Genomic DNA, 72,089 nt, shown 5'->3' with positions numbered 1-72,089 from the left:
ATATGCACCAAAAACCCAAAGTTTGGAAATCTATATCTCGACTTCTGTCAGTGCTAGCTTAAAAAATCCAACGGTTCTGTCTTAGTTTCGTCGTTCTGAATCCAACGAGACTATTCCCAAAGTCGTAGCTCCTTTAATAACCGAGATACAAATTTTCAGTTTCCATATATGTGCTCCAAAAACCCAAAGTTTGGAAATCTATATCTCGACTTCTGTCAGTACTAGCTTAAAAAATCCAACGGTTCTGTCTTAGTTTCGTCGTTCTGAATCCAACGAGACTATTCCCAAAGTCGTAGCTCCTTTATTAACCGAGATACAAAATTTTAGTTTCCATATACAGTACATATATGCACCAAAAACCCAAAGTTTGGAAATCTATATCTCGACTTGTGTCAGTGCTAGCTTAAAAAATCCAACGGTTCTGTCTTAGTTTCGTCGTTCTGAATCCAACGAGACTATTCCCAAAGTCGTAGCTCCTTTAATAACCGAGATACAAATTTTCAGTTTCCATATATGTGCTCCAAAAACCCAAAGTTTGGAAATCTATATCTCGACTTCTGTCAGTACTAGCTTAAAAAATCCAACGGTTCTCTCTTAGTTTCGTCGTTCTAAATCCAACGCGACTATTCCCAAAGTCGTAGCTCCTTTAATAACCGAGATACAAATTTTCAGTTTCCATATATGTGCTCCAAAAACCCAAAGTTTGGAAATCTATATCTCGACTTCTGTCAGTACTAGCTTAAAAAATCCAACGGTTCTGTCTTAGTTTCGTCGTTCTGAATCCAACGAGACTATTCCCAAAGTCGTAGCTCCTTTATTAACCGAGATACAAATTTTTAGTTTCCATATACAGTACATATATGCACCAAAAACCCAAAGTTTGGAAATCTATATCTCGACTTCTGTCAGTGCTAGCTTAAAAAATCCAACGGTTCTGTCTTAGTTTCGTCGTTCTGAATCCAACGAGACTATTCCCAAAGTCGTAGCTCCTTTATTAACCGAGATACAAATTTTTAGTTTCCATATATGTGCTCCAAAAACCCAAAGTTTGGAAATCTATATCTCGACTTCTGTCAGTACTAGCTTAAAAAATCCAACGGTTCTCTCTTAGTTTCGTCGTTCTAAATCCAACGCGACTATTCCCAAAGTCGTAGCTCCTTTAATAACCGAGATACAAATTTTCAGTTTCCATATATGTGCTCCAAAAACCCAAAGTTTGGAAATCTATATCTCGACTTCTGTCAGTACTAGCTTAAAAAATCCAACGGTTCTGTCTTAGTTTCGTCGTTCTGAATCCAACGAGACTATTCCCAAAGTCGTAGCTCCTTTAATAACCGAGATACAAATTTTCAGTTTGCATATATGTGCACCAAAAACCCAAAGTTTGGAAATCTATATCTCGACTTCTGTCAGTACTAGCTTTAAAAATTTAACGGTTCTCTCTTAGTTTCGTCGTTCTGAATCCAACGAGACTATTCCCAAAGTCGTACCTCCTTTAATAACCGAGATACAAATTTTCAGTTTCCATATATGTGCACCAAAAACCCAAAGTTTGGAAATCTATATCTCGACTTCTGTCAGTGCTAGCTTAAAAAATCCAACGGTTCTGTCTTAGTTTCGTCGTTCTGAATCCAACGAGACTATTCCCAAAGTCGTAGCTCCTTTAATAACCGAGATACAAATTTTCAGTTTCCATATATGTGCACCAAAAACCCAAAGTTTGGAAATCTATATCTCGACTTCTGTCAGTACTAGCTTTAAAAATTTAACGGTTCTCTCTTAGTTTTGTCGTTCTGAATCCAACGAGACTATTCCCAAAGTCGTAGCTCCTTTAATAACCGAGATACAAATTTTCAGTTTCCATATATGTGCACCAAAAACCCAAAGTTTGGAAACCTATATCTCGACTTCTGTCAGTACTAGCTTTAAAAATCCAACGGTTCTCTCTTAGTTTCGTCGTTCTGAATCCAACGAGACTATTCCCAAAGTCGTAGCTCCTTTAATAACCGAGATACAAAATTTCAGTTTCCATATATGTGCTCCAAAAACCCAAAGTTTGGAAATCTATATCTCGACTTCTGTCAGTACTAGCTTAAAAAATCCAACAATTATGTCTTAGCTTCGTCGTTCTGAATCCAACGAGACTATTCCCAAAGTCGTAGCTCCTTTAATAACCGAGATACAAATTTTCAGTTTCCATATATGTGCTCCAAAAACCCAAAGTTTGGAAATCTATATCTCGACTTCTGTCAGTACTAGCTTAAAAATCCAACGGTTCTCTCTTAGTTTCGTCGTTCTAAATCCAACGCGACTATTCCCAAAGTCGTAGCTCCTTTAATAACCGAGATACAAATTTTCAGTTTCCATATATGTGCTCCAAAAACCCAAAGTTTGGAAACCTATATCTCGACTTCTGTCAGTACTAGCTTTAAAAATCCAACGGTTCTCTCTTAGTTTCGTCGTTCTGAATCCAACGAGACTATTCCCAAAGTCGTAGCTCCTTTAATAACCGAGATACAAATTTTCAGTTTCCATATATGTGCTCCAAAAACCCAAAGTTTGGAAATCTATATCTCGACTTCTGTCAGTACTAGCTTAAAAATCCAACGGTTCTCTCTTAGTTTCGTCGTTCTAAATCCAACGCGACTATTCCCAAAGTCGTAGCTCCTTTAATAACCGAGATACAAATTTTCAGTTTCCATATATGTGCTCCAAAAACCCAAAGTTTGGAAATCTATATCTCGACTTCTGTCAGTACCAGCTTAAAAAATCCAACGGTTCTGTCTTAGTTTCGTCGTTCTGAATCCAACGAGACTATTCCCAAAGTCGTAGCTCCTTTATTAACCGAGATACAAATTTTTAGTTTCCATATACAGTACATATATGCACCAAAAACCCAAAGTTTGGAAATCTATATCTCGACTTCTGTCAGTGCTAGCTTAAAAAATCCAACGGTTCTGTCTTAGTTTCGTCGTTCTGAATCCAACGAGACTATTCCCAAAGTCGTAGCTCCTTTAATAACCGAGATACAAATTTTCAGTTTCCATATATGTGCACCAAAAACCCAAAGTTTGGAAACCTATATCTCGACTTCTGTCAGTACTGTCTTTAAAAATCCAACAGTTTTGTCTTAGTTTCGTCGTTCTGAATCCAACGAGACTATTCCCAAAGTCGTAGCTCCTTTAATAACCGAGATACAAATTTTCAGTTTCCATATATGTGCTCCAAAAACCCAAAGTTTGGAAATCTATATCTCGACTTCTGTCAGTACAAGCTTAAAAATCCAACGGTTCTCTCTTAGTTTCGTCGTTCTAAATCCAACGCGACTATTCCCAAAGTCGTAGCTCCTTTAATAACCGAGATACAAATTTTCAGTTTCCATATATGTGCTCCAAAAACCCAAAGTTTGGAAACCTATATCTCGACTTCTGTCAGTACTAGCTTTAAAAATCCAACGGTTCTCTCTTAGTTTCGTCGTTCTGAATCCAACGAGACTATTCTTAAAGTCGTAGCTCCTTTAATAACCGAGATACAAATTTTCAGTTTCCATATATGTGCTCCAAAAACCCAAAGTTTGGAAATCTATATCTCGACTTCTGTCAGTACTAGCTTAAAAATCCAACGGTTCTCTCTTAGTTTCGTCGTTCTAAATCCAACGCGACTATTCCCAAAGTCGTAGCTCCTTTAATAACCGAGATACAAATTTTCAGTTTCCATATATGTGCTCCAAAAACCCAAAGTTTGGAAATCTATATCTCGACTTCTGTCAGTACCAGCTTAAAAAATCCAACGGTTCTGTCTTAGTTTCGTCGTTCTGAATCCAACGAGACTATTCCCAAAGTCGTAGCTCCTTTATTAACCGAGATACAAATTTTTAGTTTCCATATACAGTACATATATGCACCAAAAACCCAAAGTTTGGAAATCTATATCTCGACTTCTGTCAGTGCTAGCTTAAAAAATCCAACGGTTCTGTCTTAGTTTCGTCGTTCTGAATCCAACGAGACTATTCCCAAAGTCGTAGCTCCTTTAATAACCGAGATACAAATTTTCAGTTTCCATATATGTGCTCCAAAAACCCAAAGTTTGGAAATCTATATCTCGACTTCTGTCAGTACTAGCTTAAAAAATCCAACGGTTCTGTCTTAGTTTCGTCGTTCTGAATCCAACGAGACTATTCCCAAAGTCGTAGCTCCTTTATTAACCGAGATACAAAATTTTAGTTTCCATATACAGTACATATATGCACCAAAAACCCAAAGTTTGGAAATCTATATCTCGACTTGTGTCAGTGCTAGCTTAAAAAATCCAACGGTTCTGTCTTAGTTTCGTCGTTCTGAATCCAACGAGACTATTCCCAAAGTCGTAGCTCCTTTAATAACCGAGATACAAATTTTCAGTTTCCATATATGTGCTCCAAAAACCCAAAGTTTGGAAATCTATATCTCGACTTCTGTCAGTACTAGCTTAAAAAATCCAACGGTTCTCTCTTAGTTTCGTCGTTCTAAATCCAACGCGACTATTCCCAAAGTCGTAGCTCCTTTAATAACCGAGATACAAATTTTCAGTTTCCATATATGTGCTCCAAAAACCCAAAGTTTGGAAATCTATATCTCGACTTCTGTCAGTACTAGCTTAAAAAATCCAACGGTTCTGTCTTAGTTTCGTCGTTCTGAATCCAACGAGACTATTCCCAAAGTCGTAGCTCCTTTATTAACCGAGATACAAATTTTTAGTTTCCATATACAGTACATATATGCACCAAAAACCCAAAGTTTGGAAATCTATATCTCGACTTCTGTCAGTGCTAGCTTAAAAAATCCAACGGTTCTGTCTTAGTTTCGTCGTTCTGAATCCAACGAGACTATTCCCAAAGTCGTAGCTCCTTTATTAACCGAGATACAAATTTTTAGTTTCCATATATGTGCTCCAAAAACCCAAAGTTTGGAAATCTATATCTCGACTTCTGTCAGTACTAGCTTAAAAAATCCAACGGTTCTCTCTTAGTTTCGTCGTTCTAAATCCAACGCGACTATTCCCAAAGTCGTAGCTCCTTTAATAACCGAGATACAAATTTTCAGTTTCCATATATGTGCTCCAAAAACCCAAAGTTTGGAAATCTATATCTCGACTTCTGTCAGTACTAGCTTAAAAAATCCAACGGTTCTGTCTTAGTTTCGTCGTTCTGAATCCAACGAGACTATTCCCAAAGTCGTAGCTCCTTTATTAACCGAGATACAAATTTTTAGTTTCCATATACAGTACATATATGCACCAAAAACCCAAAGTTTGGAAATCTATATCTCGACTTCTGTCAGTGCTAGCTTAAAAAATCCAACGGTTCTGTCTTAGTTTCGTCGTTCTGAATCCAACGAGACTATTCCCAAAGTCGTAGCTCCTTTATTAACCGAGATACAAATTTTTAGTTTCCATATATGTGCTCCAAAAACCCAAAGTTTGGAAATCTATATCTCGACTTCTGTCAGTACTAGCTTAAAAAATCCAACGGTTCTCTCTTAGTTTCGTCGTTCTAAATCCAACGCGACTATTCCCAAAGTCGTAGCTCCTTTAATAACCGAGATACAAATTTTCAGTTTCCATATATGTGCTCCAAAAACCCAAAGTTTGGAAATCTATATCTCGACTTCTGTCAGTACTAGCTTAAAAAATCCAACGGTTCTGTCTTAGTTTCGTCGTTCTGAATCCAACGAGACTATTCCCAAAGTCGTAGCTCCTTTAATAACCGAGATACAAATTTTCAGTTTCCATATATGTGCACCAAAAACCCAAAGTTTGGAAATCTATATCTCGACTTCTGTCAGTACTAGCTTTAAAAATTTAACGGTTCTCTCTTAGTTTCGTCGTTCTGAATCCAACGAGACTATTCCCAAAGTCGTAGCTCCTTTAATAACCGAGATACAAATTTTCAGTTTCCATATATGTGCTCCAAAAACCCAAAGTTTGGAAACCTATATCTCGACTTCTGTCAGTACTAGCTTTAAAAATCCAACGGTTCTCTCTTAGTTTCGTCGTTCTGAATCCAACGAGACTATTCCCAAAGTCGTAGCTCCTTTAATAACCGAGATACAAATTTTCAGTTTCCATATATGTGCTCCAAAAACCCAAAGTTTGGAAATCTATATCTCGACTTCTGTCAGTACTAGCTTAAAAATCCAACGGTTCTCTCTTAGTTTCGTCGTTCTAAATCCAACGCGACTATTCCCAAAGTCGTAGCTCCTTTAATAACCGAGATACAAATTTTCAGTTTCCATATATGTGCTCCAAAAACCCAAAGTTTGGAAATCTATATCTCGACTTCTGTCAGTACCAGCTTAAAAAATCCAACGGTTCTGTCTTAGTTTCGTCGTTCTGAATCCAACGAGACTATTCCCAAAGTCGTAGCTCCTTTATTAACCGAGATACAAATTTTTAGTTTCCATATACAGTACATATATGCACCAAAAACCCAAAGTTTGGAAATCTATATCTCGACTTCTGTCAGTGCTAGCTTAAAAAATCCAACGGTTCTGTCTTAGTTTCGTCGTTCTGAATCCAACGAGACTATTCCCAAAGTCGTAGCTCCTTTAATAACCGAGATACAAATTTTCAGTTTCCATATATGTGCTCCAAAAACCCAAAGTTTGGAAATCTATATCTCGACTTCTGTCAGTACTAGCTTAAAAAATCCAACGGTTCTGTCTTAGTTTCGTCGTTCTGAATCCAACGAGACTATTCCCAAAGTCGTAGCTCCTTTATTAACCGAGATACAAAATTTTAGTTTCCATATACAGTACATATATGCACCAAAAACCCAAAGTTTGGAAATCTATATCTCGACTTCTGTCAGTACTAGCTTAAAAAATCCAACGGTTCTCTCTTAGTTTCGTCGTTCTAAATCCAACGCGACTATTCCCAAAGTCGTAGCTCCTTTAATAACCGAGATACAAATTTTCAGTTTCCATATATGTGCTCCAAAAACCCAAAGTTTGGAAATCTATATCTCGACTTCTGTCAGTACTAGCTTAAAAAATCCAACGGTTCTGTCTTAGTTTCGTCGTTCTGAATCCAACGAGACTATTCCCAAAGTCGTAGCTCCTTTATTAACCGAGATACAAATTTTTAGTTTCCATATACAGTACATATATGCACCAAAAACCCAAAGTTTGGAAATCTATATCTCGACTTCTGTCAGTGCTAGCTTAAAAAATCCAACGGTTCTGTCTTAGTTTCGTCGTTCTGAATCCAACGAGACTATTCCCAAAGTCGTAGCTCCTTTATTAACCGAGATACAAATTTTTAGTTTCCATATATGTGCTCCAAAAACCCAAAGTTTGGAAATCTATATCTCGACTTCTGTCAGTACTAGCTTAAAAAATCCAACGGTTCTCTCTTAGTTTCGTCGTTCTAAATCCAACGCGACTATTCCCAAAGTCGTAGCTCCTTTAATAACCGAGATACAAATTTTCAGTTTCCATATATGTGCTCCAAAAACCCAAAGTTTGGAAATCTATATCTCGACTTCTGTCAGTACTAGCTTAAAAAATCCAACGGTTCTGTCTTAGTTTCGTCGTTCTGAATCCAACGAGACTATTCCCAAAGTCGTAGCTCCTTTAATAACCGAGATACAAATTTTCAGTTTCCATATATGTGCACCAAAAACCCAAAGTTTGGAAATCTATATCTCGACTTCTGTCAGTACTAGCTTTAAAAATTTAACGGTTCTCTCTTAGTTTCGTCGTTCTGAATCCAACGAGACTATTCCCAAAGTCGTACCTCCTTTAATAACCGAGATACAAATTTTCAGTTTCCATATATGTGCACCAAAAACCCAAAGTTTGGAAATCTATATCTCGACTTCTGTCAGTGCTAGCTTAAAAAATCCAACGGTTCTGTCTTAGTTTCGTCGTTCTGAATCCAACGAGACTATTCCCAAAGTCGTAGCTCCTTTAATAACCGAGATACAAATTTTCAGTTTCCATATATGTGCACCAAAAACCCAAAGTTTGGAAATCTATATCTCGACTTCTGTCAGTACTAGCTTTAAAAATTTAACGGTTCTCTCTTAGTTTTGTCGTTCTGAATCCAACGAGACTATTCCCAAAGTCGTAGCTCCTTTAATAACCGAGATACAAATTTTCAGTTTCCATATATGTGCACCAAAAACCCAAAGTTTGGAAACCTATATCTCGACTTCTGTCAGTACTAGCTTTAAAAATCCAACGGTTCTCTCTTAGTTTCGTCGTTCTGAATCCAACGAGACTATTCCCAAAGTCGTAGCTCCTTTAATAACCGAGATACAAAATTTCAGTTTCCATATATGTGCTCCAAAAACCCAAAGTTTGGAAATCTATATCTCGACTTCTGTCAGTACTAGCTTAAAAAATCCAACAATTATGTCTTAGCTTCGTCGTTCTGAATCCAACGAGACTATTCCCAAAGTCGTAGCTCCTTTAATAACCGAGATACAAATTTTCAGTTTCCATATATGTGCTCCAAAAACCCAAAGTTTGGAAATCTATATCTCGACTTCTGTCAGTACTAGCTTAAAAATCCAACGGTTCTCTCTTAGTTTCGTCGTTCTAAATCCAACGCGACTATTCCCAAAGTCGTAGCTCCTTTAATAACCGAGATACAAATTTTCAGTTTCCATATATGTGCTCCAAAAACCCAAAGTTTGGAAACCTATATCTCGACTTCTGTCAGTACTAGCTTTAAAAATCCAACGGTTCTCTCTTAGTTTCGTCGTTCTGAATCCAACGAGACTATTCCCAAAGTCGTAGCTCCTTTAATAACCGAGATACAAATTTTCAGTTTCCATATATGTGCTCCAAAAACCCAAAGTTTGGAAATCTATATCTCGACTTCTGTCAGTACTAGCTTAAAAATCCAACGGTTCTCTCTTAGTTTCGTCGTTCTAAATCCAACGCGACTATTCCCAAAGTCGTAGCTCCTTTAATAACCGAGATACAAATTTTCAGTTTCCATATATGTGCTCCAAAAACCCAAAGTTTGGAAATCTATATCTCGACTTCTGTCAGTACCAGCTTAAAAAATCCAACGGTTCTGTCTTAGTTTCGTCGTTCTGAATCCAACGAGACTATTCCCAAAGTCGTAGCTCCTTTATTAACCGAGATACAAATTTTTAGTTTCCATATACAGTACATATATGCACCAAAAACCCAAAGTTTGGAAATCTATATCTCGACTTCTATCAGTGCTAGCTTAAAAAATCCAACGGTTCTGTCTTAGTTTCGTCGTTCTGAATCCAACGAGACTATTCCCAAAGTCATAGCTCCTTTAATAACCGAGATACAAATTTTCAGTTTCCATATATGTGCTCCAAAAACCCAAAGTTTGGAAATCTATATCTCGACTTCTGTCAGTACTAGCTTAAAAAATCCAACGGTTCTGTCTTAGTTTCGTCGTTCTGAATCCAACGAGACTATTCCCAAAGTCGTAGCTCCTTTATTAACCGAGATACAAAATTTTAGTTTCCATATACAGTACATATATGCACCAAAAACCCAAAGTTTGGAAATCTATATCTCGACTTGTGTCAGTGCTAGCTTAAAAAATCCAACGGTTCTGTCTTAGCTTCGTCGTTCTGAATCCAACGAGACTATTCCCAAAGTCGTAGCTCCTTTAATAACCGAGATACAAATTTTCAGTTTCCATATATGTGCTCCAAAAACCCAAAGTTTGGAAATCTATATCTCGACTTCTGTCAGTACTAGCTTAAAAAATCCAACGGTTCTCTCTTAGTTTCGTCGTTCTAAATCCAACGCGACTATTCCCAAAGTCGTAGCTCCTTTAATAACCGAGATACAAATTTTCAGTTTCCATATATGTGCTCCAAAAACCCAAAGTTTGGAAATCTATATCTCGACTTCTGTCAGTACTAGCTTAAAAAATCCAACGGTTCTGTCTTAGTTTCGTCGTTCTGAATCCAACGAGACTATTCCCAAAGTCGTAGCTCCTTTATTAACCGAGATACAAATTTTTAGTTTCCATATATGTGCTCCAAAAACCCAAAGTTTGGAAATCTATATCTCGACTTCTGTCAGTACTAGCTTAAAAAATCCAACGGTTCTCTCTTAGTTTCGTCGTTCTAAATCCAACGCGACTATTCCCAAAGTCGTAGCTCCTTTAATAACCGAGATACAAATTTTCAGTTTCCATATATGTGCTCCAAAAACCCAAAGTTTGGAAATCTATATCTCGACTTCTGTCAGTACTAGCTTAAAAAATCCAACGGTTCTGTCTTAGTTTCGTCGTTCTGAATCCAACGAGACTATTCCCAAAGTCGTAGCTCCTTTAATAACCGAGATACAAATTTTCAGTTTCCATATATGTGCACCAAAAACCCAAAGTTTGGAAATCTATATCTCGACTTCTGTCAGTACTAGCTTTAAAAATTTAACGGTTCTCTCTTAGTTTCGTCGTTCTGAATCCAACGAGACTATTCCCAAAGTCGTACCTCCTTTAATAACCGAGATACAAATTTTCAGTTTCCATATATGTGCACCAAAAACCCAAAGTTTGGAAATCTATATCTCGACTTCTGTCAGTGCTAGCTTAAAAAATCCAACGGTTCTGTCTTAGTTTCGTCGTTCTGAATCCAACGAGACTATTCCCAAAGTCGTAGCTCCTTTAATAACCGAGATACAAATTTTCAGTTTCCATATATGTGCACCAAAAACCCAAAGTTTGGAAATCTATATCTCGACTTCTGTCAGTACTAGCTTTAAAAATTTAACGGTTCTCTCTTAGTTTTGTCGTTCTGAATCCAACGAGACTATTCCCAAAGTCGTAGCTCCTTTAATAACCGAGATACAAATTTTCAGTTTCCATATATGTGCACCAAAAACCCAAAGTTTGGAAACCTATATCTCGACTTCTGTCAGTACTAGCTTTAAAAATCCAACGGTTCTCTCTTAGTTTCGTCGTTCTGAATCCAACGAGACTATTCCCAATGTCGTAGCTCCTTTAATAACCGAGATACAAAATTTCAGTTTCCATATATGTGCTCCAAAAACCCAAAGTTTGGAAATCTATATCTCGACTTCTGTCAGTACTAGCTTAAAAAATCCAACAATTATGTCTTAGCTTCGTCGTTCTGAATCCAACGAGACTATTCCCAAAGTCGTAGCTCCTTTATTAACCGAGATACAAATTTTTAGTTTCCATATACAGTACATATATGCACCAAAAACCCAAAGTTTGGAAATCTATATCTCGACTTCTGTCAGTACTAGCTTAAAAAATCCAACGGTTCTCTCTTAGTTTCGTCGTTCTAAATCCAACGCGACTATTCCCAAAGTCGTAGCTCCTTTAATAACCGAGATACAAATTTTCAGTTTCCATATATGTGCTCCAAAAACCCAAAGTTTGGAAATCTATATCTCGACTTCTGTCAGTACTAGCTTAAAAAATCCAACGGTTCTCTCTTAGTTTCGTCGTTCTGAATCCAACGAGACTATTCCCAAAGTCGTAGCTCCTTTAATAACCGAGATACAAATTTTCAGTTTCCATATATGTGCACCAAAAACCCAAAGTTTGGAAACCTATATCTCGACTTCTGTCAGTACTAGCTTTAAAAATCCAACGGTTCTCTCTTAGTTTCGTCATTCTGAATCCAACGAGACTATTCATAAAGTCGTAGCTCCTTTAATAACCGAGATACAAATTTTCAGTTTCCATATATGTGCTCCAAAAACCCAAAGTTTGGAAATCTATATCTCGACTTCTGTCAGTACTCGCTTAAAAAATCCAACGGTTCTGTCTTAGTTTCGTCGTTCTGAATCCAACGAGACTATTCCCAAAGTCGTAGCTCCTTTAATAACCGAGATACAAATTTTCAGTTTCCATATATGTGCTCCAAAAACCCAAAGTTTGGAAATCTATATCTCGACTTCTGTCAGTACTAGCTTAAAAAATCCAACGGTTCTCTCTTAGTTTCGTCGTTCTAAATCCAACGCGACTATTCCCAAAGTCGTAGCTCCTTTAATAACCGAGATACAAATTTTCAGTTTCCATATATGTGCTCCAAAAACCCAAAGTTTGGAAATCTATATCTCGACTTCTGTCAGTACTAGCTTAAAAAATCCAACGGTTCTGTCTTAGTTTCGTCGTTCTGAATCCAACGAGACTATTCCCAAAGTCGTAGCTCCTTTAATAACCGAGATACAAATTTTCAGTTTCCATATATGTGCTCCAAAAACCCAAAGTTTGGAAATCTATATCTCGACTTCTGTCAGTACTAGCTTAAAAAATCCAACGGTTCTCTCTTAGTTTCGTCGTTCTAAATCCAACGCGACTATTCCCAAAGTCGTAGCTCCTTTAATAACCGAGATACAAATTTTCAGTTTCCATATATGTGCTCCAAAAACCCAAAGTTTGGAAATCTATATCTCGACTTCTGTCAGTACTAGCTTAAAAAATCCAACGGTTCTGTCTTAGTTTCGTCGTTCTGAATCCAACAAGACTATTCCCAAAGTCGTAGCTCCTTTAATAATCGAGATACAAATTTTCAGTTTCCATATATGTGCACCAAAAACCCAAAGTTTGGAAATCTATATCTCGACTTCTGTCAGTACTAGCTTTAAAAATTTAACGGTTCTCTCTTAGTTTCGTCGTTCTGAATCCAACGAGACTATTCCCAAAGTCGTAGCTCCTTTAATAACCGAGATACAAATTTTCAGTTTCCATATATGTGCACCAAAAACCCAAAGTTTGGAAATCTATATCTCGACTTCTGTCAGTGCTAGCTTAAAAAATCCAACGGTTCTGTCTTAGTTTCGTCGTTCTGAATCCAACGAGACTATTCCCAAAGTCGTAGCTCCTTTAATAACCGAGATACAAATTTTCAGTTTCCATATATGTGCACCAAAAACCCAAAGTTTGGAAATCTATATCTCGACTTCTGTCAGTACTAGCTTTAAAAATTTAACGGTTCTCTCTTAGTTTTGTCGTTCTGAATCCAACGAGACTATTCCCAAAGTCGTAGCTCCTTTAATAACCGAGATACAAATTTTCAGTTTCCATATATGTGCACCAAAAACCCAAAGTTTGGAAACCTATATCTCGACTTCTGTCAGTACTAGCTTTAAAAATCCAACAATTCTGTCTTAGTTTCGTCGTTCTGAATCCAACGAGACTATTCCCAAAGTCGTAGCTCCTTTAATAACCGAGATACAAATTTTCAGTTTCCATATATGTGCACCAAAAACCCAAAGTTTGGAAATCTATATCTCGACTTCTGTCAGTGCTAGCTTAAAAAATCCAACGGTTCTGTCTTAGTTTCGTCGTTCTGAATCCAACGAGACTATTCCCAAAGTCGTAGCTCCTTTAATAACCGAGATACAAATTTTCAGTTTCCATATATGTGCACCAAAAACCCAAAGTTTGGAAATCTATATCTCGACTTCTGTCAGTACTAGCTTAAAAAATCCAACGGTTCTCTCTTAGTTTCGTCGCTCTAAATCCAACGCGACTATTCCCAAAGTCGTAGCTCCTTTAATAACCGAGATACAAATTTTCAGTTTCCATATATGTGCACCAAAAACCCAAAGTTTGGAAATCTATATCTCGACTTCTGTCAGTGCTAGCTTAAAAAATCCAACGGTTCTGTCTTAGTTTCGTCGTTCTGAATCCAACGAGACTATTCCCAAAGTCGTAGCTCCTTTAATAACCGAGATACAAATTTTCAGTTTCCATATATGTGCACCAAAAACCCAAAGTTTGGAAATCTATATCTCGACTTCTGTCAGTACTAGCTTTAAAAATTTAACGGTTCTCTCTTAGTTTCGTCGTTCTGAATCCAACGAGACTATTCCCAAAGTCGTAGCTCCTTTAATAACCGAGATACAAATTTTCAGTTTCCATATATGTGCTCCAAAAACCCAAAGTTTGGAAATCTATATCTCGACTTCTGTCAGTACTAGCTTAAAAAATCCAACGGTTCTGTCTTAGTTTCGTCGTTCTGAATCCAACGCGACTATTCCCAAAGTCGTAGCTCCTTTAATAACCGAGATACAAATTTTCAGTTTCCATATATGTGCACCAAAAACCCAAAGTTTGGAAATCTATATCTCGACTTCTGTCAGTACTAGCTTTAAAAATTTAACGGTTCTCTCTTAGTTTCGTCGTTCTGAATCCAACGAGACTATTCCCAAAGTCGTAGCTCCTTTAATAACCGAGATACAAATTTTCAGTTTCCATATATGTGCACCAAAAACCCAAAGTTTGGAAACCTATATCTCGACTTCTGTCAGTACTAGCTTTAAAAATCCAACGGTTCTCTCTTAGTTTCGTCATTCTGAATCCAACGAGACTATTCCCAAAGTCGTAGCTCCTTTAATAACCGAGATACAAATTTTCAGTTTCCATATATGTGCTCCAAAAACCCAAAGTTTGGAAATCTATATCTCGACTTCTGTCAGTACTAGCTTAAAAAATCCAACGGTTCTGTCTTAGTTTCGTCGTTCTGAATCCAACGAGACTATTCCCAAAGTCGTAGCTCCTTTAATAACCGAGATACAAATTTTCAGTTTCCATATATGTGCTCCAAAAACCCAAAGTTTGGAAATCTATATCTCGACTTCTGTCAGTACTAGCTTAAAAAATCCAACGGTTCTCTCTTAGTTTCGTCGTTCTAAATCCAACGCGACTATTCCCAAAGTCGTAGCTCCTTTAATAACCGAGATACAAATTTTCAGTTTCCATATATGTGCACCAAAAACCCAAAGTTTGGAAATCTATATCTCGACTTCTGTCAGTACTAGCTTAAAAAATCCAACGGTTCTGTCTTAGTTTCGTCGTTCTGAATCCAACGAGACTATTCCCAAAGTCGTAGCTCCTTTATTAACCGAGATACAAATTTTTAGTTTCCATATACAGTACATATATGCACCAAAAACCCAAAGTTTGGAAATCTATATCTCGACTTCTGTCAGTGCTAGCTTAAAAAATCCAACGGTTCTGTCTTAGTTTCGTCGTTCTGAATCCAACGAGACTATTCCCAAAGTCGTAGCTCCTTTAATAACCGAGATACAAATTTTCAGTTTCCATATATGTGCACCAAAAACCCAAAGTTTGGAAATCTATATCTCGACTTCTGTCAGTACTAGCTTTAAAAATTTAACGGTTCTCTCTTAGTTTCGTCGTTCTGAATCCAACGAGACTATTCCCAAAGTCGTAGCTCCTTTAATAACCGAGATACAAATTTTCAGTTTCCATATATGTGCTCCAAAAACCCAAAGTTTGGAAATCTATATCTCGACTTCTGTCAGTACTAGCTTAAAAAATCCAACGGTTCTGTCTTAGTTTCGTCGTTCTGAATCCAACGAGACTATTCCCAAAGTCGTAGCTCCTTTAATAACCGAGATACAAATTTTCAGTTTCCATATATGTGCTCCAAAAACCCAAAGTTTGGAAATCTATATCTCGACTTCTGTCAGTACTAGCTTAAAAAATCCAACGGTTCTCTCTTAGTTTCGTCGTTCTGAATCCAACGAGACTATTCCCAAAGTCGTAGCTCCTTTAATAACCGAGATACAAATTTTCAGTTTCCATATATGTGCACCAAAAACCCAAAGTTTGGAAACCTATATCTCGACTTCTGTCAGTACTAGCTTTAAAAATCCAACGGTTCTCTCTTAGTTTCGTCATTCTGAATCCAACGAGACTATTCATAAAGTCGTAGCTCCTTTAATAACCGAGATACAAATTTTCAGTTTCCATATATGTGCTCCAAAAACCCAAAGTTTGGAAATCTATATCTCGACTTCTGTCAGTACTAGCTTAAAAAATCCAACGGTTCTCTCTTAGTTTCGTCGTTCTAAATCCAACGCGACTATTCCCAAAGTCGTAGCTCCTTTAATAATCGAGATACAAATTTTCAGTTTCCATATATGTGCTCCAAAAACCCAAAGTTTGGAAATCTATATCTCGACTTCTGTCAGTACTAGCTTAAAAAATCCAACGGTTCTGTCTTAGTTTCGTCGTTCTGAATCCAACGAGACTATTCCCAAAGTCGTAGCTCCTTTAATAACCGAGATACAAATTTTCAGTTTCCATATATGTGCACCAAAAACCCAAAGTTTGGAAATCTATATCTCGACTTCTGTCAGTACTAGCTTTAAAAAATTAACGGTTCTCTCTTAGTTTCGTCGTTCTGAATCCAACGAGACTATTCCCAAAGTCGTAGCTCCTTTAATAACCGAGATACAAATTTTCAGTTTCCATATATGTGCACCAAAAACCCAAAGTTTGGAAATCTATATCTCAACTTCTGTCAGTACTAGCTTTAAAAATTTAACGGTTCTCTCTTAGCTTCGTCGTTCTGAATCCAACGAGACTATTCCCAAAGTCGTAGCTCCTTTAATAACCGAGATACAAATTTTCAGTTTCCATATATGTGCTCCAAAAACCCAAAGTTTGGAAATCTATATCTCGACTTCTGTCAGTACTAGCTTAAAAAATCCAACGGTTCTCTCTTAGTTTCGTCGTTCTAAATCCAACGCGACTATTCCCAAAGTCGTAGCTTCTTTAATAACCGAGATACAAATTTTCAGTTTCCATATATGTGCTCCAAAAACCCAAAGTTTGGAAATCTATATCTCGACTTCTGTCAGTACTAGCTTAAAAAATCCAACGGTTCTGTCTTAGTTTCGTCGTTCTGAATCCAACAAGACTATTCCCAAAGTCGTAGCTCCTTTAATAATCGAGATACAAATTTTCAGTTTCCATATATGTGCACCAAAAACCCAAAGTTTGGAAATCTATATCTCGACTTCTGTCAGTACTAGCTTTAAAAATTTAACGGTTCTCTCTTAGTTTCGTCGTTCTGAATCCAACGAGACTATTCCCAAAGTCGTAGCTCCTTTATTAACCGAGATACAAATTTTTAGTTTCCATATACAGTACATATATGCACCAAAAACCCAAAGTTTGGAAATCTATATCTCGACTTCTGTCAGTGCTAGCTTAAAAAATCCAACGGTTCTGTCTTAGTTTCGTCGTTCTGAATCCAACGAGACTATTCCCAAAGTCGTAGCTCCTTTATTAACCGAGATACAAATTTTTAGTTTCCATATACAGTACATATATGCACCAAAAACCCAAAGTTTGGAAATCTATATCTCGACTTCTGTCAGTGCTAGCTTAAAAAATCCAACGGTTCTGTCTTAGTTTCGTCGTTCTGAATCCAACGAGACTATTCCCAAAGTCGTAGCTCCTTTATTAACCGAGATACAAATTTTTAGTTTCCATATACAGTACATATATGCACCAAAAACCCAAAGTTTGGAAATCTATATCTCGACTTCTGTCAGTGCTAGCTTAAAAAATCCAACGGTTCTGTCTTAGTTTCGTCGTTCTGAATACAACGAGACTATTCCCAAAGTCGTAGCTCCTTTAATAACCGAGATACAAATTTTCAGTTTCCATATATGTGCTCCAAAAACCCAAAGTTTGGAAATCTATATCTCGACTTCTGTCAGTACTAGCTTAAAAAATCCAACGGTTCTGTCTTAGTTTCGTCGTTCTGAATCCAACGAGACTATTCCCAAAGTCGTAGCTCCTTTATTAACCGAGATACAAATTTTTAGTTTCCATATACAGTACATATATGCACCAAAAACCCAAAGTTTGGAAATCTATATCTCGACTTCTGTCAGTGCTAGCTTAAAAAATCCAACGGTTCTGTCTTAGTTTCGTCGTTCTGAATCCAACGAGATCATTCCCAAAGTCGTAGCTCCTTTAATAACCGAGATACAAATTTTCAGTTTCCATATATGTGCACCAAAAACCCAAAGTTTGGAAATCTATATCTCGACTTCTGTCAGTACTAGCTTTAAAAATTTAACGGTTCTCTCTTAGTTTCGTCGTTCTGAATCCAACGAGACTATTCCCAAAGTCGTAGCTCCTTTAATAACCGAGATACAAATTTTCAGTTTCCATATATGTGCACCAAAAACCCAAAGTTTGGAAACCTATATCTCGACTTCTGTCAGTACTAGCTTTAAAAATCCAACGGTTCTCTCTTAGCTTCGTCGTTCTGAATCCAACGAGACTATTCCCAAAGTCGTAGCTCCTTTAATAACCGAGATACAAATTTTCAGTTTCCATATATGTGCTCCAAAAACCCAAAGTTTGGAAATCTATATCTCGACTTCTGTCAGTACTAGCTTAAAAAATCCAACGGTTCTCTCTTAGTTTCGTCGTTCTAAATCCAACGCGACTATTCCCAAAGTCGTAGCTCCTTTAATAACCGAGATACAAATTTTCAGTTTCCATATATGTGCTCCAAAAACCCAAAGTTTGGAAATCTATATCTCGACTTCTGTCAGTACTAGCTTAAAAAATCCAACGGTTCTGTCTTAGTTTCGTCGTTCTGAATCCAACGAGACTATTCCCAAAGTCGTAGCTCCTTTATTAACCGAGATACAAATTTTTAGTTTCCATATACAGTACATATATGCACCAAAAACCCAAAGTTTGGAAATCTATATCTCGACTTCTGTCAGTGCTAGCTTAAAAAATCCAACGGTTCTGTCTTAGTTTCGTCGTTCTGAATCCAACGAGACTATTCCCAAAGTCGTAGCTCCTTTATTAACCGAGATACAAATTTTTAGTTTCCATATACAGTACATATATGCACCAAAAACCCAAAGTTTGGAAATCTATATCTCGACTTCTGTCAGTACTAGCTTAAAAAATCCAACGGTTCTCTCTTAGTTTCGTCGTTCTAAATCCAACGCGACTATTCCCAAAGTCGTAGCTCCTTTAATAACCGAGATACAAATTTTCAGTTTCCATATATGTGCTCCAAAAACCCAAAGTTTGGAAATCTATATCTCGACTTCTGTCAGTACTAGCTTAAAAAATCCAACGGTTCTGTCTTAGTTTCGTCGTTCTGAATCCAACGAGACTATTCCCAAAGTCGTAGCTCCTTTATTAACCGAGATACAAATTTTTAGTTTCCATATACAGTACATATATGCACCAAAAACCCAAAGTTTGGAAATCTATATCTCGACTTCTGTCAGTGCTAGCTTAAAAAATCCAACGGTTCTGTCTTAGTTTCGTCGTTCTGAATCCAACGAGACTATTCCCAAAGTCGTAGCTCCTTTATTAACCGAGATACAAATTTTTAGTTTCCATATACAGTACATATATGCACCAAAAACCCAAAGTTTGGAAATCTATATCTCGACTTCTGTCAGTACTAGCTTAAAAAATCCAACGGTTCTCTCTTAGTTTCGTCGTTCTAAATCCAACGCGACTATTCCCAAAGTCGTAGCTCCTTTAATAACCGAGATACAAATTTTCAGTTTCCATATATGTGCTCCAAAAACCCAAAGTTTGGAAATCTATATCTCGACTTCTGTCAGTACTAGCTTAAAAAATCCAACGGTTCTGTCTTAGTTTCGTCGTTCTGAATCCAACGAGACTATTCCCAAAGTCGTAGCTCCTTTAATAACCGAGATACAAATTTTCAGTTTCCATATATGTGCTCCAAAAACCCAAAGTTTGGAAATCTATATCTCGACTTCTGTCAGTACTAGCTTAAAAAATCCAACGGTTCTGTCTTAGTTTCGTCGTTCTGAATCCAACGAGACTATTCCCAAAGTCGTAGCTCCTTTATTAACCGAGATACAAATTTTTAGTTTCCATATACAGTACATATATGCACCAAAAACCCAAAGTTTGGAAATCTATATCTCGACTTCTGTCAGTGCTAGCTTAAAAAATCCAACGGTTCTGTCTTAGTTTCGTCGTTCTGAATCCAACGAGACTATTCCCAAAGTCGTAGCTCCTTTAATAACCGAGATACAAATTTTCAGTTTCCATATATGTGCACCAAAAACCCAAAGTTTGGAAATCTATATCTCGACTTCTGTCAGTACTAGCTTTAAAAATTTAACGGTTCTGTCTTAGTTTCGTCGTTCTGAATCCAACGAGACTATTCCCAAAGTCGTAGCTCCTTTAATAACCGAGATACAAATTTTCAGTTTCCATATATGTGCTCCAAAAACCCAAAGTTTGGAAATCTATATCTCGACTTCTGTCAGTACTAGCTTAAAAAATCCAACGGTTCTCTCTTAGTTTCGTCGTTCTAAATTCAACGCGACTATTCCCAAAGTCGTAGCTCCTTTAATAACCGAGATACAAATTTTCAGTTTCCATATATGTGCTCCAAAAACCCAAAGTTTGGAAATCTATATCTCGACTTCTGTCAGTACTAGCTTAAAAAATCCAACGGTTCTCTCTTAGTTTCGTCGTTCTGAATCCAACGAGACTATTCCCAAAGTCGTAGCTCCTTTAATAACCGAGATACAAATTTTCAGTTTCCATATATGTGCTCCAAAAACCCAAAGTTTGGAAATCTATATCTCGACTTCTGTCAGTACTAGCTTTAAAAATTTAACGGTTCTCTCTTAGTTTCGTCGTTCTGAATCCAACGAGACTATTCCCAAAGTCGTAGCTCCTTTAATAACCGAGATACAAATTTTCAGTTTCCATATATGTGCACCAAAAACCCAAAGTTTGGAAACCTATATCTCGACTTCTGTCAGTACTAGCTTTAAAAATCCAACGGTTCTCTCTTAGTTTCGTCATTCTGAATCCAACGAGACTATTCCCAAAGTCGTAGCTCCTTTAATAACCGAGATACAAATTTTCAGTTTCCATATATGTGCTCCAAAAACCCAAAGTTTGGAAATCTATATCTCGACTTCTGTCAGTACTAGCTTAAAAAATCCAACGGTTCTGTCTTAGTTTCGTCGTTCTGAATCCAACGAGACTATTCCCAAAGTCGTAGCTCCTTCAATAACCGAGATACAAATTTTCAGTTTCCATATATGTGCACCAAAAACCCAAAGTTTGGAAATCTATATCTCGACTTCTGTCAGTACTAGCTTTAAAAATTTAACGGTTCTCTCTTAGTTTCGTCGTTCTGAATCCAACGAGACTATTCCCAAAGTCGTAGCTCCTTTAATAACCGAGATACAAATTTTCAGTTTCCATATATGTGCACCAAAAACCCAAAGTTTGGAAACCTATATCTCGACTTCTGTCAGTACTAGCTTAAAAAATCCAACGGTTCTGTCTTAGTTTCGTCGTTCTGAATCCAACGAGACTATTCCCAAAGTCGTAGCTCCTTCAATAACCGAGATACAAATTTTCAGTTTCCATATATGTGCACCAAAAACCCAAAGTTTGGAAATCTATATCTCGACTTCTGTCAGTACTAGCTTTAAAAATTTAACGGTTCTCTCTTAGTTTCGTCGTTCTGAATCCAACGAGACTATTCCCAAAGTCGTAGCTCCTTTAATAACCGAGATACAAATTTTCAGTTTCCATATATGTGCACCAAAAACCCAAAGTTTGGAAACCTATATCTCGACTTCTGTCAGTACTAGCTTTAAAAATCCAACGGTTCTCTCTTAGTTTCGTCATTCTGAATCCAACGAGACTATTCCCAAAGTCGTAGCTCCTTTAATAACCGAGATACAAATTTTCAGTTTCCATATATGTGCTCCAAAAACCCAAAGTTTGGAAATCTATATCTCGACTTCTGTCAGTACTAGCTTAAAAAATCCAACGGTTCTGTCTTAGTTTCGTCGTTCTGAATCCAACGAGACTATTCCCAAAGTCGTAGCTCCTTTAATAACCGAGATACAAATTTTCAGTTTCCATATATGTGCTCCAAAAACCCAAAGTTTGGAAATCTATATCTCGACTTCTGTCAGTACTAGCTTAAAAAATCCAACGGTTCTCTCTTAGTTTCGTCGTTCTAAATCCAACGCGACTATTCCCAAAGTCGTAGCTCCTTTAATAACCGAGATACAAATTTTCAGTTTCCATATATGTGCACCAAAAACCCAAAGTTTGGAAATCTATATCTCGACTTCTGTCAGTACTAGCTTTAAAAATTTAACGGTTCTCTCTTAGTTTCGTCGTTCTGAATCCAACGAGACTATTCCCAAAGTCGTAGCTCCTTCAATAACCGAGATACAAATTTTCAGTTTCCATATATGTGCACCAAAAACCCAAAGTTTGGAAATCTATATCTCGACTTCTGTCAGTACTAGCTTAAAAAATCCAACGGTTCTGTCTTAGTTTCGTCGTTCTGAATCCAACGAGACTATTCCCAAAGTCGTAGCTCCTTTATTAACCGAGATACAAATTTTTAGTTTCCATATACAGTACATATATGCACCAAAAACCCAAAGTTTGGAAATCTATATCTCGACTTCTGTCAGTACTAGCTTAAAAAATCCAACGGTTCTCTCTTAGTTTCGTCGTTCTAAATCCAACGCGACTATTCCCAAAGTCGTAGCTCCTTTATTAACCGAGATACAAATTTTTAGTTTCCATATACAGTACATATATGCACCAAAAACCCAAAGTTTGGAAATCTATATCTCGACTTCTGTCAGTGCTAGCTTAAAAAATCCAACGGTTCTCTCTTAGTTTCGTCGTTCTGAATCCAACGAGACTATTCCCAAAGTCGTAGCTCCTTTAATAACCGAGATACAAATTTTCAGTTTCCATATATGTGCTCCAAAAACCCAAAGTTTGGAAATCTATATCTCGACTTCTGTCAGTACTAGCTTAAAAAATCCAACGGTTCTCTCTTAGTTTCGTCGTTCTAAATCCAACGCGACTATTCCCAAAGTCGTAGCTCCTTTAATAACCGAGATACAAATTTTCAGTTTCCATATATGTGCTCCAAAAACCCAAAGTTTGGAAATCTATATCTCGACTTCTGTCAGTACTAGCTTAAAAAATCCAACGGTTCTGTCTTAGTTTCGTCGTTCTGAATCCAACGAGACTATTCCCAAAGTCGTAGCTCCTTTATTAACCGAGATACAAATTTTTAGTTTCCATATACAGTACATATATGCACCAAAAACCCAAAGTTTGGAAATCTATATCTCGACTTCTGTCAGTGCTAGCTTAAAAAATCCAACGGTTCTGTCTTAGTTTCGTCGTTCTGAATCCAACGAGACTATTCCCAAAGTCGTAGCTCCTTTATTAACCGAGATACAAATTTTTAGTTTCCATATACAGTACATATATGCACCAAAAACCCAAAGTTTGGAAATCTATATCTCGACTTCTGTCAGTACTAGCTTAAAAAATCCAACGGTTCTCTCTTAGTTTCGTCGTTCTAAATCCAACGCGACTATTCCCAAAGTCGTAGCTCCTTTATTAACCGAGATACAAATTTTTAGTTTCCATATACAGTACATATATGCACCAAAAACCCAAAGTTTGGAAATCTATATCTCGACTTCTGTCAGTGCTAGCTTAAAAAATCCAACGGTTCTCTCTTAGTTTCGTCGTTCTGAATCCAACGAGACTATTCCCAAAGTCGTAGCTCCTTTAATAACCGAGATACAAATTTTCAGTTTCCATATATGTGCTCCAAAAACCCAAAGTTTGGAAATCTATATCTCGACTTCTGTCAGTACTAGCTTAAAAAATCCAACGGTTCTCTCTTAGTTTCGTCGTTCTAAATCCAACGCGACTATTCCCAAAGTCGTAGCTCCTTTAATAACCGAGATACAAATTTTCAGTTTCCATATATGTGCACCAAAAACCCAAAGTTTGGAAACCTATATCTCGACTTATGTCAGTACTAGCTTTAAAAATCCAACGGTTCTCTCTTAGTTTCGTCGTTCTGAATCCAACGAGACTATTCCCAAAGTCGTAGCTCCTTTAATAACCGAGATACAAAATTTCAGTTTCCATATATGTGCTCCAAAAACCCAAAGTTTGGAAATCTATATCTCGACTTCTGTCAGTACTAGCTTAAAAAATCCAACGGTTCTCTCTTAGTTTCGTCGTTCTAAATCCAACGCGACTATTCCCAAAGTCGTAGCTCCTTTAATAACCGAGATACAAATTTTCAGTTTCCATATATGTGCTCCAAAAACCCAAAGTTTGGAAATCTATATCTCGACTTCTGTCAGTACTAGCTTAAAAAATCCAACGGTTCTGTCTTAGTTTCGTCGTTCTGAATCCAACGAGACTATTCCCAAAGTCGTAGCTCCTTTATTAACCGAGATACAAATTTTTAGTTTCCATATACAGTACATATATGCACCAAAAACCCAAAGTTTGGAAATCTATATCTCGACTTCTGTCAGTGCTAGCTTAAAAAATCCAACGGTTCTGTCTTAGTTTCGTCGTTCTGAATCCAACGAGACTATTCCCAAAGTCGTAGCTCCTTTAATAACCGAGATACAAATTTTCAGTTTCCATATATGTGCACCAAAAACCCAAAGTTTGGAAATCTATATCTCGACTTCTGTCAGTACTAGCTTTAAAAATTTAACGGTTCTCTCTTAGTTTCGTCGTTCTGAATCCAACGAGACTATTCCCAAAGTCGTAGCTCCTTTAATAACCGAGATACAAATTTTCAGTTTCCATATATGTGCTCCAAAAACCCAAAGTTTGGAAATCTATATCTCGACTTCTGTCAGTACTAGCTTAAAAAATCCAACGGATCTCTCTTAGTTTCGTCGTTCTAAATTCAACGCGACTATTCCCAAAGTCGTAGCTCCTTTAATAACCGAGATACAAATTTTCAGTTTCCATATATGTGCTCCAAAAACCCAAAGTTTGGAAATCTATATCTCGACTTCTGTCAGTACTAGCTTAAAAAATCCAACGGTTCTCTCTTAGTTTCGTCGTTCTGAATCCAACGAGACTATTCCCAAAGTCGTAGCTCCTTTAATAACCGAGATACAAATTTTCAGTTTCCATATATGTGCTCCAAAAACCCAAAGTTTGGAAATCTATATCTCGACTTCTGTCAGTACTAGCTTAAAAAATCCAACGGTTCTCTCTTAGTTTCGTCGTTCTAAATCCAACGCGACTATTCCCAAAGTCGTAGCTCCTTTAATAACCGAGATACAAATTTTCAGTTTCCATATATGTGCTCCAAAAACCCAAAGTTTGGAAATCTATATCTCGACTTCTGTCAGTACTAGCTTAAAAAATCCAACGGTTCTGTCTTAGTTTCGTCGTTCTGAATCCAACGAGACTATTCCCAAAGTCGTAGCTCCTTCAATAACCGAGATACAAATTTTCAGTTTCCATATATGTGCACCAAAAACCCAAAGTTTGGAAATCTATATCTCGACTTCTGTCAGTACTAGCTTTAAAAATTTAACGGTTCTCTCTTAGTTTCGTCGTTCTGAATCCAACGAGACTATTCCCAAAGTCGTAGCTCCTTTAATAACCGAGATACAAATTTTCAGTTTCCATATATGTGCACCAAAAACCCAAAGTTTGGAAACCTATATCTCGACTTCTGTCAGTACTAGCTTTAAAAATCCAACGGTTCTCTCTTAGTTTCGTCATTCTGAATCCAACGAGACTATTCCCAAAGTCGTAGCTCCTTTAATAACCGAGATACAAATTTTCAGTTTCCATATATGTGCTCCAAAAACCCAAAGTTTGGAAATCTATATCTCGACTTCTGTCAGTACTAGCTTAAAAAATCCAACGGTTCTGTCTTAGTTTCGTCGTTCTGAATCCAACGAGACTATTCCCAAAGTCGTAGCTCCTTTAATAACCGAGATACAAATTTTCAGTTTCCATATATGTGCACCAAAAACCCAAAGTTTGGAAATCTATATCTCGACTTCTGTCAGTACTAGCTTTAAAAATTTAACGGTTCTCTCTTAGTTTCGTCGTTCTGAATCCAACGAGACTATTCCCAAAGTCGTAGCTCCTTTAATAACCGAGATACAAATTTTCAGTTTCCATATATGTGCACCAAAAACCCAAAGTTTGGAAATCTATATCTCAACTTCTGTCAGTACTAGCTTTAAAAATTTAACGGTTCTCTCTTAGTTTCGTCGTTCTGAATCCAACGAGACTATTCCCAAAGTCGTAGCTCCTTTAATAACCGAGATACAAATTTTCAGTTTCCATATATGTGCTCCAAAAACCCAAAGTTTGGAAATCTATATCTCGACTTCTGTCAGTACTAGCTTAAAAAATCCAACGGTTCTCTCTTAGTTTCGTCGTTCTAAATCCAACGCGACTATTCCCAAAGTCGTAGCTCCTTTAATAACCGAGATACAAATTTTCAGTTTCCATATATGTGCTCCAAAAACCCAAAGTTTGGAAATCTATATCTCGACTTCTGTCAGTACTAGCTTAAAAAATCCAACGGTTCTGTCTTAGTTTCGTCGTTCTGAATCCAACAAGACTATTCCCAAAGTCGTAGCTCCTTTAATAATCGAGATACAAATTTTCAGTTTCCATATATGTGCACCAAAAACCCAAAGTTTGGAAATCTATATCTCGACTTCTGTCAGTACTAGCTTTAAAAATTTAACGGTTCTCTCTTAGTTTCGTCGTTCTGAATCCAACGAGACTATTCCCAAAGTCGTAGCTCCTTTAATAACCGAGATACAAATTTTCAGTTTCCATATATGTGCACCAAAAACCCAAAGTTTGGAAATCTATATCTCGACTTCTGTCAGTGCTAGCTTAAAAAATCCAACGGTTCTGTCTTAGTTTCGTCGTTCTGAATCCAACGAGACTATTCCCAAAGTCGTAGCTCCTTTAATAACCGAGATACAAATTTTCAGTTTCCATATATGTGCACCAAAAACCCAAAGTTTGGAAATCTATATCTCGACTTCTGTCAGTACTAGCTTTAAAAATGTAACGGTTCTCTCTTAGTTTTGTCGTTCTGAATCCAACGAGACTATTCCCAAAGTCGTAGCTCCTTTAATAACCGAGATACAAATTTTCAGTTTCCATATATGTGCACCAAAAACCCAAAGTTTGGAAATCTATATCTCGACTTCTGTCAGTGCTAGCTTAAAAAATCCAACGGTTCTGTCTTAGTTTCGTCGTTCTGAATCCAACGAGACTATTCCCAAAGTCGTAGCTCCTTTAATAACCGAGATACAAATTTTCAGTTTCCATATATGTGCACCAAAAACCCAAAGTTTGGAAATCTATATCTCGACTTCTGTCAGTACTAGCTTTAAAAATTTAACGGTTCTCTCTTAGTTTCGTCGTTCTGAATCCAACGAGACTATTCCCAAAGTCGTAGCTCCTTTAATAACCGAGATACAAATTTTCAGTTTCCATATATGTGCACCAAAAACCCAAAGTTTGGAAACCTATATCTCGACTTCTGTCAGTACTAGCTTTAAAAATCCAACGGTTCTCTCTTAGTTTCGTCATTCTGAATCCAACGAGACTATTCCCAAAGTCGTAGCTCCTTTAATAACCGAGATACAAATTTTCAGTTTCCATATATGTGCTCCAAAAACCCAAAGTTTGGAAATCTATATCTCGACTTCTGTCAGTACTAGCTTAAAAAATCCAACGGTTCTGTCTTAGTTTCGTCGTTCTGAATCCAACGAGACTATTCCCAAAGTCGTAGCTCCTTTAATAACCGAGATACAAATTTTCAGTTTCCATATATGTGCTCCAAAAACCCAAAGTTTGGAAATCTATATCTCGACTTCTGTCAGTACTAGCTTAAAAAATCCAACGGTTCTCTCTTAGTTTCGTCGCTCTAAATCCAACGCGACTATTCCCAAAGTCGTAGCTCCTTTAATAACCGAGATACAAATTTTCAGTTTCCATATATGTGCACCAAAAACCCAAAGTTTGGAAATCTATATCTCGACTTCTGTCAGTGCTAGCTTAAAAAATCCAACGGTTCTGTCTTAGTTTCGTCGTTCTGAATCCAACGAGACTATTCCCAAAGTCGTAGCTCCTTTAATAACCGAGATACAAATTTTCAGTTTCCATATATGTGCACCAAAAACCCAAAGTTTGGAAATCTATATCTCGACTTCTGTCAGTACTAGCTTAAAAAATCCAACGGTTCTGTCTTAGTTTCGTCGTTCTGAATCCAACGAGACTATTCCCAAAGTCGTAGCTCCTTTATTAACCGAGATACAAATTTTTAGTTTCCATATACAGTACATATATGCACCAAAAACCCAAAGTTTGGAAATCTATATCTCGACTTCTGTCAGTGCTAGCTTAAAAAATCCAACGGTTCTGTCTTAGTTTCGTCGTTCTGAATCCAACGAGACTATTCCCAAAGTCGTAGCTCCTTTAATAACCGAGATACAAATTTTCAGTTTCCATATATGTGCACCAAAAACCCAAAGTTTGGAAATCTATATCTCGACTTCTGTCAGTACTAGCTTTAAAAATTTAACGGTTCTCTCTTAGTTTCGTCGTTCTGAATCCAACGAGACTATTCCCAAAGTCGTAGCTCCTTTAATAACCGAGATACAAATTTTCAGTTTCCATATATGTGCACCAAAAACCCAAAGTTTGGAAATCTATATCTCGACTTCTGTCAGTACTAGCTTAAAAAATCCAACGGTTCTGTCTTAGTTTCGTCGTTCTGAATCCAACGAGACTATTCCCAAAGTCGTAGCTCCATTATTAACCGAGATACAAATTTTTAGTTTCCATATACAGTACATATATGCACCAAAAACCCAAAGTTTGGAAATCTATATCTCGACTTCTGTCAGTACTAGCTTAAAAAATCCAACGGTTCTGTCTTAGTTTCGTCGTTCTGAATCCAACGAGACTATTCCCAAAGTCGTAGCTCCTTTAATAACCGAGATACAAATTTTCAGTTTCCATATATGTGCTCCAAAAACCCAAAGTTTGGAAATCTATATCTCGACTTCTGTCAGTACTAGCTTAAAAAATCCAACGGTTCTCTCTTAGTTTCGTCGTTCTGAATCCAACGAGACTATTCCCAAAGTCGTAGCTCCTTTAATAACCGAGATACAAATTTTCAGTTTCCATATATGTGCTCCAAAAACCCAAAGTTTGGAAATCTATATCTCGACTTCTGTCAGTACTAGCTTAAAAAATCCAACGGTTCTCTCTTAGTTTCGTCGTTCTAAATCCAACGCGACTATTCCCAAAGTCGTAGCTCCTTTAATAACCGAGATACAAATTTTCAGTTTCCATATATGTGCTCCAAAAACCCAAAGTTTGGAAATCTATATCTCGACTTCTGTCAGTACTAGCTTAAAAAATCCAACGGTTCTCTCTTAGTTTCGTCGTTCTGAATCCAACGAGACTATTCCCAAAGTCGTAGCTCCTTTAATAACCGAGATACAAATTTTCAGTTTCCATATATGTGCACCAAAAACCCAAAGTTTGGAAACCTATATCTCGACTTCTGTCAGTACTAGCTTTAAAAATCCAACGGTTCTCTCTTAGTTTCGTCATTCTGAATCCAACGAGACTATTCATAAAGTCGTAGCTCCTTTAATAACCGAGATACAAATTTTCAGTTTCCATATATGTGCTCCAAAAACCCAAAGTTTGGAAATCTATATCTCGACTTCTGTCAGTACTCGCTTAAAAAATCCAACGGTTCTGTCTTAGTTTCGTCGTTCTGAATCCAACGAGACTATTCCCAAAGTCGTAGCTCCTTTAATAACCGAGATACAAATTTTCAGTTTCCATATATGTGCTCCAAAAACCCAAAGTTTGGAAATCTATATCTCGACTTCTGTCAGTACTAGCTTAAAAAATCCAACGGTTCTCTCTTAGTTTCGTCGTTCTAAATCCAACGCGACTATTCCCAAAGTCGTAGCTCCTTTAATAACCGAGATACAAATTTTCAGTTTCCATATATGTGCTCCAAAAACCCAAAGTTTGGAAATCTATATCTCGACTTCTGTCAGTACTAGCTTAAAAAATCCAACGGTTCTGTCTTAGTTTCGTCGTTCTGAATCCAACGAGACTATTCCCAAAGTCGTAGCTCCTTTAATAACCGAGATACAAATTTTCAGTTTCCATATATGTGCACCAAAAACCCAAAGTTTGGAAATCTATATCTCGACTTCTGTCAGTACTAGCTTTAAAAATTTAACGGTTCTCTCTTAGTTTCGTCGTTCTGAATCCAACGAGACTATTCCCAAAGTCGTAGCTCCTTTAATAACCGAGATACAAATTTTCAGTTTCCATATATGTGCACCAAAAACCCAAAGTTTGGAAATCTATATCTCAACTTCTGTCAGTACTAGCTTTAAAAATTTAACGGTTCTCTCTTAGTTTCGTCGTTCTGAATCCAACGAGACTATTCCCAAAGTCGTAGCTCCTTTAATAACCGAGATACAAATTTTCAGTTTCCATATATGTGCTCCAAAAACCCAAAGTTTGGAAATCTATATCTCGACATCTGTCAGTACTAGCTTAAAAAATCCAACGGTTCTCTCTTAGTTTCGTCGTTCTAAATCCAACGCGACTATTCCCAAAGTCGTAGCTCCTTTAATAACCGAGATACAAATTTTCAGTTTCCATATATGTGCTCCAAAAACCCAAAGTTTGGAAATCTATATCTCGACTTCTGTCAGTACTAGCTTAAAAAATCCAACGGTTCTGTCTTAGTTTCGTCGTTCTGAATCCAACAAGACTATTCCCAAAGTCGTAGCTCCTTTAATAATCGAGATACAAATTTTCAGTTTCCATATATGTGCACCAAAAACCCAAAGTTTGGAAATCTATATCTCGACTTCTGTCAGTACTAGCTTTAAAAATTTAACGGTTCTCTCTTAGTTTCGTCGTTCTGAATCTAACGCGACTATTCCCAAAGTCGTAGCTCCTTTAATAACCGAGATACAAATTTTCAGTTTCCATATATGTGCTCCAAAAACCCAAAGTTTGGAAATCTATATCTCGACTTCTGTCAGTACTAGCTTAAATAATCCAACGGTTCTCTCTTAGTTTCGTCGTTCTGAATCCAACGAGACTATTCCCAAAGTCGTAGCTCCTTTAATAACCGAGATACAAATTTTCAGTTTCCATATATGTGCACCAAAAACCCAAAGTTTGGAAACCTATATCTCGACTTCTGTCAGTACTAGCTTTAAAAATCCAACGGTTCTCTCTTAGTTTCGTCATTCTGAATCCAACGAGACTATTCATAAAGTCGTAGCTCCTTTAATAACCGAGATACAAATTTTCAGTTTCCATATATGTGCTCCAAAAACCCAAAGTTTGGAAATCTATATCTCGACTTCTGTCAGTACTCGCTTAAAAAATCCAACGGTTCTGTCTTAGTTTCGTCGTTCTGAATCCAACGAGACTATTCCCAAAGTCGTAGCTCCTTTAATAACCGAGATACAAATTTTCAGTTTCCATATATGTGCTCCAAAAACCCAAAGTTTGGAAATCTATATCTCGACTTCTGTCAGTACTAGCTTAAAAAATCCAACGGTTCTCTCTTAGTTTCGTCGTTCTAAATCCAACGCGACTATTCCCAAAGTCGTAGCTCCTTTAATAACCGAGATACAAATTTTCAGTTTCCATATATGTGCTCCAAAAACCCAAAGTTTGGAAATCTATATCTCGACTTCTGTCAGTACTAGCTTAAAAAATCCAACGGTTCTGTCTTAGTTTCGTCGTTCTGAATCCAACGAGACTATTCCCAAAGTCGTAGCTCCTTTAATAACCGAGATACAAATTTTCAGTTTCCATATATGTGCACCAAAAACCCAAAGTTTGGAAATCTATATCTCGACTTCTGTCAGTACTAGCTTTAAAAATTTAACGGTTCTCTCTTAGTTTCGTCGTTCTGAATCCAACGAGACTATTCCCAAAGTCGTAGCTCCTTTAATAACCGAGATACAAATTTTCAGTTTCCATATATGTGCACCAAAAACCCAAAGTTTGGAAATCTATATCTCAACTTCTGTCAGTACTAGCTTTAAAAATTTAACGGTTCTCTCTTAGTTTCGTCGTTCTGAATCCAACGAGACTATTCCCAAAGTCGTAGCTCCTTTAATAACCGAGATACAAATTTTCAGTTTCCATATATGTGCTCCAAAAACCCAAAGTTTGGAAATCTATATCTCGACATCTGTCAGTACTAGCTTAAAAAATCCAACGGTTCTCTCTTAGTTTCGTCGTTCTAAATCCAACGCGACTATTCCCAAAGTCGTAGCTCCTTTAATAACCGAGATACAAATTTTCAGTTTCCATATATGTGCTCCAAAAACCCAAAGTTTGGAAATCTATATCTCGACTTCTGTCAGTACTAGCTTAAAAAATCCAACGGTTCTGTCTTAGTTTCGTCGTTCTGAATCCAACAAGACTATTCCCAAAGTCGTAGCTCCTTTAATAATCGAGATACAAATTTTCAGTTTCCATATATGTGCACCAAAAACCCAAAGTTTGGAAATCTATATCTCGACTTCTGTCAGTACTAGCTTTAAAAATTTAACGGTTCTCTCTTAGTTTCGTCGTTCTGAATCCAACGAGACTATTCCCAAAGTCGTAGCTCCTTTAATAACCGAGATACAAATTTTCAGTTTCCATATATGTGCACCAAAAACCCAAAGTTTGGAAATCTATATCTCGACTTCTGTCAGTGCTAGCTTAAAAAATCCAACGATTCTGTCTTAGTTTCGTCGTTCTGAATCCAACGAGACTATTCCCAAAGTCGTAGCTCCTTTAATAACCGAGATACAAATTTTCAGTTTCCATATATGTGCACCAAAAACCCAAAGTTTGGAAATCTATATCTCGACTTCTGTCAGTACTAGCTTTAAAAATTTAACGGTTCTCTCTTAGTTTTGTCGTTCTGAATCCAACGAGACTATTCCCAAAGTCGTAGCTCCTTTAATAACCGAGATACAAATTTTCAGTTTCCATATATGTGCACCAAAAACCCAAAGTTTGGAAACCTATATCTCGACTTCTGTCAGTACTAGCTTTAAAAATCCAACAATTCTGTCTTAGTTTCGTCGTTCTGAATCCAACGAGACTATTCCCAAAGTCGTAGCTCCTTTAATAACCGAGATACAAATTTTCAGTTTCCATATATGTGCACCAAAAACCCAAAGTTTGGAAATCTATATCTCGACTTCTGTCAGTGCTAGCTTAAAAAATCCAACGGTTCTGTCTTAGTTTCGTCGTTCTGAATCCAACGAGACTATTCCCAAAGTCGTAGCTCCTTTAATAACCGAGATACAAATTTTCAGTTTCCATATATGTGCACCAAAAACCTAAAGTTTGGAAATCTATATCTCGACTTCTGTCAGTACTAGCTTTAAAAATTTAACGGTTCTCTCTTAGTTTCGTCGTTCTGAATCCAACGAGACTATTCCCAAAGTCGTAGCTCCTTTAATAACCGAGATACAAATTTTCAGTTTCCATATATGTGCACCAAAAACCCAAAGTTTGGAAACCTATATCTCGACTTCTGTCAGTACTGTCTTTAAAAATCCAACGGTTCTCTCTTAGTTTCGTCGTTCTGAATCCAACGAGACTATTCCCAAAGTCGTAGCTCCTTTAATAACCGAGATACAAATTTTCAGTTTCCATATATGTGCACCAAAAACCCAAAGTTTGGAAATCTATATCTCGACTTCTGTCAGTACTAGCTTTAAAAATTTAACGGTTCTCTCTTAGTTTCGTCGTTCTGAATCCAACGAGACTATTCCCAAAGTCGTAGCTCCTTTAATAACCGAGATACAAATTTTCAGTTTCCATATATGTGCTCCAAAAACCCAAAGTTTGGAAATCTATATCTCGACTTCTGTCAGTACTAGCTTAAAAATCCAACGGTTCTCTCTTAGTTTCGTCGTTCTAAATCCAACGCGACTATTCCCAAAGTCGTAGCTCCTTTAATAACCGAGATACAAATTTTCAGTTTCCATATATGTGCTCCAAAAACCCAAAGTTTGGAAACCTATATCTCGACTTCTGTCAGTACTAGCTTTAAAAATCCAACGGTTCTCTCTTAGTTTCGTCGTTCTGAATCCAACGAGACTATTCCCAAAGTCGTAGCTCCTTTAATAACCGAGATACAAATTTTCAGTTTCCATATATGTGCTCCAAAAACCCAAAGTTTGGAAATCTATATCTCGACTTCTGTCAGTACTAGCTTTAAAAATCCAACGGTTCTCTCTTAGTTTCGTCGTTCTAAATCCAACGCGACTATTCCCAAAGTCGTAGCTCCTTTAATAACCGAGATACAAATTTTCAGTTTCCATATATGTGCTCCAAAAACCCAAAGTTTGGAAATCTATATCTCGACTTCTGTCAGTACCAGCTTAAAAAATCCAACGGTTCTGTCTTAGTTTCGTCGTTCTGAATCCAACGAGACTATTCCCAAAGTCGTAGCTCCTTTATTAACCGAGATACAAATTTTTAGTTTCCATATACAGTACATATATGCACCAAAAACCCAAAGTTTGGAAATCTATATCTCGACTTCTGTCAGTGCTAGCTTAAAAAATCCAACGGTTCTGTCTTAGTTTCGTCGTTCTGAATCCAACGAGACTATTCCCAAAGTCGTAGCTCCTTTAATAACCGAGATACAAATTTTCAGTTTCCATATATGTGCTCCAAAAACCCAAAGTTTGGAAATCTATATCTCGACTTCTGTCAGTACTAGCTTAAAAAATCCAACGGTTCTGTCTTAGTTTCGTCGTTCTGAATCCAACGAGACTATTCCCAAAGTCGTAGCTCCTTTATTAACCGAGATACAAAATTTTAGTTTCCATATACAGTACATATATGCACCAAAAACCCAAAGTTTGGAAATCTATATCTCGACTTGTGTCAGTGCTAGCTTAAAAAATCCAACGGTTCTGTCTTAGTTTCGTCGTTCTGAATCCAACGAGACTATTCCCAAAGTCGTAGCTCCTTTAATAACCGAGATACAAATTTTCAGTTTCCATATATGTGCTCCAAAAACCCAAAGTTTGGAAATCTATATCTCGACTTCTGTCAGTACTAGCTTAAAAAATCCAACGGTTCTCTCTTAGTTTCGTCGTTCTAAATCCAACGCGACTATTCCCAAAGTCGTAGCTCCTTTAATAACCGAGATACAAATTTTCAGTTTCCATATATGTGCTCCAAAAACCCAAAGTTTGGAAATCTATATCTCGACTTCTGTCAGTACTAGCTTAAAAAATCCAACGGTTCTGTCTTAGTTTCGTCGTTCTGAATCCAACGAGACTATTCCCAAAGTCGTAGCTCCTTTATTAACCGAGATACAAATTTTTAGTTTCCATATACAGTACATATATGCACCAAAAACCCAAAGTTTGGAAATCTATATCTCGACTTCTGTCAGTGCTAGCTTAAAAAATCCAACGGTTCTGTCTTAGTTTCGTCGTTCTGAATCCAACGAGACTATTCCCAAAGTCGTAGCTCCTTTATTAACCGAGATACAAATTTTTAGTTTCCATATATGTGCTCCAAAAACCCAAAGTTTGGAAATCTATATCTCGACTTCTGTCAGTACTAGCTTAAAAAATCCAACGGTTCTCTCTTAGTTTCGTCGTTCTAAATCCAACGCGACTATTCCCAAAGTCGTAGCTCCTTTAATAACCGAGATACAAATTTTCAGTTTCCATATATGTGCTCCAAAAACCCAAAGTTTGGAAATCTATATCTCGACTTCTGTCAGTACTAGCTTAAAAAATCCAACGGTTCTGTCTTAGTTTCGTCGTTCTGAATCCAACGAGACTATTCCCAAAGTCGTAGCTCCTTTAATAACCGAGATACAAATTTTCAGTTTCCATATATGTGCACCAAAAACCCAAAGTTTGGAAATCTATATCTCGACTTCTGTCAGTACTAGCTTTAAAAATTTAACGGTTCTCTCTTAGTTTCGTCGTTCTGAATCCAACGAGACTATTCCCAAAGTCGTACCTCCTTTAATAACCGAGATACAAATTTTCAGTTTCCATATATGTGCACCAAAAACCCAAAGTTTGGAAATCTATATCTCGACTTCTGTCAGTGCTAGCTTAAAAAATCCAACGGTTCTGTCTTAGTTTCGTCGTTCTGAATCCAACGAGACTATTCCCAAAGTTGTAGCTCCTTTAGTAACCGAGATACAAATTTTCAGTTTCCATATATGTGCACCAAAAACCCAAAGTTTGGAAATCTATATCTCGACTTCTGTCAGTACTAGCTTTAAAAATTTAACGGTTCTCTCTTAGTTTTGTCGTTCTGAATCCAACGAGACTATTCCCAAAGTCGTAGCTCCTTTAATAACCGAGATACAAATTTTCAGTTTCCATATATGTGCACCAAAAACCCAAAGTTTGGAAACCTATATCTCGACTTCTGTCAGTACTAGCTTTAAAAATCCAACGGTTCTCTCTTAGTTTCGTCGTTCTGAATCCAACGAGACTATTCCCAAAGTCGTAGCTCCTTTAATAACCGAGATACAAAATTTCAGTTTCCATATATGTGCTCCAAAAACCCAAAGTTTGGAAATCTATATCTCGACTTCTGTCAGTACTAGCTTAAAAAATCCAACAATTATGTCTTAGCTTCGTCGTTCTGAATCCAACGAGACTATTCCCAAAGTCGTAGCTCCTTTATTAACCGAGATACAAATTTTTAGTTTCCATATACAGTACATATATGCACCAAAAACCCAAAGTTTGGAAATCTATATCTCGACTTCTGTCAGTGCTAGCTTAAAAAATCCAACGGTTCTGTCTTAGTTTCGTCGTTCTGAATCCAACGAGACTATTCCCAAAGTCGTAGCTCCTTTAATAACCGAGATACAAATTTTCAGTTTCCATATATGTGCTCCAAAAACCCAAAGTTTGGAAATCTATATCTCGACTTCTGTCAGTACTAGCTTAAAAAATCCAACGGTTCTCTCTTAGTTTCGTCGTTCTAAATCCAACGCGACTATTCCCAAAGTCGTAGCTCCTTTAATAACCGAGATACAAATTTTCAGTTTCCATATATGTGCTCCAAAAACCCAAAGTTTGGAAATCTATATCTCGACTTCTGTCAGTACTAGCTTAAAAAATCCAACGGTTCTCTCTTAGTTTCGTCGTTCTGAATCCAACGAGACTATTCCCAAAGTCGTAGCTCCTTTAATAACCGAGATACAAATTTTCAGTTTCCATATATGTGCTCCAAAAACCCAAAGTTTGGAAATCTATATCTCGACTTCTGTCAGTACTAGCTTAAAAAATCTAACGGTTCTCTCTTAGTTTCATCGTTCTAAATCCAACGCGACTATTCCCAAAGTCGTAGCTCCTTTAATAACCGAGATACAAATTTTCAGTTTCCATATATGTGCACCAAAAACCCAAAGTTTGGAAATCTATATCTCGACTTCTGTCAGTACTAGCTTTAAAAATTTAACGGTTCTCTCTTAGTTTCGTCGTTCTGAATCCAACGAGACTATTCCCAAAGTCGTAGCTCCTTTAATAACCGAGATACAAATTTTCAGTTTCCATATATGTGCTCCAAAAACCCAAAGTTTGGAAATCTATATCTCGACTTCTGTCAGTACTAGCTTAAAAAATCCAACGGTTCTGTCTTAGTTTCGTCGTTCTGAATCCAACGAGACTATTCCCAAAGTTGTAGCTCCTTTAATAACCGAGATACAAATTTTCAGTTTCCATATATGTGCACCAAAAACCCAAAGTTTGGAAATCTATATCTCGACTTCTGTCAGTACTAGCTTTAAAAATTTAACGGTTCTCTCTTAGTTTTGTCGTTCTGAATCCAACGAGACTATTCCCAAAGTCGTAGCTCCTTTAATAACCGAGATACAAATTTTCAGTTTCCATATATGTGCACCAAAAACCCAAAGTTTGGAAACCTATATCTCGACTTCTGTCAGTACTAGCTTTAAAAATCCAACGGTTCTCTCTTAGTTTCGTCATTCTGAATCCAACGAGACTATTCCCAAAGTCGTAGCTCCTTTAATAACCGAGATACAAATTTTCAGTTTCCATATATGTGCTCCAAAAACCCAAAGTTTGGAAATCTATATCTCGACTTCTGTCAGTACTAGCTTTAAAAATTTAACGGTTCTCTCTTAGTTTTGTCGTTCTGAATCCAACGAGACTATTCCCAAAGTCGTAGCTCCTTTAATAACCGAGATACAAATTTTCAGTTTCCATATATGTGCACCAAAAACCCAAAGTTTGGAAATCTATATCTCGACTTCTGTCAGTACTAGCTTTAAAAATTTAACGGTTCTCTCTTAGTTTCGTCGTTCTGAATCCAACGAGACTATTCCCAAAGTCGTAGCTCCTTTAATAACCGAGATACAAATTTTCAGTTTCCATATATGTGCTCCAAAAACCCAAAGTTTGGAAATCTATATCTCGACTTCTGTCAGTACTAGCTTAAAAAATCTAACGGTTCTCTCTTAGTTTCATCGTTCTAAATCCAACGCGACTATTCCCAAAGTCGTAGCTCCTTTAATAACCGAGATACAAATTTTCAGTTTCCATATATGTGCACCAAAAACCCAAAGTTTGGAAATCTATATCTCGACTTCTGTCAGTACTAGCTTTAAAAATTTAACGGTTCTCTCTTAGTTTCGTCGTTCTGAATCCAACGAGACTATTCCCAAAGTCGTAGCTCCTTTAATAACCGAGATACAAATTTTCAGTTTCCATATATGTGCTCCAAAAACCCAAAGTTTGGAAATCTATATCTCGACTTCTGTCAGTACTAGCTTAAAAAATCCAACGGTTCTGTCTTAGTTTCGTCGTTCTGAATCCAACGAGACTATTCCCAAAGTTGTAGCTCCTTTAATAACCGAGATACAAATTTTCAGTTTCCATATATGTGCACCAAAAACCCAAAGTTTGGAAATCTATATCTCGACTTCTGTCAGTACTAGCTTTAAAAATTTAACGGTTCTCTCTTAGTTTCGTCGTTCTGAATCCAACGAGACTATTCCCAAAGTCGTAGCTCCTTTAATAACCGAGATACAAATTTTCAGTTTCCATATATGTGCACCAAAAACCCAAAGTTTGGAAACCTATATCTCGACTTCTGTCAGTACTAGCTTTAAAAATCCAACGGTTCTCTCTTAGTTTCGTCATTCTGAATCCAACGAGACTATTCCCAAAGTCGTAGCTCCTTTAATAACCGAGATACAAATTTTCAGTTTCCATATATGTGCTCCAAAAACCCAAAGTTTGGAAATCTATATCTCGACTTCTGTCAGTACTAGCTTAAAAAATCCAACGGTTCTGTCTTAGTTTCGTCGTTCTGAATCCAACGAGACTATTCCCAAAGTCGTAGCTCCTTTAATAACCGAGATACAAATTTTCAGTTTCCATATATGTGCTCCAAAAACCCAAAGTTTGGAAATCTATATCTCGACTTCTGTCAGTACTAGCTTAAAAAATCCAATGGTTCTGTCTTAGTTTCGTCGTTCTGAATCCAACGAGACTATTCCCAAAGTCGTAGCTCCTTTAGTAACCGAGATACAAATTTTCAGTTTCCATATATGTGCTCCAAAAACCCAAAGTTTGGAAATCTATATCTCGACTTCTGTCAGTACTAGCTTAAAAAATCCAACGGTTCTCTCTTAGTTTCGTCGCTCTAAATCCAACGCGACTATTCCCAAAGTCGTAGCTCCTTTAATAACCGAGATACAAATTTTCAGTTTTCATATATGTGCACCAAAAACCCAAAGTTTGGAAATCTATATCTCGACTTCTGTCAGTGCTAGCTTAAAAAATCCAACGGTTCTGTCTTAGTTTCGTCGTTCTGAATCCAACGAGACTATTCCCAAAGTCGTAGCTCCTTTAATAACCGAGATACAAATTTTCAGTTTCCATATATGTGCTCCAAAAACCCAAAGTTTGGAAATCTATATCTCGACTTCTGTCAGTACTAGCTTAAAAAATCCAACGGTTCTCTCTTAGCTTCGTCACTCTAAATCCAACGCGACTATTCCCAAAGTCGTAGCTCCTTTAATAACCGAGATACAAATTTTCAGTTTCCATATATGTGCTCCAAAAACCCAAAGTTTGGAAATCTATATCTCGACTTCTGTCAGTACTAGCTTAAAAAATCCAACGGTTCTGTCTTAGTTTCGTCGTTCTGAATCCAACAAGACTATTCCCAAAGTCGTAGCTCCTTTAATAATCGAGATACAAATTTTCAGTTTCCATATATGTGCACCAAAAACCCAAAGTTTGGAAATCTATATCTCGACTTCTGTCAGTACTAGCTTTAAAAATTTAACGGTTCTCTCTTAGTTTCGTCGTTCTGAATCCAACGAGACTATTCCCAAAGTCGTAGCTCCTTTAATAACCGAGATACAAATTTTCAGTTTCCATATATGTGCACCAAAAACCCAAAGTTTGGAAATCTATATCTCGACTTCTGTCAGTGCTAGCTTAAAAAATCCAACGGTTCTGTCTTAGTTTCGTCGTTCTGAATCCAACGAGACTATTTCCAAAGTCGTAGCTCCTTTAATAACCGAGATACAAATTTTCAGTTTCCATATATGTGCACCAAAAACCCAAAGTTTGGAAATCTCTATCTCGACTTCTGTCAGTACTAGCTTTAAAAATTTAACGGTTCTCTCTTAGTTTTGTCGTTCTGAATCCAACGAGACTATTCCCAAAGTCGTAGCTCCTTTAATAACCGAGATACAAATTTTCAGTTTCCATATATGTGCACCAAAAACCCAAAGTTTGGAAACCTATATCTCGACTTCTGTCAGTACTAGCTTTAAAAATCCAACAATTCTGTCTTAGTTTCGTCGTTCTGAATCCAACGAGACTATTCCCAAAGTCGTAGCTCCTTTATTAACCGAGATACAAATTTTTAGTTTCCATATACAGTACATATATGCACCAAAAACCCAAAGTTTGGAAATCTATATCTCGACTTCTGTCAGTGCTAGCTTAAAAAATCCAACGGTTCTGTCTTAGTTTCGTCGTTCTGAATCCAACGAGACTATTCCCAAAGTCGTAGCTCCTTTAATAACCGAGATACAAATTTTCAGTTTCCATATATGTGCACCAAAAACCTAAAGTTTGGAAATCTATATCTCGACTTCTGTCAGTACTAGCTTTAAAAATTTAACGGTTCTCTCTTAGTTTCGTCGTTCTGAATCCAACGAGACTATTCCCAAAGTCGTAGCTCCTTTAATAACCGAGATACAAATTTTCAGTTTCCATATATGTGCACCAAAAACCCAAAGTTTGGAAACCTATATCTCGACTTCTGTCAGTACTGTCTTTAAAAATCCAACGGTTCTCTCTTAGTTTCGTCGTTCTGAATCCAACGAGACTATTCCCAAAGTCGTAGCTCCTTTAATAACCGAGATACAAATTTTCAGTTTCCATATATGTGCACCAAAAACCCAAAGTTTGGAAATCTATATCTCGACTTCTGTCAGTACTAGCTTTAAAAATTTAACGGTTCTCTCTTAGTTTCGTCGTTCTGAATCCAACGAGACTATTCCCAAAGTCGTAGCTCCTTTAATAACCGAGATACAAATTTTCAGTTTCCATATATGTGCACCAAAATCCCAAAGTTTGGAAACCTATATCTCGACTTCTGTCAGTACTAGCTTTAAAAATCCAACGGTTCTCTCTTAGTTTCGTCGTTCTAAATCCAACGCGACTATTCCCAAAGTCGTAGCTCCTTTAATAACCGAGATACAAATTTTCAGTTTCCATATATGTGCTCCAAAAACCCAAAGTTTGGAAATCTATATCTCGACTTCTGTCAGTACCAGCTTAAAAAATCCAACGGATCTGTCTTAGTTTCGTCGTTCTGAATCCAACGAGACTATTCCCAAAGTCGTAGCTCCTTTATTAACCGAGATACAAAATTTTAGTTTCCATATACAGTACATATATGCACCAAAAACCCAAAGTTTGGAAATCTATATCTCGACTTGTGTCAGTGCTAGCTTAAAAAATCCAACGGTTCTGTCTTAGTTTCGTCGTTCTGAATCCAACGAGACTATTCCCAAAGTCGTAGCTCCTTTAATAACCGAGATACAAATTTTCAGTTTCCATATATGTGCTCCAAAAACCCAAAGTTTGGAAATCTATATCTCGACTTCTGTCAGTACTAGCTTAAAAAATCCAACGGTTCTGTCTTAGTTTCGTCGTTCTGAATCCAACGAGACTATTCCCAAAGTCGTAGCTCCTTTAATAACCGAGATACAAATTTTCAGTTTCCATATATGTGCACCAAAAACCCAAAGTTTGGAAATCTATATCTCGACTTCTGTCAGTGCTAGCTTAAAAAATCCAACGGTTCTGTCTTAGTTTCGTCGTTCTGAATCCAACGAGACTATTCCCAAAGTCGTAGCTCCTTTAATAACCGAGATACAAATTTTCAGTTTCCATATATGTGCTCCAAAAACCCAAAGTTTGGAAATCTATATCTCGACTTCTGTCAGTACTAGCTTAAAAAATCCAACGGTTCTCTCTTAGTTTCGTCGTTCTAAATCCAACGCGACTATTCCCAAAGTCGTAGCTCCTTTAATAACTGAGATACAAATTTTCAGTTTCCATATATGTGCTCCAAAAACCCAAAGTTTGGAAATCTATATCTCGACTTCTGTCAGTACTAGCTTAAAAAATCCAACGGTTCTGTCTTAGTTTCGTCGTTCTGAATCCCACGAGACTATTCCCAAAGTCGTAGCTCCTTTATTAACCGAGATACAAATTTTTAGTTTCCATATACAGTACATATATGCACCAAAAACCCAAAGTTTGGAAATCTATATCTCGACTTCTGTCAGTGCTAGCTTAAAAAATCCAACGGTTCTGTCTTAGTTTCGTCGTTCTGAATCCAACGAGACTATTCCCAAAGTCGTAGCTCCTTTAATAACCGAGATACAAATTTTCAGTTTCCATATATGTGCACCAAAAACCCAAAGTTTGGAAATCTATATCTCGACTTCTGTCAGTACTAGCTTTAAAAATTTAACGGTTCTCTCTTAGTTTTGTCGTTCTGAATCCAACGAGACTATTGCCAAAGTCGTAGCTCCTTTAATAACCGAGATACAAATTTTCAGTTTCCATATATGTGCACCAAAAACCCAAAGTTTGGAAATCTATATCTCGACTTCTGTCAGTACTAGCTTAAAAAATCCAACAATTATGTCTTAGCTTCGTCGTTCTGAATCCAACGAGACTATTCCCAAAGTCGTAGCTCCTTTATTAACCGAGATACAAATTTTTAGTTTCCATATATGTGCACCAAAAACCCAAAGTTTGGAAACCTATATCTCGACTTCTGTCAGTACTAGCTTTAAAAATTTAACGGTTCTCTCTTAGTTTCGTCGTTCTGAATCTAACGAGACTATTCCCAAAGTCGTAGCTCCTTTAATAACCGAGATACAAATTTTCAGTTTCCATATATGTGCACCAAAAACCCAAAGTTTGGAAATCTATATCTCGACTTCTGTCAGTACTAGCTTTAAAAATTTAACGGTTCTCTCTTAGTTTTGTCGTTCTGAATCCAACGAGACTATTCCCAAAGTCGTAGCTCCTTTAATAACCGAGATACAAATTTTCAGTTTCCATATATGTGCACCAAAAACCCAAAGTTTGGAAACCTATATCTCGACTTCTGTCAGTACTAGCTTTAAAAATCCAACAATTCTGTCTTAGTTTCGTCGTTCTGAATCCAACGAGACTATTCCCAAAGTCGTAGCTCCTTTAATAACCGAGATACAAATTTTCAGTTTCCATATATGTGCTCCAAAAACCCAAAGTTTGGAAATCTATATCTCGACTTCTGTCAGTACTAGCTTAAAAAATCCAACGGTTCTCTCTTAGTTTCGTCGTTCTGAATCCAACGAGACTATTCCCAAAGTCGTAGCTCCTTTAATAACCGAGATACAAATTTTCAGTTTCCATATATGTGCACCAAAAACCCAAAGTTTGGAAACCTATATCTCGACTTCTGTCAGTACTAGCTTTAAAAATCCAACAATTCTGTCTTAGTTTCGTCGTTCTGAATCCAACGAGACTATTCCCAAAGTCGTAGCTCCTTTATTAACCGAGATAAAAATTTTTAGTTTCCATATACAGTACATATATGCACCAAAAACCCAAAGTTTGGAAATCTATATCTCGACTTCTGTCAGTGCTAGCTTAAAAAATCCAACGGTTCTGTCTTAGTTTCGTCGTTCTGAATCCAACGAGACTATTCCCAAAGTCGTAGCTCCTTTAATAACCGAGATACAAATTTTCAGTTTCCATATATGTGCACCAAAAACCTAAAGTTTGGAAATCTATATCTCGACTTCTGTCAGTACTAGCTTTAAAAATTTAACGGTTCTCTCTTAGTTTCGTCGTTCTGAATCCAACGAGACTATTCCCAAAGTCGTAGCTCCTTTAATAACCGAGATACAAATTTTCAGTTTCCATATATGTGCACCAAAAACCCAAAGTTTGGAAACCTATATCTCGACTTCTGTCAGTACTGTCTTTAAAAATCCAACGGTTCTTTCTTAGTTTCGTCGTTCTGAATCCAACGAGACTATTCCCAAAGTCGTAGCTCCTTTAATAACCGAGATACAAATTTTCAGTTTCCATATATGTGCACCAAAAACCCAAAGTTTGGAAATCTATATCTCGACTTCTGTCAGTACTAGCTTTAAAAATCCAACGCGACTATTCCCAAAGTCGTAGCTCCTTTAATAACCGAGATACAAATTTTCAGTTTCCATATATGTGCACCAAAAACCCAAAGTTTGGAAATCTATATCTCGACTTCTGTCAGTACTAGCTTTAAAAATCCAACGGTTCTCTCTTAGTTTCGTCGTTCTAAATCCAACGCGACTATTCCCAAAGTCGTAGCTCCTTTAATAACCGAGATACAAATTTTCAGTTTCCATATATGTGCACCAAAAACCCAAAGTTTGGAAATCTATATCTCGACTTCTGTCAGTACTAGCTTAAAAAATCCAACGGTTCTGTCTTAGTTTCGTCGTTCTGAATCCAACGAGACTATTCCCAAAGCCGTAGCTCCTTTATTAACCGAGATACAAATTTTTAGTTTCCATATACAGTACATATATGCACCAAAAACCCAAAGTTTGGAAATCTATATCTCGACTTCTGTCAGTGCTAGCTTAAAAAATCCAACGGTTCTGTCTTAGTTTCGTCGTTCTGAATCCAACGAGACTATTCCCAAAGCTGTAGCTCCTTTATTAACCGAGATACAAATTTTTAGTTTCCATATACAGTACATATATGCACCAAAAACCCAAAGTTTGGAAATCTATATCTCGACTTCTGTCAGTGCTAGCTTAAAAAATCCAACGGTTCTGTCTTAGTTTCGTCGTTCTGAATCCAACGAGACTATTCCCAAAGTCGTAGCTCCTTTAATAACCGAGATACAAATTTTCAGTTTCCATATATGTGCACCAAAAACCCAAAGTTTGGAAATCTATATCTCGACTTCTGTCAGTACTAGCTTTAAAAATTTAACGGTTCTCTCTTAGTTTCGTCGTTCTGAATCCAACGAGACTATTCCCAAAGTCGTAGCTCTTTTAATAACCGAGATACAAATTTTCAGTTTCCATATATTTGCTCCAAAAACCCAAAGTTTGGAAATCTATATCTCGACTTCTGTCAGTACTAGCTTAAAAAATTTAACGGTTCTCTCTTAGTTTCGTCGTTCTAAATCCAACGCGACTATTCCCAAAGTCGTAGCTCCTTTAATAACCGAGATACAAATTTTCAGTTTCCATATATGTGCTCCAAAAACCCAAAGTTTGGAAATCTATATCTCGACTTCTGTCAGTACTAGCTTAAAAAATCCAACGGTTCTGTCTTAGTTTCGTCGTTCTGAATCCAACGAGACTATTCCCAAAGTCGTAGCTCCTTTATTAACCGAGATACAAATTTTTAGTTTCCATATACAGTACATATATGCACCAAAAACCCAAAGTTTGGAAATCTATATCTCGACTTCTGTCAGTGCTAGCTTAAAAAATCCAACGGTTCTGTCTTAGTTTCGTCGTTCTGAATCCAACGAGACTATTCCCAAAGTCGTAGCTCCTTTAATAACCGAGATACAAATTTTCAGTTTCCATATATGTGCACCAAAAACCCAAAGTTTGGAAATCTATATCTCGACTTCTGTCAGTACTAGCTTTAAAAATCCAACGGTTCTCTCTTAGTTTCGTCATTCTGAATCCAACGAGACTATTCCCAAAGTCGTAGCTCCTTTAATAACCGAGATACAAATTTTCAGTTTCCATATATGTGCTCCAAAAACCCAAAGTTTGGAAATCTATATCTCGACTTCTGTCAGTACTAGCTTAAAAAATCCAACGGTTCTGTCTTAGTTTCGTCGTTCTGAATCCAACGAGACTATTCCCAAAGTCGTAGCTCCTTTAATAACCGAGATACAAATTTTCAGTTTCCATATATGTGCTCCAAAAACCCAAAGTTTGGAAATCTATATCTCGACTTCTGTCAGTACTAGCTTAAAAAATCTAACGGTTCTCTCTTAGTTTCGTCGCTCTAAATCCAACGCGACTATTCCCAAAGTCGTAGCTCCTTTAATAACCGAGATACAAATTTTCAGTTTCCATATATGTGCACCAAAAACCCAAAGTTTGGAAATCTATATCTCGACTTCTGTCAGTACTAGCTTAAAAAATCCAACGGTTCTGTCTTAGTTTCGTCGTTCTGAATCCAACGAGACTATTCCCAAAGTCGTAGCTCCTTCAATAACCGAGATACAAATTTTCAGTTTCCATATATGTGCACCAAAAACCCAAAGTTTGGAAACCTATATCTCGACTTCTGTCAGTACTAGCTTTAAAAATTTAACGGTTCTCTCTTAGTTTCGTCGTTCTGAATCTAACGAGACTATTCCCAAAGTCGTAGCTCCTTTAATAACCGAGATACAAATTTTCAGTTTCCATATATGTGCACCAAAAACCCAAAGTTTGGAAACCTATATCTCGACTTCTGTCAGTACTAGCTTTAAAAATCCAACGGTTCTCTCTTAGTTTCGTCATTCTGAATCCAACGAGACTATTCCCAAAGTCGTAGCTCCTTTAATAACCGAGATACAAATTTTCAGTTTCCATATATGTGCTCCAAAAACCCAAAGTTTGGAAATCTATATCTCGACTTCTGTCAGTACTAGCTTAAAAAATCCAACGGTTCTGTCTTAGTTTCGTCGTTCTGAATCCAACGAGACTATTCCCAAAGTCGTAGCTCCTTTAATAACCGAGATACAAATTTTCAGTTTCCATATATGTGCACCAAAAACCCAAAGTTTGGAAATCTATATCTCGACTTCTGTCAGTACTAGCCTTAAAAATTTAACGGTTCTCTCTTAGTTTCGTCGTTCTGAATCCAACGAGACTATTCCCAAAGTCGTAGCTCCTTTAATAACCGAGATACAAATTTTCAGTTTCCATATATGTGCTCCAAAAACCCAAAGTTTGGAAATCTATATCTCGACTTCTGTCAGTACTAGCTTAAAAAATCTAACGGTTCTGTCTTAGTTTCATCGTTCTGAATCCAACGAGACTATTCCCAAAGTCGTAGCTCCTTTAATAACCGAGATACAAATTTTCAGTTTCCATATATGTGCACCAAAAACCCAAAGTTTGGAAACCTATATCTCGACTTCTGTCAGTACTAGCTTTAAAAATCCAACAATTCTGTCTTAGTTTCGTCGTTCTGAATCCAACGAGACTATTCCCAAAGTCGTAGCTCCTTTATTAACCGAGATACAAATTTTTAGTTTCCATATACAGTACATATATGCACCAAAAACCCAAAGTTTGGAAATCTATATCTCGACTTCTGTCAGTGCTAGCTTAAAAAATCCAACGGTTCTGTCTTAGTTTCGTCGTTCTGAATCCAACGAGACTATTCCCAAAGTCGTAGCTCCTTTAATAACCGAGATACAAATTTTCAGTTTCCATATATGTGCACCAAAAACCTAAAGTTTGGAAATCTATATCTCGACTTCTGTCAGTACTAGCTTTAAAAATTTAACGGTTCTCTCTTAGTTTCGTCGTTCTGAATCCAACGAGACTATTCCCAAAGTCGTAGCTCCTTTAATAACCGAGATACAAATTTTCAGTTTCCATATATGTGCACCAAAAACCCAAAGTTTGGAAACCTATATCTCGACTTCTGTCAGTACTGTCTTTAAAAATTTAACGGTTCTCTCTTAGTTTCGTCGTTCTGAATCCAACGAGACTATTCCCAAAGTCGTAGCTCCTTTAATAACCGAGATACAAATTTTCAGTTTCCATATATGTGCACCAAAAACCCAAAGTTTGGAAATCTATATCTCGACTTCTGTCAGTACTAGCTTTAAAAATCCAACGGTTCTCTCTTAGTTTCGTCGTTCTAAATCCAACGCGACTATTCCCAAAGTCGTAGCTCCTTTAATAACCGAGATACAAATTTTCAGTTTCCATATATGTGCACCAAAAACCCAAAGTTTGGAAATCTATATCTCGACTTCTGTCAGTACTAGCTTTAAAAATTTAACGGTTCTCTCTTAGTTTCGTCGTTCTGAATCCAACGAGACTATTCCCAAAGTCGTAGCTCTTTTAATAACCGAGATACAAATTTTCAGTTTCCATATATTTGCTCCAAAAACCCAAAGTTTGGAAATCTATATCTCGACTTCTGTCAGTACTAGCTTAAAAAATTTAACGGTTCTCTCTTAGTTTCGTCGTTCTGAATCCAACGAGACTATTCCCAAAGTCGTAGCTCCTTTAATAACCGAGATACAAATTTTCAGTTTCCATATATGTGCACCAAAAACCCAAAGTTTGGAAACCTATATCTCGACTTCTGTCAGTACTGTCTTTAAAAATCCAACGGTTCTCTCTTAGTTTCGTCGTTCTGAATCCAACGAGACTATTCCCAAAGTCGTAGCTCCTTTAATAACCGAGATACAAATTTTCAGTTTCCATATATGTGCACCAAAAACCCAAAGTTTGGAAATCTATATCTCGACTTCTGTCAGTACTAGCTTTAAAAATCCAACGGTTCTCTCTTAGTTTCGTCGTTCTAAATCCAACGCGACTATTCCCAAAGTCGTAGCTCCTTTAATAACCGAGATACAAATTTTCAGTTTCCATATATGTGCACCAAAAACCCAAAGTTTGGAAATCTATATCTCGACTTCTGTCAGTACTAGCTTTAAAAATCCAACGGTTCTCTCTTAGTTTCGTCGTTCTAAATCCAACGCGACTATTCCCAAAGTCGTAGCTCCTTTAATAACCGAGATACAAATTTTCAGTTTCCATATATGTGCACCAAAAACCCAAAGTTTGGAAATCTATATCTCGACTTCTGTCAGTACTAGCTTAAAAAATCCAACGGTTCTGTCTTAGTTTCGTCGTTCTGAATCCAACGAGACTATTCCCAAAGCCGTAGCTCCTTTATTAACCGAGATACAAATTTTTAGTTTCCATATACAGTACATATATGCACCAAAAACCCAAAGTTTGGAAATCTATATCTCGACTTCTGTCAGTGCTAGCTTAAAAAATCCAACGGTTCTGTCTTAGTTTCGTCGTTCTGAATCCAACGAGACTATTCCCAAAGCTGTAGCTCCTTTATTAACCGAGATACAAATTTTTAGTTTCCATATACAGTACATATATGCACCAAAAACCCAAAGTTTGGAAATCTATATCTCGACTTCTGTCAGTGCTAGCTTAAAAAATCCAACGGTTCTGTCTTAGTTTCGTCGTTCTGAATCCAACGAGACTATTCCCAAAGTCGTAGCTCCTTTAATAACCGAGATACAAATTTTCAGTTTCCATATATGTGCACCAAAAACCCAAAGTTTGGAAATCTATATCTCGACTTCTGTCAGTACTAGCTTTAAAAATTTAACGGTTCTCTCTTAGTTTCGTCGTTCTGAATCCAACGAGACTATTCCCAAAGTCGTAGCTCTTTTAATAACCGAGATACAAATTTTCAGTTTCCATATATTTGCTCCAAAAACCCAAAGTTTGGAAATCTATATCTCGACTTCTGTCAGTACTAGCTTAAAAAATTTAACGGTTCTCTCTTAGTTTCGTCGTTCTAAATCCAACGCGACTATTCCCAAAGTCGTAGCTCCTTTAATAACCGAGATACAAATTTTCAGTTTCCATATATGTGCTCCAAAAACCCAAAGTTTGGAAATCTATATCTCGACTTCTGTCAGTACTAGCTTAAAAAATCCAACGGTTCTGTCTTAGTTTCGTCGTTCTGAATCCAACGAGACTATTCCCAAAGTCGTAGCTCCTTTATTAACCGAGATACAAATTTTTAGTTTCCATATACAGTACATATATGCACCAAAAACCCAAAGTTTGGAAATCTATATCTCGACTTCTGTCAGTGCTAGCTTAAAAAATCCAACGGTTCTGTCTTAGTTTCGTCGTTCTGAATCCAACGAGACTATTCCCAAAGTCGTAGCTCCTTTAATAACCGAGATACAAATTTTCAGTTTCCATATATGTGCACCAAAAACCCAAAGTTTGGAAATCTATATCTCGACTTCTGTCAGTACTAGCTTTAAAAATCCAACGGTTCTCTCTTAGTTTCGTCATTCTGAATCCAACGAGACTATTCCCAAAGTCGTAGCTCCTTTAATAACCGAGATACAAATTTTCAGTTTCCATATATGTGCTCCAAAAACCCAAAGTTTGGAAATCTATATCTCGACTTCTGTCAGTACTAGCTTAAAAAATCCAACGGTTCTGTCTTAGTTTCGTCGTTCTGAATCCAACGAGACTATTCCCAAAGTCGTAGCTCCTTTAATAACCGAGATACAAATTTTCAGTTTCCATATATGTGCTCCAAAAACCCAAAGTTTGGAAATCTATATCTCGACTTCTGTCAGTACTAGCTTAAAAAATCTAACGGTTCTCTCTTAGTTTCGTCGCTCTAAATCCAACGCGACTATTCCCAAAGTCGTAGCTCCTTTAATAACCGAGATACAAATTTTCAGTTTCCATATATGTGCACCAAAAACCCAAAGTTTGGAAATCTATATCTCGACTTCTGTCAGTACTAGCTTAAAAAATCCAACGGTTCTGTCTTAGTTTCGTCGTTCTGAATCCAACGAGACTATTCCCAAAGTCGTAGCTCCTTCAATAACCGAGATACAAATTTTCAGTTTCCATATATGTGCACCAAAAACCCAAAGTTTGGAAACCTATATCTCGACTTCTGTCAGTACTAGCTTTAAAAATTTAACGGTTCTCTCTTAGTTTCGTCGTTCTGAATCTAACGAGACTATTCCCAAAGTCGTAGCTCCTTTAATAACCGAGATACAAATTTTCAGTTTCCATATATGTGCACCAAAAACCCAAAGTTTGGAAACCTATATCTCGACTTCTGTCAGTACTAGCTTTAAAAATCCAACGGTTCTCTCTTAGTTTCGTCATTCTGAATCCAACGAGACTATTCCCAAAGTCGTAGCTCCTTTAATAACCGAGATACAAATTTTCAGTTTCCATATATGTGCTCCAAAAACCCAAAGTTTGGAAATCTATATCTCGACTTCTGTCAGTACTAGCTTAAAAAATCCAACGGTTCTGTCTTAGTTTCGTCGTTCTGAATCCAACGAGACTATTCCCAAAGTCGTAGCTCCTTTAATAACCGAGATACAAATTTTCAGTTTCCATATATGTGCACCAAAAACCCAAAGTTTGGAAATCTATATCTCGACTTCTGTCAGTACTAGCCTTAAAAATTTAACGGTTCTCTCTTAGTTTCGTCGTTCTGAATCCAACGAGACTATTCCCAAAGTCGTAGCTCCTTTAATAACCGAGATACAAATTTTCAGTTTCCATATATGTGCTCCAAAAACCCAAAGTTTGGAAATCTATATCTCGACTTCTGTCAGTACTAGCTTAAAAAATCTAACGGTTCTGTCTTAGTTTCATCGTTCTGAATCCAACGAGACTATTCCCAAAGTCGTAGCTCCTTTAATAACCGAGATACAAATTTTCAGTTTCCATATATGTGCACCAAAAACCCAAAGTTTGGAAACCTATATCTCGACTTCTGTCAGTACTAGCTTTAAAAATCCAACAATTCTGTCTTAGTTTCGTCGTTCTGAATCCAACGAGACTATTCCCAAAGTCGTAGCTCCTTTATTAACCGAGATACAAATTTTTAGTTTCCATATACAGTACATATATGCACCAAAAACCCAAAGTTTGGAAATCTATATCTCGACTTCTGTCAGTGCTAGCTTAAAAAATCCAACGGTTCTGTCTTAGTTTCGTCGTTCTGAATCCAACGAGACTATTCCCAAAGTCGTAGCTCCTTTAATAACCGAGATACAAATTTTCAGTTTCCATATATGTGCACCAAAAACCTAAAGTTTGGAAATCTATATCTCGACTTCTGTCAGTACTAGCTTTAAAAATTTAACGGTTCTCTCTTAGTTTCGTCGTTCTGAATCCAACGAGACTATTCCCAAAGTCGTAGCTCCTTTAATAACCGAGATACAAATTTTCAGTTTCCATATATGTGCACCAAAAACCCAAAGTTTGGAAACCTATATCTCGACTTCTGTCAGTACTGTCTTTAAAAATTTAACGGTTCTCTCTTAGTTTCGTCGTTCTGAATCCAACGAGACTATTCCCAAAGTCGTAGCTCCTTTAATAACCGAGATACAAATTTTCAGTTTCCATATATGTGCACCAAAAACCCAAAGTTTGGAAATCTATATCTCGACTTCTGTCAGTACTAGCTTTAAAAATCCAACGGTTCTCTCTTAGTTTCGTCGTTCTAAATCCAACGCGACTATTCCCAAAGTCGTAGCTCCTTTAATAACCGAGATACAAATTTTCAGTTTCCATATATGTGCACCAAAAACCCAAAGTTTGGAAATCTATATCTCGACTTCTGTCAGTACTAGCTTAAAAAATCCAACGGTTCTGTCTTAGTTTCGTCGTTCTGAATCCAACGAGACTATTCCCAAAGCCGTAGCTCCTTTATTAACCGAGATACAAATTTTTAGTTTCCATATACAGTACATATATGCACCAAAAACCCAAAGTTTGGAAATCTATATCTCGACTTCTGTCAGTGCTAGCTTAAAAAATCCAACGGTTCTGTCTTAGTTTCGTCGTTCTGAATCCAACGAGACTATTCCCAAAGCTGTAGCTCCTTTATTAACCGAGATACAAATTTTTAGTTTCCATATACAGTACATATATGCACCAAAAACCCAAAGTTTGGAAATCTATATCTCGACTTCTGTCAGTGCTAGCTTAAAAAATCCAACGGTTCTGTCTTAGTTTCGTCGTTCTGAATCCAACGAGACTATTCCCAAAGTCGTAGCTCCTTTAATAACCGAGATACAAATTTTCAGTTTCCATATATGTGCACCAAAAACCCAAAGTTTGGAAATCTATATCTCGACTTCTGTCAGTACTAGCTTTAAAAATTTAACGGTTCTCTCTTAGTTTCGTCGTTCTGAATCCAACGAGACTATTCCCAAAGTCGTAGCTCTTTTAATAACCGAGATACAAATTTTCAGTTTCCATATATTTGCTCCAAAAACCCAAAGTTTGGAAATCTATATCTCGACTTCTGTCAGTACTAGCTTAAAAAATTTAACGGTTCTCTCTTAGTTTCGTCGTTCTAAATCCAACGCGACTATTCCCAAAGTCGTAGCTCCTTTAATAACCGAGATACAAATTTTCAGTTTCCATATATGTGCTCCAAAAACCCAAAGTTTGGAAATCTATATCTCGACTTCTGTCAGTACTAGCTTAAAAAATCCAACGGTTCTGTCTTAGTTTCGTCGTTCTGAATCCAACGAGACTATTCCCAAAGTCGTAGCTCCTTTATTAACCGAGATACAAATTTTTAGTTTCCATATACAGTACATATATGCACCAAAAACCCAAAGTTTGGAAATCTATATCTCGACTTCTGTCAGTGCTAGCTTAAAAAATCCAACGGTTCTGTCTTAGTTTCGTCGTTCTGAATCCAACGAGACTATTCCCAAAGTCGTAGCTCCTTTAATAACCGAGATACAAATTTTCAGTTTCCATATATGTGCACCAAAAACCCAAAGTTTGGAAATCTATATCTCGACTTCTGTCAGTACTAGCTTTAAAAATTTAACGGTTCTCTCTTAGTTTCGTCGTTCTGAATCCAACGAGACTATTCCCAAAGTCGTAGCTCCTTTAATAACCGAGATACAAATTTTCAGTTTCCATATATGTGCTCCAAAAACCCAAAGTTTGGAAATCTATATCTCGACTTCTGTCAGTACTAGCTTAAAAAATCCAACGGTTCTGTCTTAGTTTCGTCGTTCTGAATCCAACGAGACTATTCCCAAAGTCGTAGCTCCTTTAATAACCGAGATACAAATTTTCAGTTTCCATATATGTGCTCCAAAAACCCAAAGTTTGGAAATCTATATCTCGACTTCTGTCAGTACTAGCTTAAAAAATCCAACGGTTCTCTCTTAGTTTCGTCGTTCTAAATCCAACGCGACTATTCCCAAAGTCGTAGCTCCTTTAATAACCGAGATACAAATTTTCAGTTTCCATATATGTGCTCCAAAAACCCAAAGTTTGGAAATCTATATCTCGACTTCTGTCAGTACTAGCTTAAAAAATCCAACGGTTCTCTCTTAGTTTCGTCGTTCTGAATCCAACGAGACTATTCCCAAAGTCGTAGCTCCTTTAATAACCGAGATACAAATTTTCAGTTTCCATATATGTGCTCCAAAAACCCAAAGTTTGGAAATCTATATCTCGACTTCTGTCAGTACTAGCTTAAAAAATCCAACGGTTCTCTCTTAGTTTCGTCGTTCTAAATCCAACGCGACTATTCCCAAAGTCGTAGCTCCTTTAATAACCGAGATACAAATTTTCAGTTTCCATATATGTGCTCCAAAAACCCAAAGTTTGGAAATCTATATCTCGACTTCTGTCAGTACTAGCTTAAAAAATCCAACGGTTCTGTCTTAGTTTCGTCGTTCTGAATCCAACGAGACTATTCCCAAAGTCGTAGCTCCTTCAATAACCGAGATACAAATTTTCAGTTTCCATATATGTGCACCAAAAACCCAAAGTTTGGAAACCTATATCTCGACTTCTGTCAGTACTAGCTTTAAAAATTTAACGGTTCTCTCTTAGTTTCGTCGTTCTGAATCTAACGAGACTATTCCCAAAGTCGTAGCTCCTTTAATAACCGAGATACAAATTTTCAGTTTCCATATATGTGCACCAAAAACCCAAAGTTTGGAAACCTATATCTCGACTTCTGTCAGTACTAGCTTTAAAAATCCAACGGTTCTCTCTTAGTTTCGTCATTCTGAATCCAACGAGACTATTCCCAAAGTCGTAGCTCCTTTAATAACCGAGATACAAATTTTCAGTTTCCATATATGTGCTCCAAAAACCCAAAGTTTGGAAATCTATATCTCGACTTCTGTCAGTACTAGCTTAAAAAATCCAACGGTTCTGTCTTAGTTTCGTCGTTCTGAATCCAACGAGACTATTCCCAAAGTCGTAGCTCCTTTAATAACCGAGATACAAATTTTCAGTTTCCATATATGTGCTCCAAAAACCCAAAGTTTGGAAATCTATATCTCGACTTCTGTCAGTACTAGCTTAAAAAATCTAACGGTTCTCTCTTAGTTTCGTCGCTCTAAATCCAACGCGACTATTCCCAAAGTCGTAGCTCCTTTAATAACCGAGATACAAATTTTCAGTTTCCATATATGTGCACCAAAAACCCAAAGTTTGGAAATCTATATCTCGACTTCTGTCAGTACTAGCTTAAAAAATCCAACGGTTCTGTCTTAGTTTCGTCGTTCTGAATCCAACGAGACTATTCCCAAAGTCGTAGCTCCTTCAATAACCGAGATACAAATTTTCAGTTTCCATATATGTGCACCAAAAACCCAAAGTTTGGAAACCTATATCTCGACTTCTGTCAGTACTAGCTTTAAAAATTTAACGGTTCTCTCTTAGTTTCGTCGTTCTGAATCTAACGAGACTATTCCCAAAGTCGTAGCTCCTTTAATAACCGAGATACAAATTTTCAGTTTCCATATATGTGCACCAAAAACCCAAAGTTTGGAAACCTATATCTCGACTTCTGTCAGTACTAGCTTTAAAAATCCAACGGTTCTCTCTTAGTTTCGTCATTCTGAATCCAACGAGACTATTCCCAAAGTCGTAGCTCCTTTAATAACCGAGATACAAATTTTCAGTTTCCATATATGTGCTCCAAAAACCCAAAGTTTGGAAATCTATATCTCGACTTCTGTCAGTACTAGCTTAAAAAATCCAACGGTTCTGTCTTAGTTTCGTCGTTCTGAATCCAACGAGACTATTCCCAAAGTCGTAGCTCCTTTAATAACCGAGATACAAATTTTCAGTTTCCATATATGTGCACCAAAAACCCAAAGTTTGGAAATCTATATCTCGACTTCTGTCAGTACTAGCTTTAAAAATTTAACGGTTCTCTCTTAGTTTCGTCGTTCTGAATCCAACGAGACTATTCCCAAAGTCGTAGCTCCTTTAATAACCGAGATACAAATTTTCAGTTTCCATATATGTGCTCCAAAAACCCAAAGTTTGGAAATCTATATCTCGACTTCTGTCAGTACTAGCTTAAAAAATCTAACGGTTCTGTCTTAGTTTCATCGTTCTGAATCCAACGAGACTATTCCCAAAGTCGTAGCTCCTTTAATAACCGAGATACAAATTTTCAGTTTCCATATATGTGCACCAAAAACCCAAAGTTTGGAAACCTATATCTCGACTTCTGTCAGTACTAGCTTTAAAAATCCAACAATTCTGTCTTAGTTTCGTCGTTCTGAATCCAACGAGACTATTCCCAAAGTCGTAGCTCCTTTATTAACCGAGATACAAATTTTTAGTTTCCATATACAGTACATATATGCACCAAAAACCCAAAGTTTGGAAATCTATATCTCGACTTCTGTCAGTGCTAGCTTAAAAAATCCAACGGTTCTGTCTTAGTTTCGTCGTTCTGAATCCAACGAGACTATTCCCAAAGTCGTAGCTCCTTTAATAACCGAGATACAAATTTTCAGTTTCCATATATGTGCACCAAAAACCTAAAGTTTGGAAATCTATATCTCGACTTCTGTCAGTACTAGCTTTAAAAATTTAACGGTTCTCTCTTAGTTTCGTCGTTCTGAATCCAACGAGACTATTCCCAAAGTCGTAGCTCCTTTAATAACCGAGATACAAATTTTCAGTTTCCATATATGTGCACCAAAAACCCAAAGTTTGGAAACCTATATCTCGACTTCTGTCAGTACTGTCTTTAAAAATTTAACGGTTCTCTCTTAGTTTCGTCGTTCTGAATCCAACGAGACTATTCCCAAAGTCGTAGCTCCTTTAATAACCGAGATACAAATTTTCAGTTTCCATATATGTGCACCAAAAACCCAAAGTTTGGAAATCTATATCTCGACTTCTGTCAGTACTAGCTTTAAAAATCCAACGGTTCTCTCTTAGTTTCGTCGTTCTAAATCCAACGCGACTATTCCCAAAGTCGTAGCTCCTTTAATAACCGAGATACAAATTTTCAGTTTCCATATATGTGCACCAAAAACCCAAAGTTTGGAAATCTATATCTCGACTTCTGTCAGTACTAGCTTAAAAAATCCAACGGTTCTGTCTTAGTTTCGTCGTTCTGAATCCAACGAGACTATTCCCAAAGCCGTAGCTCCTTTATTAACCGAGATACAAATTTTTAGTTTCCATATACAGTACATATATGCACCAAAAACCCAAAGTTTGGAAATCTATATCTCGACTTCTGTCAGTGCTAGCTTAAAAAATCCAACGGTTCTGTCTTAGTTTCGTCGTTCTGAATCCAACGAGACTATTCCCAAAGCTGTAGCTCCTTTATTAACCGAGATACAAATTTTTAGTTTCCATATACAGTACATATATGCACCAAAAACCCAAAGTTTGGAAATCTATATCTCGACTTCTGTCAGTGCTAGCTTAAAAAATCCAACGGTTCTGTCTTAGTTTCGTCGTTCTGAATCCAACGAGACTATTCCCAAAGTCGTAGCTCCTTTAATAACCGAGATACAAATTTTCAGTTTCCATATATGTGCACCAAAAACCCAAAGTTTGGAAATCTATATCTCGACTTCTGTCAGTACTAGCTTTAAAAATTTAACGGTTCTCTCTTAGTTTCGTCGTTCTGAATCCAACGAGACTATTCCCAAAGTCGTAGCTCTTTTAATAACCGAGATACAAATTTTCAGTTTCCATATATTTGCTCCAAAAACCCAAAGTTTGGAAATCTATATCTCGACTTCTGTCAGTACTAGCTTAAAAAATTTAACGGTTCTCTCTTAGTTTCGTCGTTCTAAATCCAACGCGACTATTCCCAAAGTCGTAGCTCCTTTAATAACCGAGATACAAATTTTCAGTTTCCATATATGTGCTCCAAAAACCCAAAGTTTGGAAATCTATATCTCGACTTCTGTCAGTACTAGCTTAAAAAATCCAACGGTTCTGTCTTAGTTTCGTCGTTCTGAATCCAACGAGACTATTCCCAAAGTCGTAGCTCCTTTATTAACCGAGATACAAATTTTTAGTTTCCATATACAGTACATATATGCACCAAAAACCCAAAGTTTGGAAATCTATATCTCGATTTCTGTCAGTGCTAGCTTAAAAAATCCAACGGTTCTGTCTTAGTTTCGTCGTTCTGAATCCAACGAGACTATTCCCAAAGTCGTAGCTCCTTTAATAACCGAGATACAAATTTTCAGTTTCCATATATGTGCACCAAAAACCCAAAGTTTGGAAATCTATATCTCGACTTCTGTCAGTACTAGCTTTAAAAATTTAACGGTTCTCTCTTAGTTTCGTCGTTCTGAATCCAACGAGACTATTCCCAAAGTCGTAGCTCCTTTAATAACCGAGATACAAATTTTCAGTTTCCATATATGTGCTCCAAAAACCCAAAGTTTGGAAATCTATATCTCGACTTCTGTCAGTACTAGCTTAAAAAATCCAACGGTTCTGTCTTAGTTTCGTCGTTCTGAATCCAACGAGACTATTCCCAAAGTCGTAGCTCCTTTAATAACCGAGATACAAATTTTCAGTTTCCATATATGTGCTCCAAAAACCCAAAGTTTGGAAATCTATATCTCGACTTCTGTCAGTACTAGCTTAAAAAATCCAACGGTTCTCTCTTAGTTTCGTCGTTCTAAATCCAACGCGACTATTCCCAAAGTCGTAGCTCCTTTAATAACCGAGATACAAATTTTCAGTTTCCATATATGTGCTCCAAAAACCCAAAGTTTGGAAATCTATATCTCGACTTCTGTCAGTACTAGCTTAAAAAATCCAACGGTTCTCTCTTAGTTTCGTCGTTCTGAATCCAACGAGACTATTCCCAAAGTCGTAGCTCCTTTAATAACCGAGATACAAATTTTCAGTTTCCATATATGTGCTCCAAAAACCCAAAGTTTGGAAATCTATATCTCGACTTCTGTCAGTACTAGCTTAAAAAATCCAACGGTTCTCTCTTAGTTTCGTCGTTCTAAATCCAACGCGACTATTCCCAAAGTCGTAGCTCCTTTAATAACCGAGATACAAATTTTCAGTTTCCATATATGTGCTCCAAAAACCCAAAGTTTGGAAATCTATATCTCGACTTCTGTCAGTACTAGCTTAAAAAATCCAACGGTTCTGTCTTAGTTTCGTCGTTCTGAATCCAACGAGACTATTCCCAAAGTCGTAGCTCCTTCAATAACCGAGATACAAATTTTCAGTTTCCATATATGTGCACCAAAAACCCAAAGTTTGGAAACCTATATCTCGACTTCTGTCAGTACTAGCTTTAAAAATTTAACGGTTCTCTCTTAGTTTCGTCGTTCTGAATCTAACGAGACTATTCCCAAAGTCGTAGCTCCTTTAATAACCGAGATACAAATTTTCAGTTTCCATATATGTGCACCAAAAACCCAAAGTTTGGAAACCTATATCTCGACTTCTGTCAGTACTAGCTTTAAAAATCCAACGGTTCTCTCTTAGTTTCGTCATTCTGAATCCAACGAGACTATTCCCAAAGTCGTAGCTCCTTTAATAACCGAGATACAAATTTTCAGTTTCCATATATGTGCTCCAAAAACCCAAAGTTTGGAAATCTATATCTCGACTTCTGTCAGTACTAGCTTAAAAAATCCAACGGTTCTGTCTTAGTTTCGTCGTTCTGAATCCAACGAGACTATTCCCAAAGTCGTAGCTCCTTTAATAACCGAGATACAAATTTTCAGTTTCCATATATGTGCTCCAAAAACCCAAAGTTTGGAAATCTATATCTCGACTTCTGTCAGTACTAGCTTAAAAAATCTAACGGTTCTCTCTTAGTTTCGTCGCTCTAAATCCAACGCGACTATTCCCAAAGTCGTAGCTCCTTTAATAACCGAGATACAAATTTTCAGTTTCCATATATGTGCACCAAAAACCCAAAGTTTGGAAATCTATATCTCGACTTCTGTCAGTACTAGCTTAAAAAATCCAACGGTTCTGTCTTAGTTTCGTCGTTCTGAATCCAACGAGACTATTCCCAAAGTCGTAGCTCCTTCAATAACCGAGATACAAATTTTCAGTTTCCATATATGTGCACCAAAAACCCAAAGTTTGGAAACCTATATCTCGACTTCTGTCAGTACTAGCTTTAAAAATTTAACGGTTCTCTCTTAGTTTCGTCGTTCTGAATCTAACGAGACTATTCCCAAAGTCGTAGCTCCTTTAATAACCGAGATACAAATTTTCAGTTTCCATATATGTGCACCAAAAACCCAAAGTTTGGAAACCTATATCTCGACTTCTGTCAGTACTAGCTTTAAAAATCCAACGGTTCTCTCTTAGTTTCGTCATTCTGAATCCAACGAGACTATTCCCAAAGTCGTAGCTCCTTTAATAACCGAGATACAAATTTTCAGTTTCCATATATGTGCTCCAAAAACCCAAAGTTTGGAAATCTATATCTCGACTTCTGTCAGTACTAGCTTAAAAAATCCAACGGTTCTGTCTTAGTTTCGTCGTTCTGAATCCAACGAGACTATTCCCAAAGTCGTAGCTCCTTTAATAACCGAGATACAAATTTTCAGTTTCCATATATGTGCACCAAAAACCCAAAGTTTGGAAATCTATATCTCGACTTCTGTCAGTACTAGCTTTAAAAATTTAACGGTTCTCTCTTAGTTTCGTCGTTCTGAATCCAACGAGACTATTCCCAAAGTCGTAGCTCCTTTAATAACCGAGATACAAATTTTCAGTTTCCATATATGTGCTCCAAAAACCCAAAGTTTGGAAATCTATATCTCGACTTCTGTCAGTACTAGCTTAAAAAATCTAACGGTTCTGTCTTAGTTTCATCGTTCTGAATCCAACGAGACTATTCCCAAAGTCGTAGCTCCTTTAATAACCGAGATACAAATTTTCAGTTTCCATATATGTGCTCCAAAAACCCAAAGTTTGGAAATCTATATCTCGACTTCTGTCAGTACTAGCTTAAAAAATCCAACGGTTCTCTCTTAGTTTCGTCGTTCTAAATCCAACGCGACTATTCCCAAAGTCGTAGCTCCTTTAATAACCGAGATACAAATTTTCAGTTTCCATATATGTGCTCCAAAAACCCAAAGTTTGGAAATCTATATCTCGACTTCTGTCAGTACTAGCTTTAAAAATCCAACGGCTTTGTCTTAGTTTCGTCGTTCTGAATCCAACGCGACTATTCCCAAAGTCGTAGCTCCTTTAATAACCGAGATACAAATTTTCAGTTTCCATATATGTGCACCAAAAACCCAAAGTTTGGAAATCTATATCTCGACTTCTGTCAGTACTAGCTTTAAAAATCCAACGGTTTTGTCTTAGTTTCGTCGTTCTGAATCCAACGAGACTATTCACAAAGTCGTAGCTCCTTTATTAACCGAGATACAAATTTTTAGTTTCCATATATATGCACCAAAAACCCAAAGTTTGGAAATCTATATCTCGACTTCTGTCAGTACTAGCTTTAAAAATCCAACGGTTTTATCTTAGTTTCGTCGTTCTGAATCCAACGAGATTATTCCCAAAGTCGTAGCTCCTTTAATAACCGAGATACAAATTTTCAGTTTCCATATATGTGCTCCAAAAACCCAAAGTTTGGAAATCTATATCTCGACTTCTGTCAGTACTAGCTTCAAAAATCCAACGGTTTTATCTTAGTTTCGTCGTTCTAAACCCAACGCGACTATTCCCAAAGTCGTAGCTCCTTTATTAACCGAGATACAAATTTTTAGTTTCCATATATATGCACCAAAAACCCAAAGTTTGGAAATCTATATCTCGACTTCTGTCAGTACTAGCTTTAAAAATCCAATGGTTCTCTCTTAGTTTCGTCGTTCTAAACCCAACGCGACTATTCCCAAAGTCGTAGCTCCTTTAATAACCGAGATACAAATTTTCAGTTTCCATATATGTGCACCAAAAACCCAAAGTTTGGAAATCTATATCTCGACTTCTGTCAGTACTAGCTTAAAAAATCCAACAATTTTGTCTTATTTTTGTCGTTCTGAATCCAACGAGACTATTCACAAAGTCGTAGCTCCTTTATTAACCGAGATACAAATTTTTAGTTTCCATATATATGCACCAAAAACCCAAAGTTTGGAAATCTATATCTCGACTTCTGTCAGTACTAGCTTTAAAAATCCAACGGTTCTCTCTTAGCTTCGTCGTTCTGAATCCAACGAGACTATTCCCAAAGTCGTAGCTCCTTTATTAACCGAGATACAAATTTTTAGTTTCCATATATATGCACCAAAAACCCAAAGTTTGGAAATCTATATCTCGACTTCTGTCAGTGCTAGCTTAAAAAATCCAACGGTTCTGTCTTAGTTTCGTCGTTCTGAATCCAACGAGACTATTCCCAAAGTCGTAGCTCCTTTAATAACCGAGATACAAATTTTCAGTTTCCATATATGTGCTCCAAAAACCCAAAGTTTGGAAATCTATATCTCGACTTCTGTCAGTACTAGCTTAAAAAATCCAACGGTTCTGTCTTAGTTTCGTCGTTCTGAATCCAACGAGACTATTCCCAAAGCTGTAGCTCCTTTATTAACCGAGATACAAATTTTTAGTTTCCATATACAGTACATATATGCACCAAAAACCCAAAGTTTGGAAATCTATATCTCGACTTCTGTCAGTGCTAGCTTAAAAAATCCAACGGTTCTGTCTTAGTTTCGTCGTTCTGAATCCAACGAGACTATTCCCAAAGTCGTAGCTCCTTTAATAACCGAGATACAAATTTTCAGTTTCCATATATGTGCTCCAAAAACCCAAAGTTTGGAAATCTATATCTCGACTTCTGTCAGTACTAGCTTAAAAAATCCAACGGTTCTCTCTTAGTTTCGTCGTTCTAAATCCAACGCGACTATTCCCAAAGTCGTAGCTCCTTTAATAACCGAGATACAAATTTTCAGTTTCCATATATGTGCTCCAAAAACCCAAAGTTTGGAAATCTATATCTCGACTTCTGTCAGTACTAGCTTAAAAAATCCAACGGTTCTCTCTTAGTTTCGTCGTTCTGAATCCAACGAGACTATTCCCAAAGTCGTAGCTCCTTTAATAACCGAGATACAAATTTTCAGTTTCCATATATGTGCTCCAAAAACCCAAAGTTTGGAAATCTATATCTCGACTTCTGTCAGTACTAGCTTAAAAAATCCAACGGTTCTCTCTTAGTTTCGTCGTTCTAAATCCAACGCGACTATTCCCAAAGTCGTAGCTCCTTTAATAACCGAGATACAAATTTTCAGTTTCCATATATGTGCTCCAAAAACCCAAAGTTTGGAAATCTATATCTCGACTTCTGTCAGTACTAGCTTAAAAAATCCAACGGTTCTGTCTTAGTTTCGTCGTTCTGAATCCAACGAGACTATTCCCAAAGTCGTAGCTCCTTCAATAACCGAGATACAAATTTTCAGTTTCCATATATGTGCACCAAAAACCCAAAGTTTGGAAACCTATATCTCGACTTCTGTCAGTACTAGCTTTAAAAATTTAACGGTTCTCTCTTAGTTTCGTCGTTCTGAATCTAACGAGACTATTCCCAAAGTCGTAGCTCCTTTAATAACCGAGATACAAATTTTCAGTTTCCATATATGTGCACCAAAAACCCAAAGTTTGGAAACCTATATCTCGACTTCTGTCAGTACTAGCTTTAAAAATCCAACGGTTCTCTCTTAGTTTCGTCATTCTGAATCCAACGAGACTATTCCCAAAGTCGTAGCTCCTTTAATAACCGAGATACAAATTTTCAGTTTCCATATATGTGCTCCAAAAACCCAAAGTTTGGAAATCTATATCTCGACTTCTGTCAGTACTAGCTTAAAAAATCCAACGGTTCTGTCTTAGTTTCGTCGTTCTGAATCCAACGAGACTATTCCCAAAGTCGTAGCTCCTTTAATAACCGAGATACAAATTTTCAGTTTCCATATATGTGCTCCAAAAACCCAAAGTTTGGAAATCTATATCTCGACTTCTGTCAGTACTAGCTTAAAAAATCTAACGGTTCTCTCTTAGTTTCGTCGCTCTAAATCCAACGCGACTATTCCCAAAGTCGTAGCTCCTTTAATAACCGAGATACAAATTTTCAGTTTCCATATATGTGCACCAAAAACCCAAAGTTTGGAAATCTATATCTCGACTTCTGTCAGTACTAGCTTAAAAAATCCAACGGTTCTGTCTTAGTTTCGTCGTTCTGAATCCAACGAGACTATTCCCAAAGTCGTAGCTCCTTCAATAACCGAGATACAAATTTTCAGTTTCCATATATGTGCACCAAAAACCCAAAGTTTGGAAACCTATATCTCGACTTCTGTCAGTACTAGCTTTAAAAATTTAACGGTTCTCTCTTAGTTTCGTCGTTCTGAATCTAACGAGACTATTCCCAAAGTCGTAGCTCCTTTAATAACCGAGATACAAATTTTCAGTTTCCATATATGTGCACCAAAAACCCAAAGTTTGGAAACCTATATCTCGACTTCTGTCAGTACTAGCTTTAAAAATCCAACGGTTCTCTCTTAGTTTCGTCATTCTGAATCCAACGAGACTATTCCCAAAGTCGTAGCTCCTTTAATAACCGAGATACAAATTTTCAGTTTCCATATATGTGCTCCAAAAACCCAAAGTTTGGAAATCTATATCTCGACTTCTGTCAGTACTAGCTTAAAAAATCCAACGGTTCTGTCTTAGTTTCGTCGTTCTGAATCCAACGAGACTATTCCCAAAGTCGTAGCTCCTTTAATAACCGAGATACAAATTTTCAGTTTCCATATATGTGCACCAAAAACCCAAAGTTTGGAAATCTATATCTCGACTTCTGTCAGTACTAGCTTTAAAAATTTAACGGTTCTCTCTTAGTTTCGTCGTTCTGAATCCAACGAGACTATTCCCAAAGTCGTAGCTCCTTTAATAACCGAGATACAAATTTTCAGTTTCCATATATGTGCTCCAAAAAACAAAGTTTGGAAATCTATATCTCGACTTCTGTCAGTACTAGCTTAAAAAATCTAACGGTTCTGTCTTAGTTTCATCGTTCTGAATCCAACGAGACTATTCCCAAAGTCGTAGCTCCTTTAATAACCGAGATACAAATTTTCAGTTTCCATATATGTGCTCCAAAAACCCAAAGTTTGGAAATCTATATCTCGACTTCTGTCAGTACTAGCTTAAAAAATCCAACGGTTCTCTCTTAGTTTCGTCGTTCTAAATCCAACGCGACTATTCCCAAAGTCGTAGCTCCTTTAATAACCGAGATACAAATTTTCAGTTTCCATATATGTGCTCCAAAAACCCAAAGTTTGGAAATCTATATCTCGACTTCTGTCAGTACTAGCTTTAAAAATCCAACGGCTTTGTCTTAGTTTCGTCGTTCTGAATCCAACGCGACTATTCCCAAAGTCGTAGCTCCTTTAATAACCGAGATACAAATTTTCAGTTTCCATATATGTGCACCAAAAACCCAAAGTTTGGAAATCTATATCTCGACTTCTGTCAGTACTAGCTTTAAAAATCCAACGGTTTTGTCTTAGTTTCGTCGTTCTGAATCCAACGAGACTATTCACAAAGTCGTAGCTCCTTTATTAACCGAGATACAAATTTTTAGTTTCCATATATATGCACCAAAAACCCAAAGTTTGGAAATCTATATCTCGACTTCTGTCAGTACTAGCTTTAAAAATCCAACGGTTTTATCTTAGTTTCGTCGTTCTGAATCCAACGAGATTATTCCCAAAGTCGTAGCTCCTTTAATAACCGAGATACAAATTTTCAGTTTCCATATATGTGCTCCAAAAACCCAAAGTTTGGAAATCTATATCTCGACTTCTGTCAGTACTAGCTTCAAAAATCCAACGGTTTTATCTTAGTTTCGTCGTTCTAAACCCAACGCGACTATTCCCAAAGTCGTAGCTCCTTTATTAACCGAGATACAAATTTTTAGTTTCCATATATATGCACCAAAAACCCAAAGTTTGGAAATCTATATCTCGACTTCTGTCAGTACTAGCTTTAAAAATCCAATGGTTCTCTCTTAGTTTCGTCGTTCTAAACCCAACGCGACTATTCCCAAAGTCGTAGCTCCTTTAATAACCGAGATACAAATTTTCAGTTTCCATATATGTGCACCAAAAACCCAAAGTTTGGAAATCTATATCTCGACTTCTGTCAGTACTAGCTTAAAAAATCCAACAATTTTGTCTTATTTTTGTCGTTCTGAATCCAACGAGACTATTCACAAAGTCGTAGCTCCTTTATTAACCGAGATACAAATTTTTAGTTTCCATATATATGCACCAAAAACCCAAAGTTTGGAAATCTATATCTCGACTTCTGTCAGTACTAGCTTTAAAAATCCAACGGTTCTCTCTTAGCTTCGTCGTTCTGAATCCAACGAGACTATTCCCAAAGTCGTAGCTCCTTTATTAACCGAGATACAAATTTTTAGTTTCCATATATATGCACCAAAAACCCAAAGTTTGGAAATCTATATCTCGACTTCTGTCAGTGCTAGCTTAAAAAATCCAACGGTTCTGTCTTAGTTTCGTCGTTCTGAATCCAACGAGACTATTCCCAAAGTCGTAGCTCCTTTAATAACCGAGATACAAATTTTCAGTTTCCATATATGTGCTCCAAAAACCCAAAGTTTGGAAATCTATATCTCGACTTCTGTCAGTACTAGCTTAAAAAATCCAACGGTTCTCTCTTAGTTTCGTCGTTCTAAATCCAACGCAACTATTCCCAAAGTCGTAGCTCCTTTAATAACCGAGATACAAATTTTCAGTTTCCATATATGTGCTCCAAAAACCCAAAGTTTGGAAATCTATATCTCGACTTCTGTCAGTACTAGCTTAAAAAATCCAACGGTTCTGTCTTAGTTTCGTCGTTCTGAATCCAACGAGACTATTCCCAAAGCCGTAGCTCCTTTATTAACCGAGATACAAATTTTTAGTTTCCATATACAGTACATATATGCACCAAAAACCCAAAGTTTGGAAATCTATATCTCGACTTCTGTCAGTGCTAGCTTAAAAAATCCAACGGTTCTGTCTTAGTTTCGTCGTTCTGAATCCAACGAGACTATTCCCAAAGTCGTAGCTCCTTTAATAACCGAGATACAAATTTTCAGTTTCCATATATGTGCACCAAAAACCCAAAGTTTGGAAATCTATATCTCGACTTCTGTCAGTACTAGCTTTAAAAATTTAACGGTTCTCTCTTAGTTTCGTCGTTCTGAATCCAACGAGACTATTCCCAAAGTCGTAGCTCCTTTAATAACCGAGATACAAATTTTCAGTTTCCATATATGTGCACCAAAAACCCAAAGTTTGGAAATCTATATCTCGACTTCTGTCAGTGCTAGCTTAAAAAATCCAACGGTTCTGTCTTAGTTTCGTCGTTCTGAATCCAACGAGACTATTCCCAAAGTCGTAGCTCCTTTAATAACCGAGATACAAATTTTCAGTTTCCATATATGTGCACCAAAAACCCAAAGTTTGGAAATCTATATCTCGACTTCTGTCAGTACTAGCTTAAAAAATCCAACGGTTCTGTCTTAGTTTCGTCGTTCTGAATCCAACGAGACTATTCCCAAAGCTGTAGCTCCTTTATTAACCGAGATACAAATTTTTAGTTTCCATATACAGTACATATATGCACCAAAAACCCAAAGTTTGGAAATCTATATCTCGACTTCTGTCAGTGCTAGCTTAAAAAATCCAACGGTTCTGTCTTAGTTTCGTCGTTCTGAATCCAACGAGACTATTCCCAAAGTCGTAGCTCCTTTAATAACCGAGATACAAATTTTCAGTTTCCATATATGTGCACCAAAAACCCAAAGTTTGGAAATCTATATCTCGACTTCTGTCAGTACTAGCTTTAAAAATTTAACGGTTCTCTCTTAGTTTCGTCGTTCTGAATCCAACGAGACTATTCCCAAAGTCGTAGCTCCTTTAATAACCGAGATACAAATTTTCAGTTTCCATATATTTGCTCCAAAAACCCAAAGTTTGGAAATCTATATCTCGACTTCTGTCAGTACTAGCTTAAAAAATTTAACGGTTCTCTCTTAGTTTCGTCGTTCTAAATCCAACGCGACTATTCCCAAAGTCGTAGCTCCTTTAATAACCGAGATACAAATTTTCAGTTTCCATATATGTGCTCCAAAAACCCAAAGTTTGGAAATCTATATCTCGACTTCTGTCAGTACTAGCTTAAAAAATCCAACGGTTCTGTCTTAGTTTCGTCGTTCTGAATCCAACGAGACTATTCCCAAAGTCGTAGCTCCTTTATTAACCGAGATACAAATTTTTAGTTTCCATATACAGTACATATATGCACCAAAAACCCAAAGTTTGGAAATCTATATCTCGACTTCTGTCAGTGCTAGCTTAAAAAATCCAACGGTTCTGTCTTAGTTTCGTCGTTCTGAATCCAACGAGACTATTCCCAAAGTCGTAGCTCCTTTAATAACCGAGATACAAATTTTCAGTTTCCATATATGTGCACCAAAAACCCAAAGTTTGGAAATCTATATCTCGACTTCTGTCAGTACTAGCTTAAAAAATCCAACGGTTCTGTCTTAGTTTCGTCGTTCTGAATCCAACGAGACTATTCCCAAAGTCGTAGCTCCTTTAATAACCGAGATACAAATTTTCAGTTTCCATATATGTGCTCCAAAAACCCAAAGTTTGGAAATCTATATCTCGACTTCTGTCAGTACTAGCTTAAAAAATCCAACGGTTCTCTCTTAGTTTCGTCGTTCTAAATCCAACGCGACTATTCCCAAAGTCGTAGCTCCTTTAATAACCGAGATACAAATTTTCAGTTTCCATATATGTGCTCCAAAAACCCAAAGTTTGGAAATCTATATCTCGACTTCTGTCAGTACTAGCTTAAAAAATCCAACGGTTCTCTCTTAGTTTCGTCGTTCTGAATCCAACGAGACTATTCCCAAAGTCGTAGCTCCTTTAATAACCGAGATACAAATTTTCAGTTTCCATATATGTGCTCCAAAAACCCAAAGTTTGGAAATCTATATCTCGACTTCTGTCAGTACTAGCTTAAAAAATCCAACGGTTCTCTCTTAGTTTCGTCGTTCTAAATCCAACGCGACTATTCCCAAAGTCGTAGCTCCTTTAATAACCGAGATACAAATTTTCAGTTTCCATATATGTGCTCCAAAAACCCAAAGTTTGGAAATCTATATCTCGACTTCTGTCAGTACTAGCTTAAAAAATCCAACGGTTCTGTCTTAGTTTCGTCGTTCTGAATCCAACGAGACTATTCCCAAAGTCGTAGCTCCTTCAATAACCGAGATACAAATTTTCAGTTTCCATATATGTGCACCAAAAACCCAAAGTTTGGAAACCTATATCTCGACTTCTGTCCGTACTAGCTTTAAAAATTTAACGGTTCTCTCTTAGTTTCGTCGTTCTGAATCTAACGAGACTATTCCCAAAGTCGTAGCTCCTTTAATAACCGAGATACAAATTTTCAGTTTCCATATATGTGCACCAAAAACCCAAAGTTTGGAAACCTATATCTCGACTTCTGTCAGTACTAGCTTTAAAAATCCAACGGTTCTCTCTTAGTTTCGTCATTCTGAATCCAACGAGACTATTCCCAAAGTCGTAGCTCCTTTAATAACCGAGATACAAATTTTCAGTTTCCATATATGTGCTCCAAAAACCCAAAGTTTGGAAATCTATATCTCGACTTCTGTCAGTACTAGCTTAAAAAATCCAACGGTTCTGTCTTAGTTTCGTCGTTCTGAATCCAACGAGACTATTCCCAAAGTCGTAGCTCCTTTAATAACCGAGATACAAATTTTCAGTTTCCATATATGTGCTCCAAAAACCCAAAGTTTGGAAATCTATATCTCGACTTCTGTCAGTACTAGCTTAAAAAATCTAACGGTTCTCTCTTAGTTTCGTCGCTCTAAATCCAACGCGACTATTCCCAAAGTCGTAGCTCCTTTAATAACCGAGATACAAATTTTCAGTTTCCATATATGTGCACCAAAAACCCAAAGTTTGGAAATCTATATCTCGACTTCTGTCAGTACTAGCTTAAAAAATCCAACGGTTCTGTCTTAGTTTCGTCGTTCTGAATCCAACGAGACTATTCCCAAAGTCGTAGCTCCTTTATTAACCGAGATACAAATTTTTAGTTTCCATATACAGTACATATATGCACCAAAAACCCAAAGTTTGGAAATCTATATCTCGACTTCTGTCAGTGCTAGCTTAAAAAATCCAACGGTTCTGTCTTAGTTTCGTCGTTCTGAATCCAACGAGACTATTCCCAAAGTCGTAGCTCCTTTAATAACCGAGATACAAATTTTCAGTTTCCATATATGTGCTCCAAAAACCCAAAGTTTGGAAATCTATATCTCGACTTCTGTCAGTACTAGCTTAAAAAATCCAACGGTTCTCTCTTAGTTTCGTCGTTCTAAATCCAACGCGACTATTCCCAAAGTCGTAGCTCCTTTAATAACCGAGATACAAATTTTCAGTTTCCATATATGTGCTCCAAAAACCCAAAGTTTGGAAATCTATATCTCGACTTCTGTCAGTACTAGCTTTAAAAATCCAACGGCTTTGTCTTAGTTTCGTCGTTCTGAATCCAACGCGACTATTCCCAAAGTCGTAGCTCCTTTAATAACCGAGATACAAATTTTCAGTTTCCATATATGTGCACCAAAAACCCAAAGTTTGGAAATCTATATCTCGACTTCTGTCAGTACTAGCTTTAAAAATCCAACGGTTGTGTCTTAGTTTCGTCGTTCTGAATCCAACGAGACTATTCACAAAGTCGTAGCTCCTTTATTAACCGAGATACAAATTTTTAGTTTCCATATATATGCACCAAAAACCCAAAGTTTGGAAATCTATATCTCGACTTCTGTCAGTACTAGCTTTAAAAATCCAACGGTTTTATCTTAGTTTCGTCGTTCTGAATCCAACGAGACTATTCCCAAAGTCGTAGCTCCTTTAATAACCGAGATACAAATTTTCAGTTTCCATATATGTGCTCCAAAAACCCAAAGTTTGGAAATCTATATCTCGACTTCTGTCAGTACTAGCTTCAAAAATCCAACGGTTTTATCTTAGTTTCGTCGTTCTAAACCCAACGCGACTATTCCCAAAGTCGTAGCTCCTTTATTAACCGAGATACAAATTTTTAGTTTCCATATATATGCACCAAAAACCCAAAGTTTGGAAATCTATATCTCGACTTCTGTCAGTACTAGCTTTAAAAATCCAACGGTTCTCTCTTAGGTTCGTCGTTCTAAACCCAACGCGACTATTCCCAAAGTCGTAGCTCCTTTAATAACCGAGATACAAATTTTCAGTTTCCATATATGTGCACCAAAAACCCAAAGTTTGGAAATCTATATCTCGACTTCTGTCAGTACTAGCTTAAAAAATCCAACAATTTTGTCTTATTTTTGTCGTTCTGAATCCAACGAGACTATTCACAAAGTCGTAGCTCCTTTATTAACCGAGATACAAATTTTTAGTTTCCATATATATGCACCAAAAACCCAAAGTTTGGAAATCTATATCTCGACTTCTGTCAGTACTAGCTTAAAAAATTTAACAATTTTGTCTTATTTTTGTCGTTCTGAATCCAACGAGACTATTCACAAAGTCGTAGCTCCTTTAATAACCGAGATACAAATTTTCAGTTTCCATATATGTGCACCAAAAACCCAAAGTTTGGAAATCTA

This window comes from Anthonomus grandis, unplaced genomic scaffold (assembly GCF_022605725.1).
Source record: "Anthonomus grandis grandis unplaced genomic scaffold, icAntGran1.3 ctg00000266.1, whole genome shotgun sequence".
Lineage (NCBI taxonomy): Eukaryota > Metazoa > Arthropoda > Insecta > Coleoptera > Curculionidae > Anthonomus > Anthonomus grandis.
This window is presented reverse-complemented; position numbering follows the sequence as displayed.